The sequence below is a fragment of the Sceloporus occidentalis genome, unplaced genomic scaffold (assembly GCF_023333645.1).
Source record: "Sceloporus occidentalis isolate IW3139 unplaced genomic scaffold, rSceOcc1.0.p SCAF_1, whole genome shotgun sequence".
Taxonomy (NCBI): domain Eukaryota; kingdom Metazoa; phylum Chordata; class Lepidosauria; order Squamata; family Phrynosomatidae; genus Sceloporus; species Sceloporus occidentalis.
In genome coordinates, this window is record NW_028316981.1 from 199,440,018 (window position 1) to 199,512,106 (window position 72,089).

The following is a 72,089-nucleotide window of genomic DNA, read 5'->3' on the forward strand; positions in this document are numbered from 1 at the left end:
AAATCTCAAACCAACCCTGCTACTGATATAAAGGAGGCAAGCCCAGGAAAGTGACTCATGCAGAAAACAGCTCTGTTGTGTCTGTTGATATGTGCAGTAATGAAAAGATGACAAACCAATGAAAAAGCTGATAGGAAAGCCAGAACACTCAACCAGACGAGCCTTTCCTATGGGTGAATCCTAGACGCTCATATTAAGCATATTTAATCATCTGCTGCTTTTATTTCTCTCAGTTACAAACAATTACCTTACTACAAACAATAGCATTCCTCTTATATGCTATTTGGTTATTCATTCAGTGAAGGATTTCCCCCCTCCTCCATTTTAAGATGTGTCCTATCTTTCAGATTAACAAAGGCCACGTCTCTGAAGTTCTCAGTTGTTTTCTTTCAAGAACATCAATACCTATTTCTTAGTGCTACTGGAATGCATGCATGTGAAAGATAATAATTCAGCATCTTAGCTGGATTTGAGAATGATACCTCCCTCTGTTTTGAGTTCTGCTTCTGAAATGAACAATTTTCCGTTATGTTTTTCTCCAGCTGTTATGCCAGTGTTAACACATGCACACCTCCTCTCCCTCACCTTCATTTTATTACTGTAAATGGTACCTACAGCAACCAAAACACAGGTTTCAAGACATTTAGTGATTTAGTAGGCAGATGGTAGCTAAATCTCATCTCTTTTGCAGAAAAATTATTCTTAGAGAAGAAACTGCTCAGCTCGGTTGCTGAACATCTTTTGCTACAAGGTGAGTTCTTTTTTCTGGCTTACATTTATACACAACCTTCCCTCTTCCTTTACCACTTCACTCTGCTCAAAATTAAAGTCAAAATTTCAAGCTATTTGAAATTTCTGCTGCTGTTGCTGCTGCTGTGTCTATATTTGTAAGCTTTTGTTGCAATATCATGTAAACCTGACTTTTCCAATTGAGTGAGATCCAGATGTTTAGCACTAAAACTCCCATCATTTCCAGTCAGGACTGGCATTGGCCATTGGCACTGTAATTCAACATTCAATATATGTAGATGACACTGCGTGTATTGTGTGCCTTCAAATTATTTCTGATCTATGGCGACCTATCATGCTATTTTCCTGGCAAAATTTGTTTCAAGGAGATTTGCCATTGTCTTCCACTGAAACTGATTGTATTGACTTGCCCAAGGTCACCCAATGGATTTCATGCCCAAGCTGGGAATTGAATCCTGGTCTCCAGGGTCATAGTCCAACACTCAAACCACTATGCCATACACTAAGTTTGTGTTATTTAGTGTAATTGGTTCCCTTTTCTTTCTCCAGGGAGTTCAAGGTGGTATGTATAGTTCTCTCTCACTTTGTCCTTAAAACTGCTTAATGATTAGATCAGGCTAAGGCAGCAAGACTGGCTCAAGGCCAGAAAGGGAATGTCAGGGCTATAGGGCAACTTGAATGTGGATCTCCAAGTCCCAGGTCAGCACTCTAACCACTACGTCACATTCCTTCTGTTAGCAAGGCTGGTGCAATTTATAAAAATAAATAATTTCTGAAGTTGAAGTTGAGTGTAGCTTTTTATTGACAGTCTGGACTGGCAAACAAATAGAATGCTGTCTTCACCGTCCTTGCCAATGAAAGATCACCTCATGAGCTGCATAATTAAAGATTTGATTCAGTGATCCAGAAAGTGTGTCTTGAGTATGCAAGGAGGGAGATGATGTGCATCAGACTACAAGAATCAGATCACATTGCTTTCCCATTTGTCTATGTGCTGCCATAGAAGAGAATCAGTTTCAGTATGATAGCCTTAAAATACATCATCTTAGACAGGCCTTGGATTTTTTTGCCCATATGTCAAGCTAGATGTAATAGATGAACTCTACATTTAGAATCCAAATACTTATTTCACTTCTAAAAACAACTGTGGAGACATGACACTGTAACAGGAACTTACCTGAATCTTCTCCACACCACATTTATTCATTTATCCATCCATCCATCCATCCATCCATCCATCCATTTATTTATTATTTAGTGTCATCAATGTACATAGTGCTTTACAAGTAAAAGAACAACAAAACAGCTTTACAACAGGTTTACAATCTAATTAAGATATGACACAAAAGGAAAAGGGGATGACAGGTTTGAAGGGGGGTATGCCCAGTAGATACTGCCTCTTCTTTTCTCCCTCCAGGGCAATGGCAGTTGGTACAGGAGGAATGGGTATTTATCTGCTTTCATCAAATTAAATTATATTGCTGTTAATGGTAAAGAAAATGTATAGCCAAGGCTGTCAAAAGATGTTTCATCACCTAAAGTCCTTGGTGATGTAGATCAGGCTAAGGCAGCAAGACTGGCTCAAGGCCAGAGAGTGAATTTCAACATGGGGACTATCCCATTCTCCCTTTAGAAGTCAACAAGACTGGTAGTTGAGTCTGGTGAGGGAACAGTATCTGTCATCAAATCTGGAGGGCAGAAGACAATCACAGGAACATAATACATTGCTTTCCCCTCCAACAGAAGAGTCCAGCCAGAAGATTGCTCCTCAGTGTATATCATCCAGTATTTGCTTTCTTAAGTGACTGCCTCATTCTGTCTCATGGTAGGACTGGCCTTGGATATGAACCTTATTCAAGGTGGAATGTGGATCAGAGCTGTGGCACAGGAACAAAAAAAACAAACAACTCTTCCCTCTTTTACAATTTTGCAGTCTTGATATGAATCATCCTCTCATTTTCATAGTTTTGGAAGGGAGGGAGGGAGGACAGATAAACAAATCTTGGAAATACTAAATAGAACAAATTTTGGGTCATGGGTTTTGTGGTCGAGCTGCTCTGCTATCTTTTCCAAGTCTAGTGTTAATCATATTTTCCTATGACTTCCAACTGCCTGATGAGACTGTTCCCACCTCATTCTCCCATGATGTGAGCAGAATTTCTAATCACTCATTTGAAGTGTGAAATAAATCTAGGAAGTCAGACTACAGCCCTAAACAGACCAGCAGTTTGTGCTGGCCTGGGGCTGAAAGTAAGGCTAGATAGGGCTGGGCGTCCACATGCACCCAGCCCTACCTTCACTGCCCATGCACATGTTGCATGCATCCATGGGGCGCACCATGTGACGCATGGGCGTTGAAGCACCCAAATGGCACTTTGTGGATAGGGTATCATCGGGGCACACGAGTGCCATTATCACACCCCTTCCAGGAAGCTGCTTTCAGGAGCTTCTTTTTGCTCCCATGAGGGAGTGGATCGTTGCTGCGGCATGTGGTTGTTGTGGCAATGATCCAGGGCTGAAAGGGGCAGCTTTTGGCCACCCATCTGTCGACCCCAAAGTTAATATCCATTAATATCTCATCTTTTGCCAGAGTCTTATAGAAACCCACATTTGAAAACAGTGACAGACACAGTGTGGCAAGTTGTCGTTTGTCCCCACAGCCCAACAAGACTTTTGAAGCCCTGACCTGAATCACTAAAAACTCAGCCTGGTATTCTAGATAACTATTTGCCTATGAATTTAGCTGCCTTTTTAATTGTCAGAAAAGTGAAGTTGTTCTGGAACATTGTAGAAAATTGAAATGATGCCACCCCAATACCTTATGCTATCTAAAGCATGTTTTCAAGTAAGCTCACTATTGCCCACCAATAAACAATCATTCCCCAGGGCACTCTCCACTCTTTGAACTAGCCATGGGTGAAACCAATGTAGGCCACTGGTGATTAAGAATCATCACACAAAGAATTGAATTCCTGTAGCAAGCCAATGGGAAATATCAGTTCTGTCAATCAATTGTGACAACACTTATTACTCTTGTGTATGGTGGTTAGTATATTGTTTTCTCACATATTTGCAAGCTCAACACACTGCATGCATACTTGATCTTCTGACAAGGGGTATGGATAGTCTGATCAGAGCTTGGAGAAGTTACTTGTTTGAATTTGAAGTTACTTATTTGGACTACAACTCTGGAAATCAGGATTCAGTTCCCAGCTCGACAATGGAAACCCACTGGGTGACCTTGTGTGAGTTACACACTCTCAGCCCCAGAGGACCCAATGATAGGTTCACTTTAGGGTCATCATAAGTCAGAAGCAACTTGAAGGCACAATAACAACATTTCCCCCTAACCCAGAGCCTTATATTGTCAGCAGCTGAGAACCAAGCAAAGAATGGTCAGTTACTACCATATTGTGTTTGTTTCCTTTGCGAGAGATCTGGTTAGATTTCAGAAACACTGAAAAGGGTATCACCACAGAATGCTTTGCATGCGTATTCAAAAGCCTCACTGTGTTTACTGTACCTTACTCTTGTGTGTGTAAATGACTATGTCTAATGGTTTGATCTGATGAGGCAGTTCTCAGTAGTTTCCTCCACTAGAGATTAATTCAACTGTTGTAGGCAACAACTCAGATAGAGTGCCATGAAACACATAGCCAACAGAACTGGGGCAGGAGAAAGGTGATTCAGAACTATTGTTAGTATCAAAGGGACAAGTCAAGGGACTCTGGTTTCAGGACCATGGAGAGCAATCCTGAGACTCAAATTCATTATCCCCCATACTGACATTATCCTCATACTGGGGATGAGTAACCTCTTATACTGATTGGATGAAAAATCTGTGGTTAATAACAGCTGATGAAATGTGGCCAAGCTGAGGATTTCCATTCTGTTTCAATCTGAAAAGGAAACTACATTGAGTTAGAGTGAAAAGGAATCTTAAATACTTGGAAGATTCAGCACTGATTTCCTGAAAATACAAGCAATTAAGCTTCAGATGTTCTCATGAAGCAACTCCTGATTATGATTTTTCCTGTGCTTACTTTGTTTTATTTGTTATTCTAGTTAGGTTTGCCAGGTCAAAAACAGGATAGGACACCTCTTTCTCTAATGGCTGTGAAGGAGAAAAGTTCAGCAGGTGTTGCTTGCATGGCCAGAGTTCAAATCTTGGGTTCTGCAAGCTATGAGGTTTGCAAAAGTATGAAAAACCTTTAGAAAAGAAATTTCTTCTAGAAACCAAGGGCACGTCTACAGGGGTAAATAAAATTATCTCCCCTAGTTTTCACTGTCCAAATGTCATACAGGACAACTGGGGCCAAATCCAGGGCTTCCATCTAGAGGGAAAAAAGTGGGGATTTATCCCAGTTGTGAGCAGAAAATCTGAATATTTGTGTGTGCATGTGGACTGCATTCATGTGATGTTCATTTGAGTCCAAAGGAAGGAGTTCAAAAATATGTTCAGAGAAAAAAAACCATTGAAGTGGCCATAACTGTTTCTGTGCCAACTGCACTTTATCAGACTGGGGTGGGGTGTTTGAATGGGGAAAAAACACAGACTGTCATGTCCCATATTATTCAATGAGGAGTGATACATAGGCATCTGCATTAGCACATCCATGTGCACATGTCACCATTGAATAATATGGGCCAGGCCAAGCTGTGGACACTCCAATCCACAGATTGCTAGCCTGGAAATATGGCAGGCACACTGAAAGTAAATGCCCTCCACCCCACCCCCTGGTTCTATCCCCAAATACTGAATCACCACGGAATACATTTGGTTGGTGTATATTATTCATTTCTGTATGACTGCAGTTTGTGTGTTGTTGCATCAATATAATTTGACAGCTCCTCCTTGTTCCCCTAGAGAGTTCAATTGGTTCCGTTCAGTTCTGCTCAAACTATTGGAATGAAATTATCCTCCCAACATGTTTTTCCTCCAGCCTGTGGCCTTCCTTCAGATCCTTGGCATAAATCTCTGTAAAAAATGCTTATGCCATTTGACTTTACCATAGGGAGACGAATAATAAAGAAATGCATTTCCCTTGTCTTTGTTGTGCTGAACACAGGAACTGTTCCTGCAAAATTAAGCTGTCACTCTCAGGCACTTAGATAAAGATGGGCTACTGCTCTTCCTAAGATGTGAAAGGATCCTACCCAGGGCTTCACAGTGCTGAAGACAAGTGAATGACAGGCACAGAATCAATGCAATTGCTGAGTGATTTATTGAGGGTTTTTTGTGGGTTTCTTTTTGCCCAGACTCTCAATTTAATATCCATAGCAACATTACAATATATGCTGCCATTTAGAAACAGTTCATGGTATATGAAATAATTTTAGCTTCTCCAAAGGATAGGCATTACCCTTAATGCTTTAAAGCACTGAATGGATCAAAAATCTTCACAGTACTATATAGAGTTGTTCAACACACAATGTAGAACAGACTAGTAGACATATTTAAACAGACCCTTCCTTGATGTGTAGGTTTATGAAAATCCTGTTTATTTGCTTTAATTTTAATGCAAGGGAGGAGTCTCTCAAATATAGCATCTTAGTGCAGCAAGAGTGAAGCCCTACTATGCTTTTTTTCTGAGAAAGCCAGCAATTGTACATCCATTGTAGTCTGCACAGTGAATATTCTTCAAACGTGAAGGAATTTGATATTGCAAATTTATGGTCCTAGGTAAGTAACTGAATATATAATGATTCATACAGTGTGGAATTTTTATTTTGTTTTGTTTTTATTTGTACCACATTTCTTCACCACTTGTGGACTGATACATACTGCTGGTTTGAGGAACTGATGAAAATTTGGTTCTTTGTGAAAAGTGAAAATTGTTACGTAGCTCTTTATGTTCTATACCACACTCACTTGTCTGCACATACATACGTATCATAGGCTTCTATATCTGAAGATGGAGATCTGAACATTGTTGTTGTTTGCCTTCAAGTCATTTCTGATTTATGGTGACCCTAATGTGAACCTATCATAGGGTTTTCTTGGCAAGATTTGTTCAGAAGGGTTTGGCTTTGCCTTCCTCTGAGGCTGAGAGGGTGTGACTTGCCCAAGATCATTCAATGGATTACCATGGCTGAGTAAGAAAGTCATAGTCAAACACTCAAACCTCCACACCATGCTGGATCAGTTTGGATCTATACCATTTGCTAATTAACTTTAATTGTTGTTGTCCTACCTTTATATTTTTAATTTTAGTTATCTGAGAAAGGCAAAATGTTAAATCTTCAGTGTTTATCTTTAGATCCTTCCCCCATATACCCACCAGTCCTTCCTCTATACCAAATTGTTTCTCCAAAAGAAACTTCTAAACCTTTCCTATTAACCCAATTTGTCCCCTAGTGTGATTGTTGTGCAAATCTGAAGGCTTCTATCACACTAGTTGCTCTTTTCCCATAGCTGCACTCTCACATTGTATGACAAAAGGCCTTCTCCTTTTAGAGACCTGATTTGCACCAACAACAGTATCATTATATAGCCAATTCAATATGGCTTTTAGCTTTTAGATCCTAATTGATTTTCTCCAAATTTGCACTTCTATTATGGTTTCAACTTCTTTACTAGTTTTAAATTGTCTTTGTTGAGTGCTCTAAGTGTGTTAAAGTTTTTCTTATTGTTTTAAACTACTTTAAAATTAATTTTTCTGAGATCTTGTGATATGGCATAGGATATTTTAGATGATAGATAGATAGATAGATAGATAGATAGATAGATAGATAGATAGATAGATAGTCTTTGTTAACTGCCCTTAAGTCAGCTTCAACCTCTGGTGACCCTGTGAATGAGGCATGTCCAGGACATACTATCCTCAACAGCCCTGCTCTCTTAGGACCATATCCACTTTGTTTGAATCTATCCATCTGTGGTCTTCTTCTCTTCCTACAGCCTTCTATCTTTCTGGGCACTGTCATTTTTTCTAATGAGTCATGACTTCTCATGATGTGCCCCAAATACAACTGCCTTAATTTTGTCATCCTGACTTCTAGAGAGAGTTCAGATCTGGTTTGTTCCAGGATCTATTTGTTTGCCTTTTTAGCCATCCACAGTATCCACAGAACACTTCTCCAGCACTATATTCTGAACGATTTGATCTTCTTTCTATTGGATTCTTCACCATCCAGCTCTCACATCCCTATGTAGTGATGGAGAATATAATGGCTTGAACAACCGTCATTTTAGTGCTCAGTTGTTTATCTTTGCACTTCAGGATCTTGTCTAGTTCTTTCATAGCTGCCCTTCCCACTTCTTGTCCTTTGCTGAATTCTTGACTGCAGTTTCCATTAAAGTCAATGATTTACCCAAGGTATGGGATGTCTTTAACTATTTCAGTTTCCTCATCATCTATATTGATAGTCTAATGTTAACCAATTAAGTGATAGACATAATTTTTAATTGCTCTTTCTCAGTTTCAAAGGACAGCCTGAGCCAAAAACTGGTTAGAAAACTGATTGCTCTGTTCTAAAATTGCTTCAAATTGGCTACAGCAAACCCCACAAGATTTTTGAAGGATACCCAAAATTAAATCACAGATGCAAGCATAATCTATAATTTAGCCTCAGCCTCTATGTAACAGAAAAGTGAGGGGATACAGGTGAAAGCTAGGCCCACTAAAAATGTACCCATTCATCTCCTGCCCCTGTGCTTGAGTCTTGCTTTCATGTGACATTTCACGGTCAGATTCACTAACCTGGAACATTTTATTTATACAACTGTTTATCCCCATTGACCTAGATGAGGCAAAGGAGTTTTCATCCACGTACTTGATCTTAGCATCAAGTGATGCAGCCACCATATTGAATTACTGCACCAATTTATTAGAGTAAATACCCACTTAATAGTATTCAAGGGGAAAATATTCTTCAAAGGTTTCTTGCTCGAGAGAGACCGATTAAGAATATTTGCCAGACTTAAATGGGAATGTTGAACTGCACCCAAATGCTATGATTAAGATTGCTATCCAGTCTGCTAGCACTTTCATTTTTACAATGGCCCTGTGCCTAAGTGAGGCAGACAAGCAAGAAATATACCCAATAATGCTGTCATCTCATTTCTAGACCATTGGCCTCATAAAATTAGTTCAAGGCTGGATTGTTTTTCAAAAGGTACATTACTTCCTTCACCTCCAGCAAACATTCTGTAGGCATAGCATTAAAACTATGACATTTGTGAAAGACCTAACACATCCTAAATGGAAAAGCAAACATTATTTATCTTACTGAACCTCTTTAGGGAAAAAACACCTTCCACTATTTTTTAAAAGGTTTAAGATGGAGAGAAATCACACGTTTTCCAAGTAATCACAGCCACTTCTTTGAGTCCAGCCATTTAACTTGGGCAAGAAGCATCATCATATCAGAAACCCCTCTCTATAGTTAAAGAAAGTTAAAGAAGATTCACAGGAATAAATGGCTATACTGTCATGAGAAGATGGAGTAATAAGAGGTATGGATTTAAAGTAAGTCCTCCCCCTCAAAAAAGAAAAATCCACAACAATGAAATTTGGGTTAACATTGCTATTTCATCACTTCCTCCAACCCTGAATGCTTTTGTAGCCATCACACCTGAACTCAGGACATCTCTCAATAAATCTGCATATGACTTATACTTCCAGGAAATATCATTATATTTTCTCTTGATACATGTGGTGTTTCAGCCTTGCCACACACTGTATTTAAAGAAAATAATGCCTATGTTGTATATAAAGGCTTCAGTCGGGAGGTGGTAGCCTTCACTCCTATTCTTATCACTTGATATCCAATATGGTGTCGTAGTTTGGACTACGATTCTAGGGGACCAGATTTGAATTCCAACTCAGATGTGAAAACCCACTGCACGACCTTGGGTAAGACACTCTCTCAGCTTTAGAAGAAGGCAATGCCAAAGCTTTGCTGACTCAATCTTGCCAAGAAAGCCCTGGGTTGACATAAGTCAGAGTTGACCTGAAAAGCACACAACAAAAGCAACAAAAACATATAGCTTGTTTTTCCAAGATCCAGATAATGTTTTATTAATTACAGAATGTTTTGAGTTCCCACTTCCTTTCCTGAGATTTTATTCTTGCCAGCAAGGTTTTTAAAAAATAAAGTTTGGTCTGCCAGGCTTCTTCCTTTAATTCTCTTCACCCCTATCCTGCATGTTTTCACTTAGATCTGGAATGTCCTGTGTGTGCACCGTCACACGCAGAGGAAAGAGGAGTAAAGGGGGACACCATCTCTGTCTTTCTTCATTGTTTTGGAAGACATTGTTGTGTGGTGGAGGGGAGGAAAGAAGTGGTGAAGAGAGAAAAAGAGAGTGCAGGAAAGAGATCATCCTGTAGATTTCCTGTTCACTTTAAAGTGCCAGAAGACACACTTGTTGTGTGTAGATTAGGAGTCGAGCTGATCTTATTCAGTACAAAAATAATAAGGGGAGGAAGCAATGTTTTTTTTTAAAGAGTGTCAGTGAGGATATGGGAAGAAACAACCCAGAGCAACATGCTGTGACATTAAATGGAACTGGTTGAATTGATTGAATTGATGACACTACTCATCAGTCTAGATAAATCTTAACATTGGATGAGCCCAAATCCTTAACCTTACATTTATTTGTTTGTTTGTTTGTTTGTATCCCACTCTTTTCCCAGAACTGGAACCCACCACAATATTAAAAGAACATTACAATTAAAAAATATTATATACATTCTGCATTTAATCAGGGGTCCACAAATTTGCTTGCCAATCATTGCTGGCAGCCATCTCAGCTCCGTCTCAGCCCCAAAAGGGTAAAGTCAGATTCACAGTGCATCTGAGTATGTGAGATGAGAGGCTAACTCTTAACCTCCTCCCAAATTTTCCATGGGTGCTACAGCAGAGAGTGGGGAATCTGTGATCCTTTGTGTATTGTTGGAATCTCATTCACATCAGCCCCAACTATTAGTGCCAATGGCTAGGCATTATAGGGAACTGAAATCCAGTAACATCTGGAGAACATTGTTTCCCATTCTTTGTTCTAGAAAATTTGGAGGGGAAGGCTCTCTCACTTCCATCCAGGAGTCAAAGACCCACCACCACCAACTCAAATTACTCTCTAATGTATAAAGAATTATAGGAAGGGACAACAAATTCAGTGACAAAACATATGTTTTGCCTGAAGACCACAGTACTGATCACTGGCATCTCTCAATTGGTCTAAGAAAGCCTGCTGCCTCAAACCCTGGAGAGATGTGCTGGTCAGTGTAGATGATAAGGAGTTAAATAGATCAATGACCTGATTCAGTATTTGCTAGCGTCCTGTAGCCTAAATCGAATACGGAGTTTTTAGCCTTCTTTTATTTGCATGTGATAACATCCTTCATAGAAACTGAAGTCAAAGGGGTGTAAATCTTTGCTTACTTCATACTTCCATCTATGAGGGATTTTTCTTTTTTCTTTTAAAAAAGATTGTAAGATGTTTCACACATTTTCCTCCCCTTCCTCAATTTCAGAAGGTCTTTGTGAAAATTTCATTTGTTTAAAAACCATTGCATTTTGTACAAAATGTAATGTTTTATACAAAACACATGGGGGGGCTGATTTTCTTTTTTGGTACATTTTCAAAGAAATATTGTATTCTGCACAACATCCAATATCTTCTGTGCCAGCAAAAATTGTCCAGATGTGTCTGAAGTGAGATGCTGGGCAAGCCTGGTAGAGCCAGTCCACCACATCTCATGTAATGCTGAGAGAGAAGGCTATGGGGAAAGGATATAACCTAGAAGCTTGTCTTGAACAGTTAGGCCAGACAAAAAATGAGATTGTTAGGAATTGGTAGGATCTGAACACGGTTTGTGAGAGATGAAGATGTGGAAGATGTTCAGAGAAAAGTGTCATTTTGTTTGAAACTGGAGTGTTGCCATGTACTGGGCATGGAACCAGCATAATACTCGATGTTTATTTTATCTGTTAGAATAAAATTTCACTGTTTCACTTTTCCACTGCTTTAGATGTTTTGATTTAATAATTAACAAGGAAGGCTGGTCATGCTTTATCACACTGAACTCATCAAACAGCACAGCCATTTGCTTACATTTGCTCAGCTGCACCAATGTACTGGAATAAACTTCCAGAAGAGCTTCGTACGATCCACACATTGGACGCCTTCAAAAAGGCTTTAAAGACCTACCTCTTCCGATTAGCATTTCCTTCGGACTCTTCATAGAGACTCTCTCCCCTGATAGAAATGATTAACCACAATTGATAGATTCCTTGCCTGTTTATTGTTTGCATGTTTTATTGATGTTCAATTTTATAGTTTTTTATTGTTTTTTATTGATATATACATTGAGATGCTGCTTTTATGATGTAAAAGTTTTAAATGATTCTGTGAACCGCTTTGATTGCTTCAGAAGAGCGGTATATAAATAAAGCATATTATTATTATTATTATTATTATTATTATTATTATTATTATTATTATTGGTCACCTTGAAGCCTCAGTACCAACTCCAGGGAACCATCTTGGTAGAAGGGCGAGGTGAGTGGTAGGAGCCCAGGGTTGAAACTATGGGGCTGACCTGGAGAGGGGTTTTATATTAAGACACTCATTCTCACAGAAACAAGAAAAAAATTCTGACTATTACTTCTTTCCTAGTTAAGTATTCCTAAATAGATTGTTATTTCTAACTCAGAGAAGACACCCCACTTTGCACTAGATAACTAGGAGAGATTGCTTGCAAGGAACAAGGTGATTAAATGAATTTGTTTTTATCCATAGCCATTAAAACCACAAAACCTATGATACAATCCAACTGCACAGAAGAGATAAACGTGTGACTACATCAAGCACTTAAAACAGAATTGCTGATTAAAAGAAATCGCACTGGAACTAACCAACATTTGAATTAACAAGTGAATTTTCTACAGAGATACAGGATGTACCATTTTGGTGTGCACTGATTCAGAAGTTTGTTTTGTACATGACTTCTCAGCATAATGATTTTATTATGATATCCATAGAAAACAATGTTTCATACTATATGTTATTACTATATACACTCCTATTTGATATTCAGCAGAGTATAGTATATGTTATTACTATATACATTCATATTTTGTATTCTGTAATACAATTTCCATTCCGATGATGATGATGATGATGATGATGATGATGATGATGATGATGATGATGATGATAATTTACTTATACCCCGCTCTTCAGCCAAGGCAATCAGTGCGGCTTACAAATTGTTAATTAGACATTTCCCTGCCCTCAGGCTTACAATCTAAAGAGACAAGGCACAAAAGGAGAAGGGAATGGCACTGGGGAAGGGGAAAAGTCCAGCAGATCTGCTCTCCATCTGAGGCCTGGACCATGGCAGATGGACTGGAGGGAGGGCCCTTCTTCTTACTCTGATTAGGACTGATTAGGGAAGGCATTGAGCCTAGCTTCTCTTCCCCTCAGAGGCCAGGATGGAGTCAGATGCCTTCTGGAAGGGCTCAGTTCCTTTAGGGAGGCCTGATGGCATTGGCCCACCCTCTCTTCCCCTCAGAGGCCAGGATGGAGTCAGATGCCTTGTGGGAAGGCTCAGTTCCTTTAGGGAGACCTGATGGCATTGGCCCCACACTTATATTATGATGGTTTTCTGCATATGCTTCCCCAGATCTTCAGCAGATTGCCTCCTTAGGTTCCTTCAATTTCCAGGATGGGTGGCTATCCCAAGGCAGACTTCATTGTGGCCACAAGGCAACTGTTGCACACTACAAAGCAAGAAGGGTCTCCACCTATCTGCCATTTCAGTCTCAGGATGATTAACATTAACTGTCTTGGGTTACTTGACTGAGTTACATTACCTATTTTAATGGCTGGCTTGAACAAAACAAGGGTGTTAACATATGTTTTTTTTTTTTTAATGAAATATTCTAAGGTTTTGGAAACAGGTTTGAGGAATAGAGCAAAATGACTTAAATCAATGAATAAGTACATTGAGATATTAGTATAATGGCTGTATTGAATGCATTTACCAGAATCAAGGAATGCAAGTGTCTGTTCTCTCTTCTGTTGGAGTAGATCTGAAACATCTTGATTAAATCAATAAAATTAGGTCAGATTTACATTTTGGTAAATTGAAGCTGAGTTTTACTGTGCAGTCTTTAGGAAGCATTAAATGCCTTCACAGACATTAGATTTGACAGGTTTATGTTATAATCATCATAGCTTTATTTTATAACATGGAACGGCCACTCATAAAAATATTTTGTGTATCCTACTGAAGAAATGTAATCTTGATTTTTCTTCATTTTCTCATGAAGTCAGTTCAGTGAATCTTTCATACCCTGGGTCTCAGTTGCCCAATTTACAACAGGCAGCCTGTAGGTCAAAACATAGGCTTTAAAATATCTAGTTAATACTGTGCTTCCAGTAAGTGCCAGGAGTATTTCAGTTACATTGCACTTTGCAGAACACTTCCCAATACTAAGTAGAAGGCAGAATCACTGTAAAATCATTTCATTGACAACAAGGACAAGGCCACTTATTAGCAAGACATAATATTTATATAATGGGGGGGGGAGTATATCCATTAGCTTGATGTATCCAAAGAAACAGTGGGTCTGTCCATACCACCTAACTTAGAAAAAGCTGGTCATTAGCTTAGAAAAGAGATGAACTTTTCTGGGTTGCACATTACAGATTTGCAAAGAGATCCAGTGGTTTTGCTAAAGGCAGCAAAGCTAAGTTATACCTAGCTGCACAGTCAACGTTGCAAAATGTTTTATCTGGATCTCATAAGCTCAGCTGTTGGACAAAAACTCATATAGGCTCTACAATGTATCTAATGCTTTCCTACATCTGTGAATCCAAATAGAAGATTCCTATATGTGTGGGCAAGCTGACTTTCAGCCATAAGTAACACAGGACAGAGTCTTGTCCCAGGTCAAAATATTTGTGCTTCTAATTCAGTGATGTGCTCCAGTTTTGACCTTTCAACTGAAGTTGCCAACTATTGCACCTGGGGCTTTCTGCATGTTAAACCTGTGTCTTCCTCTGACTTATATTTTTACCTCATTATAGTTAAATGTATTTTTAATATTCAAGGAGTTTCTATGTTCCCTGGAACACTGTAAAGGAAGATGACAGCAACTCTGTCATTTTTATTCTATAGCTCTTAGTCCAGATGTATTCAATTACAATATATGTTAACATATTTTGATTTTCACAGTGTTGGGATTCCTTTTAACTTGCATGTGTATTCTGTTCCCCTGTAACTCCAATATTACATAACTTCAATTGCAATGTACTTCCTAGTAGCCTAAGATACAATGTGTTTTCTACTTTTCAAATAAAATATTCCCATTTAAAGCTAGAATGGTTTTTGTCTAGCACATAGTGGAATGCCTGTGTGCATAGCATAAGAGTGCAAATCTTATGGACTGACACCTCACAGAGTTTTTGAGCAGACACTGTTCCCTTGAAATCCATGTTTTGTGGGATTACCACAGAATCTAGAAGCTGGAAAACCAATCTTTCTTGCAAGCAAAGGAGGTGGGTTGTAGGATTATAGTCCATTGGACCTGGTGGCAGTGGTTAATGGAAGAGGCAGAGAGAGTCTGTTTGTTGAGGAAATCTATATCTAGCATTGATATACATACCAGGAAACTGGGAATGTCCCAAATGGTCTTAAAAATGTCCTGTCCAGCTGGGCATGTTTGAAGAAGCAGATCATAGATTTCTCCTTTGTTCCAGGCTGCACTTTGGCAGAGACTTTAAAGACAATACAGACCAGCACTTTGTGCCGGCCTGACCACATACTAGGGCTGAAGAAGGGCTGAACATTCACACGCTCCAAGCCCTTCTTCCTCCATTGTGGCACCATCTTTGTGCGTACCTGTTTACATGGGGCACACCATGGTGATGTCCTTTATGTGCAGCACCCAAACAGTGCTGCGTAGAAGGGGTGTCATAACACCACGCCATGGCACCCCTTATATGGCTTCTTTTCACTCTGTGTGCAGGCCATGGCATGTAGTTGCCGCAGCCTTCTTCCGGAGATCAAAGGGGAGGTGTTGAGCCACCCATCTGTTGAGCCCCTTTAGTCTCCAGTCTTTGCATTGAAACTCCCCCCCCCCCTCCTTTTATTCTCCTCTGCAGGGCCAGAGAGCAACACAATGAAATGAAAACCAGTCGATGAGAGCCCTATTAATACTGGAAGTTCTTTGTCTACTTTTGGCAGTGATTGTACAAGGGTGGGCGGGCTTTTTTAAAACGATTTTGGATGAGGAGTAGCAGCCAGGGATGGGGAGTTATGTTGTTGTTGGTGGTGGAGGACAATCCTGAAAACACTTAAGTCAAGTCAAATAACTTTATTACTGCCATAGACTAGCACAGGTAAAAAGGGGATACAGAATAAAAGAAGGTAAAAGCAAGGAAAAACTAGGTAAAAACACAGAGTAAAAACAGTATTTAAAATGTCCTTTTAAAATCCAGTGTGGCAGGGAAAGAATGGTACTAGCCTACCATGGAGGTCATTGCCTGACTGATCCGTTAACTGTGCAACAGTATATGTTATATCAGGGTTGGTGTCCACAAGCAACAAAGAAGTGTAAAATTGACTGGTGTGTCCTTGATGTTTATACATTAAGGGTGAAATAAGGCTGAGGCAGATGTCCCTGTAATATGAGCACTGGAGTAACACATGCTCTGTTGTCTCTAAATGGCCAGAGTCACGGGGGCATAGAAAACACTTAAGACTGAAAGAGGCAAGAATGGGGAGGAAATGCTTCAGGATCTGATCTGTCATTTGGCTTTTCATACTGTTTGCCTCCCTCCGGAATTAATAAATGAATAAATATACCATGATCCTAAACAGGTCTACTCAGAAGCAAAACTCAAAAACTTGTCAAGAAGGCCCTGTGATAGTTCTCCTGAGGGATTTGGATCTCTCTGTTCCCAAGTCCAGCACTTTAAACATTAATCTATAGTGATTCTGTCAGATCAGTTCTATCTTTTAAAATGGTACAAAGATTAAACATAGTGGAAGAAAAAATGCATTAATATGCTGAATTTGCATATTTAGAATGTAAATTAGAGGGGTTTGCGTAATTAGAATATTTTCATAATATGCAAGTTAGGTGTACAGATTTTAAGAAGTGGAATATGCCAACCATAATCTAACAGAAACCAACAAAGGGCAATGGGCCTGTTCTTGTGTGCACCCACCATTTGCAAACTGAGTGTAGAAGAAGCATGGCCACACTTGCACAAATATTACATGTAGAATACACACTCCTCCTCCCTCTCCTTCCTTCCCTTCCAAGCAGCCCTTAGGAGAAAGATTCAGTTTTACTTTCTGCAATGTTTGGGTTGTTGTTACATGCAAAGTAGGAAGCATGGCTTAAAACAAACTCTAGCCAAACTGATAACCTAGCAATGCATTCTAGACTGTGTGGCTTTTTTTTTTTAACAAACCAGAAATAATTTACAATCACAATTTCTTGTTCATATCTAATGTCACACCAAAAATCAAAGAAACAGTACAGGAGGATGGGAAGAGGTGTGCCATTTCATTCCAGAATTGCAGAAAATTGTAAATCAGTCCTATAACTGTATTCATTATTGTTGTCATGTTCCTTCAAGTCATTTCCAACTTATGGTGACCCTGAAGCCAACCTATAATGGGGTTTTCTTGACAAGAAATGTTCAGAGGGGTTGTCTTTGGCCCAGTCCAGACAGGCAAAAAAGGACACCCTTGTCACTTGCAAGGGGCGGCACTTCTAGACACCCCTCACTCCTCGCACGTGATGAGAGCATCAAAATGGCAGTGTTCTGAACAGACGGTGCCACCATTGTTATGCAAGTGCCACATGGCATGCGCACGGTGCCACATGGAATTGTGCGGCACTTGCATAACGAGTGTACCAGTGGCACACGCTGCCGCATTCCTTATGCTGCCACCGCAGCGTAGAAAGAACCCACTTTTTGCGGGTTCTTTTTCCGCTGGTGGGAAGTCTTGTTATTTGGCAGCTGAGGCTTCCCTCCAGCAGAAAAGCAGGCACTGGGAGGCCGCCCTTTTTAGGCTGTCTGTACCCCACCTTTGACTCCTTTTGAATCTGAGTGATTACCTTGCCCAAGGTCACCCAATAGGCTTTCATGGCTGGGTGGGTATTCAAATCTTGGTCTCTGGAGTCATCGTTCAACATTCAAACTACTACACCATGATGGCAAGCAGAGAAGAGAAGCATCAAAAATCAATGAGGAACCTGGCAAAGGTAGACTATATAAATACTCCTGCTTGAAACCTATTTAAATTGTAAAATATATAGATATACTGACTGTAGATGTCAGTTCCCCTCCCCTCCTGCGAAAGACTGTGACAGAGAGAAATTCATATTTCATCAAAGCATTTGGTGCAGAGTACCCCTCAAATCCAGCAAAACCTCTAAACACAGACGATGGGAAAACTATCTCTTTATTTTCAAAGGATTTTGGAAATGTATTCAAAGAACAAAGCTTCAATGAGCTTCTCCCTCTACAAACACTTGACATAAGTAGGCCATCAACTTTAATGAAATAATCACAGCAAACATTGGATCGAAGCCAGAATTTTAAAATCATGAGCTGGAAGTGTAAAGTTGTTCCCAAAAACATAAATACAGCCCTACCAGGTCTCTTTTCCATCATGTTTGGCCACAAAATTTACATAGAGAATATCCCATAATAAGCCATGCGGTATTATAGCCTGGGGTTTTAGTCTCCAGAGTGCTGGCTTCATAGCTCTGCCATCTGTCCAGATTAGATTACATTTTTATATACTAAAAAACAGTTGTATACCAAAACCACCACATGCAAATAAGCTACAACATTTTCGGTGGCATGTCTGCCTAAGTGAGAGAAAAAAAGATTCACTTAATCATAGTGCCATGCTTAGTGCCCTTGTATCAAGTTCGGAAGCTCCAACTAGTGCAAAATGCGGCAGCCAGGTTGGTCACGAGCTCTTCGAAATTTGACCATATAACACCTATTTTGAAAGATCTACACTGGCTCCCAATCAGCTTCCGGGCACAGTACAAGGTGTTGGTTATCACCTTTAAAGGCCTATATGGCTTGGGCCCGGGTTACTTACGGGAACGCATCTTTGGCCCAGTCCAGATGGGCTGAAAAGGATACCCTCGTCACGTGCAAGGGGCGGCACTTCTAGACGCCCCTCGCACGTGACGAGGGCGTCAAAATGGCAGCACTCTGTATAGACGGGCGCTGCCATTGTTACGCAAGTGCCGTGTGGGATTCGCACAGCACCGCATGCCACTTGCATAACTTGCATCTTAGAACAAGTGGGAAGAATCTGCTGGAGGTACCAGCATCCAAACATGTCTCTACTTCCCAAAAAGCATTCAGCATAACTGCCCCTAGACTATGGAACGGACTCCCAGAGGAGACTCGCCTCATTACATCCTTGGAAATTTTCAAGACGGCAGTAAAGACAGAGCTCTTTTGCCGCACATATCCTCCTGACCTCCTATGAAGATTATTGGTATGGGATGAGAGCATCTGATCCTGTGATTGATTGATGTTTAATGTTTTTAGCTGTGGTTTTAATTATGTGGTAACTAATGTTGTAATATTGTAATTGTTTTTAACTCTGTTGTGATCCTGCCTCGATCCATCGGGCGAGGCGGGAAGATATAAATAAAAACTATTATTATTATTATTATTATTATTCATACCAAGATGTACCTTTTGGGGAGTTAAGTCCTTTTTGCCACACAGAAAACCTGTTATCAATTATCATATCACCTCTTAACCTTCTCTTCTCTAGGCTAAACATACCCAGCTCTCTAAGTCTCTCCTCATAGGACATGGTTTCTATATCCTTAACCATTTTAGTCGCCCTCCTCTGGACACACTCCACTTTGTCAACATCCTTTTTGAATTGTGGTGCCCAGAACTGGACCCAGTATTCCAGGTGAGATCTGACCAAAGCAGATCAGGTGGCACTATTACTTCCCTTGATCCAGACATTACACCACTATTAATGAAGCCTAAAATTGCATTGGCCCTTTTAGCTGCCACATCACATAGAATCATAGAATCATAGAATCGTAGAGTTGGAAGAGACCACAAGGGCCATCCAGTCCAACCCCCTGCCATGCAGGAAATCCAAATCAAAGCATCCCTGACAGATGGCCATCCAGCCTCCTTTTAAAGACCTCCAAGGAAGGAGACTCTATCACCCTCCGAGGGAGTGCATTCCACTGTCGAACAGCCCTTACTGTCAGGAAGTTCCTCCTAATGTTCAGGTGGAATCTCTTTTCCTGTAGCTTGCATCCATTGTTCCGGGTCCTGTTCTCTGGAGCATTGTTGATTCATGTTCAACTTGTGGTCTTCTAGGATTTCTAGATTCCTTTTTCATGTACTGTTGTCAGGCCCGGTGTCCCCCATCCTATATCTGTGCCTTCCATTTATTTTCCTCCCTAAGTGTTGTATCTTACATTTTTCCATGCTGAAATTCATTTTGTTTGCTTTGGCCCAGCTTTCTAACCTATTAAAGTCTTTTGAATTTTGATCCTGTCCTCTGAGGTATTAGCTACTCTTCCTAATTTGGTTGCATCTGCAAGTTTGATAAGCATGTTCTCTGTTCTTTTATCCAACTCATTGATAAAGATGTTTAATAGTACTTTGATGTATTTTACTCTTGGATTCTCCTGTGATAGGGTGGACTAGAAATAAATTATTATTATTATTATTATTATTATTATTATTATTATTATTATTATTATTATTATTATTATTATTGGGCCCAGGAAAGAACCCTGTGGCACCCCACTGGTCACTTCTCTCCAGGATGAAGTGGAGCCATTACCGAGCACCCTTTGGGATTGGCTGGTCAACCAATCACAAGCCACACAACAGTTGCATTGCCTAGCCCACACTTTACTAGCTTGTTTGCCAGAATCTCATGGGGGACTTTGTCAGAGGCCTTGCTGAAATCAAGATAAGCTACATCCACAGCATTCCCTTCATCTACCAAACTGGTAATTTTATGAAAAAGGAGATAAAATTAGTCTAGCATAACTTGTTTTTGAGAAACTCATGTTGACTTTTTGTGATTATAGCATTCCCTTCTAAATCCTCTCAGTTTAATGATCTGCTCTAGAATCTTTCCAGATATTGATGTCAGGCTAAATAGGCAGGCTTTCTTTTTCCCTCCTTCTGAAGATAGGGACAACATTCGTCCTCCTCCATTCCACTGGGACTTCTCCTGTTCTCCAGGAATTCTCAGTTATTGCCAGTGGCTCTGAGATTACTTCTGCTATTTCTTTTAATGTCGTTCATCTGGCCCTGGAGATTTGAATTCATTTAGATTAACCAGGTGTTCCTGTACTATCTCTTTGCTTATTCTGTACTGCATTTCCTCTGCTCCATATTCCTCAAGCTGAGCACACTTTTCCTTTTGTGAGAAGATTGAGGCCACATATGTTAAATAAGCAAATAAATAATCCTACAACGCACAATATGTAAGTAATCTTTATAACAAGGGGTGAACTCTCTTCCAATTTTTGCAGATGGAAGGAGGAAAGACGTCACCTTGAGAATGTCTGGCTGAGTGCGAGATTTCATCTTCAGACCACTAAACCGAATTAAACTTCCACTTTTAAAGATTCCATACAGTGAATTTATTCAAGAAGGAGATGAAAAGGTTTAACATGTTGCACTCCACAGTGCCCCAAGCCAGTGAGCTAGTCATACAATGACCTAGTATTACTTCTTTCACATTTAACTTTGTGTCTATCCCCACCCCAACTTCTTCTGGAGACAATTGTCTGCCTTCTTTCAATCTGTGCCACAATAAATGTGTCCCATTTCTGGAAGAGTAGGGCTCTTTTGAAGATGAGGGTGTGTGAGAATAGGTAAAAGAGCCAAGGTAGTTGCTGCCGCTGGGCAGATAAAATAAATAAAATGGTCAAGCCCTGGAAAGTGGAACCCCTGAGGGCATCCCGGTGTGACATTCATTTCCTCTTCAAGAGGAGGTGGAGATCAGATTGGGGACCAGACAGGTTGCTGGAGTAGCCTCACAAATAAACCCAGCAGTTTGCCTATAACAGCCTCCCTGAGTGCGATAAACCTCTTCAATTAATATGAGAAAGAGAAATTGCAGAGCTCCCAGAGCATAGCACTCACTGAGGATGAGCTAGTTTCAGAAAACTGTGATAAGACAGGAAAAGAACCTGTTGGCAGGCAACAGCTTTTCTGAGGCTTTCATTGAAATGGGTGTTATTAGCACACGTTAGGGTCAACAGCTAGGTAACCAGCATCCTGCTCTTACCTGATGTGTTGACTAAAGAGAAATGTAGAGGAAACAGTTTTGATGTCTTGGTGGAGTACTCCTTAAGGCTGGGTTCATAAAATGTGTGTTTCCAGTGTGAAGCTTTGTAGTACCCACTGAATCAACTGCTGAATGGTAAGTCAGCACCTATGTAAATCCTGTTGATTCAATCACTTTGCTCTCTCTGAAGCTAGAAATTGGATTTAGGCTGTTAGTGTTGTTGTTTTAATTCTCCCCCCCCCCCCAAAAAAAAAAAAAAAAAAGCTGCCGAATTGCTGAATTTTTAAAGTACTAGTAGATCCCACATTTTCAGTTCTCTTCCAACAAATGTATATGCTGTTGTTGTTGTGGGCCTTCAAGTAATTTCCAACGTATGGTTTTCCTGGAAAATGTCATCAGGTTTTTTTTGCTACAGTCATCCTCTGAAGCTGAGAGATTGTGACTTGCCGAAGGCCACTCAGTAGGATTTGAACCCTGCTCGCCAGAGTTGTAGTCCAAAGCTCCAACCACTACACCATGCTGACTCTCATTAGTAACTGCCAATTTCCAAAACTGCTACAAGCGGAAACACTAGTAGTTCTACAGATGTCTAGTCAGAGGTATGTCCTGCTGCATGCAATGGACTTTATGGGTCTGAACAGACAGGCCAAAATAAAACTGCTTCAGGTCACTTTGGAGATATGCTATTTAAATGACACATACAGCTTAAGAGGCCAGAAGCTGTGCCAAAGTCATGCTCCAGTCCTTAGGACTGGAGCGTGGCTTTGGCATGGCTTCTGGCTTCTTAGGACACATGCATCCTTTAAACAGGACACTTTTCCAAAGTGGCCCAAAGCAGCTTTATTTTGACCTATCTGTTCAGGCCCTAATTCTCATATAACTCATACTAAGCCTTCTTTGGTAGGGAGCAACCACAATCCCAAGGTGAGACATTATACCCTCCTATCTAATTCATCACTGGTGAAGGCTCGACTAGTGGAAAGGAGAGACAGTAACCTACCTCCTCATTCCTCCTAAATGCAGAGTGTGCATCCAGGGGATTTGTAAAGGCCAGGTTAACAGAAAATTTAGTATCAGCACAAAGAGTTACCTGACTGGGAGAAAATGGAAATGAAAACTGTAAAGCAGAGCAGAGGATACTGGAAATTTAATTCCAGCAACCTCTGGAGGGCCACCTTATCCCCATCCTTGCTTTGCTGGCTAGGGATGTTTTGTTTTGTTTTGTTCTACAACATCATTTAAGTAATCACTAAATTACTCTGCCAAATTCCTTGCTTTTAAAGCAGAGAATGAGGAATGGATGGCTGCCCCATTAATCCTATCCTGCCCAGCAAAATCCATACTGAGGAATAATGGGAACTCCAATAATATTTCCTCATGAGAAAGGGGCCTTTTAGAAAGTGCTCTATTCTTTGTATTTGTTTTTTTTCTGTTTTAACAGGCATACTTCTAGTTGTTTTTAATAATCTTGATGGTTAAGTTATATTTTAACTTTGTTATGTTGTGTACTTTTAGCTTTATCTGTTTTAATGTTTGAAAATTCCCTTGATTCTCAGGTCTGGTGAAAAGGCAGAATATAAAGAATTAAATAAATTACACAGGCACATATACAGATATGCCCGCATGCACACACACATGTGCATACATCCCACTTGCAGTTAGCACCTGAACAGCAGACTGAGAGCAGGCACACATATCACTTGAGCTGCATTTGCACTGCAAAAATAATGCAGTTTCACAACAATATAACTGACATGGCTTAATGCTATGGAAGTTTGTGATTTAAATTTTGTGCAAAATTTAGCCTTCTCCATCAGGGCACTCTGGTACCACTACAAACTACAAATCCCAGGATTCCAGAGCATTGAGCCTGGGTGGTTAAAGCTGTGTCCAATTGCATTATTTCTGCAGTGCAGATGCAGCCTTGGTGCAAATATATATATATATATATATATATGTTGAGATGTATTGTGCTTTTATTTGGATTTGATTATTTCTAAAGGTCCGTTTATATTTATGAATTTTACACATTTGTGTCATCTTCCCACCTCTTTTTAGGTGATACATTCATGGTATTTTAGTGCTGAGTAAGCAACAACTCTACACTATTTTTTTTACTCTATTCTCTCACAAATGTCCATAGTGACATTTTCCACTTTGCTGACTAACAGATTCAATCGCTGATTGACTCTGTAGGCCCAGATCCAATCATTAGTCCTAACTGGAAAGAATCTATTGTATAAATAGAACTTCCATATGTATTGATGGAAGAATTCCCCTTTATTCAGTGAATATACTTTGATTGAGACTAACAATTGGATTTGGGCCATTGTATGGATTTCAAGTGTTATTTTCTATTTAGTTATCCCTGAATTTAATTTGTTGTCCACAGCGCACTTTTGTTTTTTAAAGTCTGCTGTAAAGTGCCCAGAGGCGTCTCAGGGCAAAAATGTGGAGGAAAATCCATATAAATAAAATGATTGAGAAGAGTAGCTTCAAGCAGCATATGACGCTAATAAATCACTGAGACTTTGTGATGTTTACAGAGTGTCCTGGAATTGAAACTATACTAAAGAAAGCCTCAGGGCTAAACTGAATATTCTATCCTTTTTTTGCTCCCATATACACCTCTCCAGAAATTAAGCTTAGCATCAGAGTCATTTTCGGAGTCATTTAGAAGATTTAATGAATGGACATCAAGACAGAGTCTTCTGAGTAGTAGTGTCACAAGTCTAAAATCTTCTGCTCAGAGTTCTGGATGTTACTTTTTAAAAGAAAAAAAATAGGTTACACATTACTCTGGACACAGAAACAATCATTACTTGTTTCTGCTACATGTTATTTTGATGACACAATTTTACACATCACACAACTGGTCATGACTTGCTACTGCAGACCAGTAAAGTAACTCATCATCTTAATCATGTAGTTACTAACACTGGTGTTACTAGTGTGTCAGTTTCACATGGAAATACTATCTGGTTCCTCCAAGTGGCCAATTCAGATACTGCAACTTCCAAGAAAAATGCAAAATACATTATAAAGTACAGACATAGCTGTATTAATCTGGAATATCAGTATGCAAAGAGATCTCATAGCACCTTTGAGACTAAGGGTGTGAAAGCAGTTGTAGTATAAGATTTCTTATATTTGGTCTACTTGAAAAGCTTATGCTACTATGTCTTTTGCACAATTAGTCTCAAAGGTTCTACATTTTCCCAGCTGCTACAGAAAAAAAAAGAAGAAATGTATTTTCATTGTTTGCCTTCTGTTCAGCAATCTTCTTCTGTCGATATTTGTAATGCTATTTTTCTTCCTTCCCTGTCCTCACAGCCAGACTCCTTCATCTACATTTGTTTTGAATCTGATGGCCTTTACTTGGTTTTTTTTGTTTTTTTTAGTATCCATGGCAATACGACAACACACAATAGCCCCTTCCAGGCATTGTATGGATACCTGGTGGGGAAAAAACCCATTCACATATGCCTGACCTCAATATGTTCATAAGAAGATCTGAAAAAAGCTCCCAAACATACTGTTGAATAATGTAAGATCCAATGGGGACAATTGGTGGAAATACGTAACCCAAATCTAGAAGTCAGAGATTGGGACAAACATGAGTTTCTATGCCACTACCATGAGTGGAAAAATAACTCTAGATCTGTGACTGGGGCAGATATGGGTTGCTATACTACTTCAATGGGTGGGAAAATAAATCTAGATCATGGTTATTTACACAGATCTAGCTGTTTCTAAATCTATAAACTATGTCCAGTTCTGTATGGTTTTAGGCATAGAATTCCACAGTTCAGCCTCTCCCTCCCTCCCTATATAATTGTGTGTACAGTGGGCCCTTGCTTTACATGGGGGATCTGTTCTGGACTCCCCCCCCCCCGCGTAAAGCAAAATACGTGTATGCTCAAGCCCCGTTATATCCAATGGTGCTTGTGCTTGCCCCGTGGCTGCGTGTGCCATTCCCAAGCCCCATTGGATATAATGGGGCTTGTGCTCACTGCACGGCCATGCACATGCACCGCGCATTCTCCCCTTTCCCAGGCGACTTCAGCATAAGCTGAAAGCCATCTATAACAAGCCTGTGTATGGCATGGGATCACTGTATATGTATATTTTCTCTCTCGCACACAATGCAAATAGCTCATGTGGTGAATTAATCACCTGGTAGATGGCCTGGTGATGTGTCTGTCCATGCTTAGTTGGGCTAGGTTGGTCCTCAGATGACAACAGGACTTTGCAAATCTGTCTGTCTGTCTATACGTCTATCATCCTCATCTATCCATCTATCCATCTACCAAAAGTTGTGATTGTGTAGCAAACAACATTACATACTTATGAGCAAACCTCCGTCTAGATCTTCCATTTATTAAATACCATTATTTTGCACAGACCAGAAACAATTCCCCATGGTAATTGATTTTTCATCACCATCTCTGATCTTCTGACTTTCTTATCCTTTCCTAGGTCTCCAGCTGAAATCGTATTGTTAAGAGGCATGATGCTCTCTGACCCTCTGCATCATTATCTTTCCTTGCCTGAGGGTATCTAGTGGCCCTTGTTTATTCTCAGCTAATGTGGAGTAGGCCAACACTGAGCAGTCTCAGGAGAATGAACCTTTGTAACTGTTATCTATTGACTTTCCTAGGATTAGAGTCCATCAGAAGAATTCCCTGGTAATTTTGCATTTCATTTGAAGGATTTTCACACCAAAGAAATGTTTTTCAGGATATACCACACATATATCTTTGGATGGAATAAACTGTGACTGGGGAGGTGTGTGTTCCCTTCTTAATAAAAATATGAAGAATATCTATTTTATCTTTTTCAGCTAGACCACCAATAGGATACAATTATCCACACCAATAAAAGAGAATGTGGGCATAGTTGGAGAAGAACCTATTCACTTTTAGCTATGATGAATTCCACAACTGGACAACTGAGTGCATAACATGTGTTGTGGCCTTTAGTTCACCTGTTGTGTAACACTCAGTTTATTTCCCACCCAACAAATAAAAAAAAAAACCATGAGAGTGAAGACTGTATGGGTGTTTGCAGAAAGACTGACTGTGTTACGGACCACTTGGCACATTGCCTTAGAAAGCACAGCCACTTGCATTATGATTTTTATACCAACATAATGACCCCAACTGTATTTCAATCTCAGTCTCCACTATTGTTCCTAGTTCATAACTGTGAAGCCTAGACTTCTGAAACTTTGCATGCATAATAAAGAGACCCTCATGATGTGGACCTCAGACTTATTTGATTTTGGTTTTAATGGATTAAGTTTAAATAATTATATCTGATGTCATCCATTTATTTAAGCTGTGGACAGCCAAAAAGACAAACAAATGGGCCCTTGAACAGATTAAGCCTGAAATCCAAGAGGACCAAATTGTAGCTGTTATACTTTGGCCATATCATGACTCATTAAGAAAGGTAATAACACTTGGAAAGGTGGAGGGAAGCGGAAAGAGAGGGAGACCACAAGCTAGATGGATGGGTTCAATTACAGAGGTCACAGGTATGAAATTATAGGACCTTAGCAGAGCAGTGGAGGACAGGGAGGCTTGGAAATGTGTCATTGACAGGGTCACCATGAGTTAGGACCAACTCAAGGGCAGTTAATAACAACAACAATAATATTACTAATAGTGATGATGGTGATGATAATGATACAAGGTAATATGATTCCGATATCCTGCACCAATTAGCAACCTAACTGACACATTTCTCACCAATTGAAATGTTTGGATGCTCTTAAACATCCATGCATAGAGTGCATTGCAGTAGTAGAGCCATGATGATCCTACGCTACGTTACAAGCTAGACTCAACAAATGTGTTGGATCCATGCTCTTGGGCTCACTGTGAATGGAGGTTTCATGGGTTTCCCTTTCCTACAAACCATTAGTTGACCTTGACATAATGATTTCTCTGTTGATTTCTCATTTGGTTCTAAGTGTTCAGCTATGGAAACTTTTGCAAGTTCTCATCTTCTTGGGATCAAGATTGAATTTCATTTGTAGTCATAAGTAAACTGGCTAAGTGTCAGGGCTGCAAAGGATTTTTGTCTGTTAATGACCTCACATTGAAATCTGGTTGTGTTCCAAGCCATATAAATTCTGACCAATTTTTTAAAGAGAAAGAAGGTACACATTTCTCAGCTGTTTCCTCAAACTGTGACCCATTGCACCACAGTGCTCTGCATGCAGAGAGAATTTATTGAACATTATGCAGGTTTGAATAGCCTTTTATTCTGACAAATTAATGGACATATCACTGTCCAGTAATGAGCTATTTTCCCTGAATATTTCAATGCATTATGCCTCTGTTGGGATTATTTCTCTAATCATTTTCTTGCTCTTACGTAAAGGAAAATTACACTATGCCCTGACAGAAGCATTAAAGCATATTGTACTATCATCATCATGCCTGCTGCTCAATATATATTATGGCAACATGATCATGTCTGTTATGTAAAATAGTTGAATGTAGTCAGGAAGTGCTTCGTCTCCAGGGCTTTTGTTTCATAAAACATATTTTTCCATTGACTTAACCTGTAGTGGCTTGAATATTGGACTAGGAATTTGGGAGAGTTCAGATCTCTACTCAATACCAAATCCTGTCTGTTCAGAGACATGTGTTTATCCTAGGATAAATAGCACTTTGGATGCTCCCTCCATTCGGCTTTGCAGGATGACCCACAGTGTTTATGAAATCTGAGGAAGGTATGAAGTTGGGGGTTGTGTTGCCATCCTCTACAAGGATCCATGGATGTGTGTCCAAAGTTGAGAATTATTGCATTAATGTTATTCTTCTCGCTGGCAGCATCTCCCTGCTCTGGAATTAATAGATAAACTTTTCCCCGCCTTACATGAGAAAAAAGGAAATAGAGATGGATGTGCATTTCCCCTCAGTATCTTTTCCAAATTCCAGTCCTCTTCTTCCAGATCTTCTTTTTCTTTACTTTGGCTCAGTCTCACAGATTTTATAGTTGGGGGCTGATGTCATATTACCTAGTTAGACAGATTTTATCTATATTTTAGGCATGCAACCTAGTGTGCGTTTTGAGCCATTAGTTGGCCGTTAATTTGGATCACTGGTGGATTCTATGCTTAAATGGGAGGAAAGCCTTCTGAATGTCAAGACAGAAAGAAAAATGTGCAATGCTGCTGTTTCCCATAGCTTGGTGCAGCCTTTCTGTATTCATCCAGTGAATAAAATCTCACCCATTCACTGAGGCTTGAATTTACCCTCTCCAAGTCCCCATGTAAAAGTTACCATTTGGAGGAAAATCCTGCTTTGTTTTCAGAGAGCCCAGGTGTGGGCTATCAGCAAACAGTGCATTTAAAAAAAAAAGACTAAAAAGGTACCAAAGTAGGGTACAAAGTAGAAAGGTAAAGCAGGCTTAAATGCTCTGGTCCCATAACAAGAATGACTAGCATTTAATGTGGCATGGGTGCTCCTATTTTTCCCTATGAATAATTTGACATTAGATTTCCAGAAAAATAAATCAAGTTCCTTATTATTTTTTCAAGAAGTTAAACTGGGTGTTGCCAGGAATAAAGGAGGACTTCAGAGAATGCAAGATGGAGAAACAAATAGACAGACAACTTAGTTAAGGCAGATAGAGGCTTGCTGTGGATCTTAGATTTCTGTTAAGTAGTTTCAGATTATAAAGCAATGACATCCCTTTGAAAGGATTAATTCCATGTTTTCACTCCTCATGGGTAACAGATACACCCACACCAGGAAAACAAATCAGCAGCTGTAAGACTGGTGGGGGTATAGAAGGGATTTATATTGAGGAGAAGTGGAAATACAATATGCAAGGGTGATGTTAACAAGGAAACACAGGCGTGCCACACTGGATTTGTACTTGATCTCTGTGCCTATGTTCTTACACAAAACATTCAAACTTTTCAAGGTAGGAGCTATTTACATTTGTAACAGGGGGGTGATACCTTAAGGAGGGTATAAGCTTTGGTGGACAGTGGCATCCCAAATCCTCCCCTGGATAAGATAGGAGAAAAAGTACTTGCTTCTGAACTTATTTTGTATGCATATGTCTAATACGTCCCTGTTGTTGCTGTTGTTGTTGTTGTTGTACTTTTAAGCCCTATGACCAGGATACAACTGCTCCCCTCCAAGAAGTCTATCTACTATGCCCTCTCATTGTCTCTAGTGTGTTTACTGAGTGTCATTGCTTGAATCATGTAAGATAGGATGGGTATCTGGATCCAGTACAACAATCATTTTTCTCTAAGTCTAATTCTTAGGGACTGCCGTCCTCCACAGCAAACCCAAACATCCCAGGTTTCTACTGCTGTCCCTCTCAAAATTGTGACAGGAGTTGACATCACATTTGAAGGGTTCTGAGGTGTTTGTGGGATAGATCTAAGCTCCGTGGATGAGACTTTTGAATGCCCTTATCTATACTCCAAATCCCGGGAATCCACTGGATGAAAACATAGCAGTAAAAGTGGATTAATAGTGCTATAATTCTCTAGTGTGAACGCCCCCCTAGTTAGTTCCAGTGGCATTGATGGATACGCACTCTGCCCCAGAGAGTTGTGTTCTGGAAGTCTGCCCTGAAGTTGTATGATTCCTGGATACAGCAGCTCAGTTACACCCGAGAACACTGTAAATTCTTCACATTACTAACATTAAATCTGCCAGAGACCAGTGCTGATGTCTACTTTTAAAAAAAGAAAAAAGAGAAACCTTTGAAGCTGCAGCTTTTTGAGTGGTAATAAAATAATTGTCTGAAGAAATCCCAGAAGTTTCTACTTGATGGATTGTCAGGGAAATGGATTATTCAAAGACCTGTATCTCCCCCTCTCTTGGAATTTTAAAGATCAGGCTGGTATTTAAACTTCTCCTGGGACATGTAAGTAATGCTAATAAAATCTTTTGACTGTTGTTCATTAAAGGTGGCTTCAAATGTTCAGAGAATGAGAGACATTTCGGTACCTTCAGAAATACATAGCATACAGGACATAAAAGAAAGTGAGGAGACTGCAAATTAGCTACGATCTTCCCAAACACCAATCATATAAAAATATACATACTGTATCTGAGTAGTCAAAATGCTTCTCACAGATAACGAACCATATTCCGAACACTCTGGTGCCAAAGTGTGAGAGAAATTTGAACAGTTTGCATTGTAATGAACTTACATTAACTTACTGAACTTGGAGAAATGACGAAGGAGAAAACGTAGTTGACAGATTCATCCATTGTCATTCTGATACCGCCTTTGATTTTGCCTGAATCAAGGAGGTGGCTGCACATGTTCCCTCTACACTTGTTAAGTAGTAGATGACTTGGGCACTTCATCTATCTTTCCTCTTTTTCCAAGTGGAGAGGATCTCAAAGAAATTAAAACATTTGTGTTGTTTATTACACTATATACATAGTTAAAAGGTTGCATGCACTTGTTCTTTTACTGTATAAATGCACAGCCTGGCAAGTGTATGGATTTCATCCTTAGCAATCAGGAAGTCATTTGATGGTAGAAGCTGATTGAACTGAAGGGATGGGAACAGAGCATCATTTTTTAGGCTGTGATGGGGAAAAAACCATGGGTTTTATATTTATAGCAGAGCTTGGAAGAAGTTTATTGTTGTTGTTGTGTACCTTTAAATAATTTCCAACTTAAGGCAAACTAACGCAAACCTACCATGGGGCAAGTTTGTTCAGGGAGGGTTTACCATTGCCATCCTCTGAGGCTGAGAGATTGTAACTTGCCCAGGGTAAAATGTTTACCAGTAATTAAAGCCTTTTCTTATAACAATGGCATATCTGTATCACATTATGGTAATAAGGGATAACTTCATTCCTTTTACAGTGTAACTATAACTTTTGATTATTTTTGTTATTATGAGGGTATGGCCTCACTAAAAGGAGGAAGAAGAATATCATATAGGTGGGTTACAGACCACCATTTAGGACGTGCTCCGCGCATCCTAGGGTTAGGAAGGGGCGTGCTAGGGTTAGGAAGGGTTGCCCCTTCCTAACCGGCCCCATTCCCAACACGCGCAGAGCGTGTCCTAAATGGCAGCGCCCATCCACATGGGCACTGCCATTTTTACGTCGTGGACGCTGTGAGTCCAGATGTGGCACGGTGGAAGTGACGCCATGAGTGCGCGCCTCGCGCCTCATGGCGCCACTTCCAGGGGCCAAAAAGGAGTGCCATTTCGGCGCTCCTTTTTCGCTGCGGCCGGAAGCCTCGCGGTCTGGCCGCTGGGGCTTCCCGCCGCAGCTAATGGCGGCAGCGGGAGAACGGCCGCTTGAGGGCGGTCTGTAACACGCCATAGTTTGTTAGACTCTGTATACCCCTCCACATTTGATATCAGATCTGCAATGAAATGCAAAATAATTTGCCCTTCCATGACCCTACTGTGGATGCCATTACTAGGACTTCTCCATCACATGTAAGCTAGCAGTAGGAGCCACCTGGGCTCTGTTTTTCCAGACATCCTTGAGGAGGAGTGAAGTGTCCACAATGGGTTGATGCCAAGGAGTCAACAGCTCTGGCATCTTTGCACGCTAATCCATCTGGCTTCGGAAATGTGCTTTCATCATTCATATTCACACCTCAGTGTTACCTCCTCAGAAAACTGAATTCAAAGCAATACAAACTCATTTCAAAATGAGCTTCCCCATTTGGCTTTTCCTTTACCCTGAATTTTGCCCCAGGGTTGAAATTCCCTATAGATACCAGTGTTTTTCCTTTGTTTCCCCATGCTGCCAGTTTGCTTGGTTAACCCCTCTCTCACATGCCAGCTTCCATTTGCCTCGTGATTGTGTGAGTTCCCTTTCATCTCCAGACCTGTAGCAAGTGGAGCAAATATTCATCCAGATGTAGTATTTCCCTTAGTTCAACTTGTAGTGTAACTCCTCTGAATTTCTTAGTCCTTGTGAGAGTATGCGGTTGTATGTTTTGGATGGATGTTAATTTCCTGTTTTAAATGAACTGGGTTTATTTAAATAAACTTGATTTCCCCATTTAAATAAAACCTGCCTCTGGAATTCCTCATGTCTCTGGACCTGGTGCACACAGGGACTTGGTCTCCTGGCTATGTAACCCAGCCATGACCACTGAGCTAATTTATAGTCCCCAATCACACATTGGTAATTGACTGTCCTTTTGGACAGGTATACATACAGGGTTGCAGGGCTCTGGTTAATGCTATACTTTGTGTTGCTGTATCATGCTCTGTTGTAGGTATTGAGACTGAGGCAATGACAACATTGTGAGGATGAGAGTATCATCCGCAGACCACCATGGCTTGCAGCAATCAGATAGTTTTAAAAGAATCAAAAACGAACCATTATACATTATTTTTTATGGGAGATTTCATTAACCCTTCCAACATGGGTGACCCTCTTAGTCTGTTGCAACTAAAACAACAGAGTGGCATGTAAAAGATTAATAATTTTTAAAAGCTTTTTGGACAGCAGCCCATTATGTATGTTTATGTGCCTTCAAGTTGCCCGTCGATCTATGGTGACTCCTTGAATTTCATAGTGTTTTTCCAAGCAAGGAATCTCCAGAGGTGGCTTTGTCAATCATTTCCTCTGAAATATAGCCTACAACACCTGAGTTTCATTAGCACTCTCCCATTCAAGTACTAACCAGAGCTGATCCTACTTAGCCTCCATGATCAGACAGTATCCTATGCCTTTAGGATATTTAGGCAGACCACAGACTACTATACTGTTAACATTTTTCAGGTTCTTGATGTTTTTAAAGCAGTGTTCTAAAATCTAATTATTATTTACATTATAAGCTGCCATGAATGTCTCCAGCCTTGATAGGTAGCTAAGAAATGCATTATGTTTAAAATCACAGTTTTTTAAAAATCAGATCCTCTTCCAGTAATTCATGATATCATGTTAACATATTTATGAAACATCAGTGCTGCACTTCAGTTTGGAACTACAAGACCCACAGGAAATCAATGCCAGCTTGATGCCAAACAATTCCACTGTAACCCATTTTCAACATTTGCAGGCACAGGTTTTTTTACTAAATATTATAATTTTCCTTCAACTGCTTGCCTGAATGAATGTTTTGAAATACTCTTGTTTCTAAAGCTGTTTGTTTGGGGGGGAAATAAGGTCTTTTCTATGTGTTGCTAATAATGTGTTGAAGGTGCTGTAATCATAACTATTTCACATTAATATGAAATCCACATAAATCATGAAGCCTTTCATTCCAAGGATAAATATCTCAGCACAAATAAAGCCCTATGGATTTTCAGGATTAAAAGCATGGTGTTCACATGCCTAGCAGAACTATGCTGTACAAATTGCAAAATGCACTCTAATTAGATTACACCGCTGAATTAATTGGCATGTATATACAGTTTTATTTAAATCAATTGTAAGATTGACCCAAGCTATCCCTGAGTACGAGAAAACAGCAATTGTGGTGCTGATATAGATGCTAAAATAATAGAATCTCCCTCAAAGGATGGATCTTCTCCAGTGTCCACTTTGATTTGATCATTTAAACTTGATTCAGACATTAATAATATTGTGAAACAGGGTTGGGTTCATTCTATCGCCATCCCTCTTTTATGTAGACTGAAAGAGCGAGTGTCATATCATGTTTTGTTCTGGTAGCAAAATATGTTGGGCTAGCCCTGTAGGGGACTCATTCTGTTTGTTGTTAATGTTATGTGCCTCGCCTCCAAGTCATTTCTAGCTTGTCTGGGATTTGAAGGATCGATCCAAGATGATGAACTTTATCCCCAAAATAGGTTCAGTACCCTGGATGGTGCTTTTAAATGCAGACTAAAACCCAGAGTGGATTCATCACTTTACTGATATGAAGCCACCATAAGGGTAAAATCTGTGCCACAGCTGATACTAAATCATTCCATTCCTTCATACAGTTTTAGAGAGCAGGGGGAAACAGTTGTCTGAATTAAACCATGTTCTCCAACTAGAGGGGGACTTTTTCCGAGTCATAGGATCTTCCTCCACCCAAGCTTTTAATGACATGAATCTCAAAAGTTTGACTCAGAAAGAATATAGCAGAAGGCAGCCACAGTTGATCCCTCCCTTGACATTTGGTACTGAAGCAGCATGGAAAGAAAAAGAAAAAGCTTTCCTTTGCACAGCACAATGGCAGTTCATGACAAGGAGAGGGCTAAGGTAAAGGATTATTTATTATTTCTGATGAGGCACATGCTTTTCACTGTGTCAGCACACAAATACATTTATTGTTCCTCCATGGAGTTGTAGTGGATGTACAAGGTAATACAGGTTAGGTTCTTGGCAAAGGTAAAGGCACTGGTGTGAATCTTCAGTGCCATTTGTTTTATTTATACCTGTGCAATCATCTTTGAACAGAGGTAATCGTAGGCAACGGAAAGCGGACATCTATCCTTCTAAGAGGCTGAGCTCACCATGAAAGCCAGGCCACCACTTAGCTTGAAGAATTTGTCCTTTTGACAATCAGGCAATTGAGAACAGTTTGGCAAACTGAAACCACCAGCAAATGCAAGAAGCAAAATGGTTCTATTACCTAGTCAATCTTTTCTTGTTACTTTTTAAATTTTGTTTTAACTAATATACTTTTATGTTCACTTTTAAAAAGATTTTGCTTTTGCCTCTTTGCTTTAATCCTATTAGCCACCTGGACTGCTTCTATTTTTTTGTAAGAAAGGTGGAATATAAATTTGGGATACAAAACTACATGAATTTGGGGGAAGGCATGCCTAGCCCATTTCCCACCCAGTAGATAAATATTTGCTCTGGGTGGTTGGGTAATGAGACACATCGGCACTGCAAATTTCAGACAGAGGCTGGCTATGTATGTAATGACTTAGCTATTCCCAACATTGTTACTAAGAAATGTCATTCTTATTAAAATAAGAGCAATTTTGCCTGTTGAGAAGAATTTCCTTATTAAAAAAAATAAAGGAAAGGAATAACCATTTAAACATTTACATAGTGCTTTAAATATTATTTTTAAGAAGGACAACAGATAACCCATCTTAAACTCACAATCCTGCCAGCATTTGATTCTGTGGGTGCATATGTTTCATATTAGTTGTGAAAATGGTGGGGATGTAAATCTTTACTTATTTCATTCAATTATTTCATGCTATCAGGAATAATTTTAAAAGTGTTTTTCCAACTGGGTGAAATATGAGCGGCTTTGTGCATTTTTGATGATTTGTTATGCTTTGGGACTTTTATGCCAAAAAAACCTGCAAAAGATTATCTTTGTTCATTGTGGTGCAGAAAACAATGTATTTTGTTCAAGACCATTTACTGTACAAACCCCCATGGCCTAGATCCTACTATTAGTCCTGACTAGAGTAGAGGCTATGAACCAGTGGGATTTATCTATATGTTGATTCATCCTAGCACTGTGGCCTGCATGTTGCTGAGGAGCTTCTATTGTGCTTATGGCACTGTTACAAGAGTTGCACTGCTTGCACATGCCATTTCATACATCAGTTATTTCTACCTTGAGCTGATAGTTTTGACTGAGTGAATAAACCCATCAAAATTGCATTACCAGTAATTTAGTTATGTGCAGCAGATCCATGCACGTTGTGTTAAACTTTGAAATGGAAATCCTTATTTCTGTAGCCAGTTAAGGTATAGCATTTCTTCCTTTAAAACACACACACACACACACACACACACACACACACACAGAGCTAAGCCCAATGCAGAGAGCACCTCCTCCCATCTACCCCAACTAATTTGAACAATATTTTTAAAGAAAATGTTAGAGTAGTGCTTTTCAAAATATTTGATAGACTGCTCTGGGATATCATGGCTTGAAAGTTAGTTGGGTATTATGCAATGAGCAGATTAATAGTGATGGAGACTATTCCCTGAGAACTTGTTGCCCAGCACAACTGATCTTCCCCATGGTGAAAGGTTGAGTGCAACAACTATATGAGAGTTTGGGATGGAATTTAAGGCCCTGAATGCATGGGATCTGCCCATGGATCCATCCACAGATCTACTTGGTTTGGCACAGCGATTGGTGGGTGTTCAGATGTCCACCCACCATAGTGTCACGGAGCTGCTGCCACCACCAACTCCATTCTACTTGCAGGCTTCTGCCATGGCCCATAAGTGTGGAGAGGAGATGCTTGGCTTCACCCACATGGCCAGACTCCCCCTTCCAACATCGCAGGCCATGACTGGGGCCTGCAAGTAGAACAGAGGCAGAAAGTTAAGGGGGCATTCACTCTGTTATGGCAGAGTTTCTGGGAAACTCTGCTGCAAACAGCCAGTTTTTTGTAAAAAAAAAGTACTAAGAGTTGGTTAGGCTGCAATTCAATTGGATCTGCTGGAATGGTCTCCAGTCTGCCCAACCCAGGCCTGATGCTGTTAGCCTGCATCATTAACAGTATGAGCCCAGGCCAGGGGGAACAGGAGCCTTTTGGCCTATGTGTATAAAGGACCTAAGATACACTTTCTTATAGCATAATTGGTGGGGCCCAAGACACCTAGCTTGTGAAGTGAGTGAGGTGACTGTAACCCTTGCCAAATAACGTTCTACAGTACATGCTACCATTTCTGCCAGAGCCACCCAGTGCAATGCTTCAAGTGGTGCTTTGTATATCTTAGACACTGAAAAATGGTCCAGGCTTGGATGAAGAACAGTCACCAGACCAAATCCCATGGTACTATCACTCCCATAAAACCTCACTGCAGTATATAAGAATTCCATACAAGGATTCCTTGGATGCTGAGCTAGTCTGGAAAACAGTTGCAAAGCAATGAATTAGAGAGTGGATTAGTTTATATGTAATGATGAGGGGGGAAAATTCAATTTTGTTTATTTGTTTGTTAATATTTATCAACGACTAACCTCTAAAGCTGTGATGGCGAACCTGTGGCACAAGTGCCTTCTCTGACATGTGAAGCCATCTCAGGGGGCATGCAATGAGGGAGGCCTGGGCCACAGCAAGGAGGGGTGGGGAGGCATGTGCAAGCAGCTGAGCTCCTTGCCACGGCCCAGTTCTCCTGTGAAAAACTGAGCCATGATAAGCAGAGGCAGTGTGTGGCCCTTCTGGGTAGAAGCCCCACCCCTTCCAGCCAGAAGTTCCTAGCCTCCAGCATCACGTAACACCAAACCCCAGTATGCCATTGCCTGCAGAGCTTCTGCCTATCCTTCTCCAAGGACTTTTGGAAGGAAGCCATGCCCCCTGGCCCAACAGCTGGCTTTTCTAGCCACCCCATGGCTGGGAGCGTTCTCCTCCTCCTCCTCCTGCCCTTCCTCAGGCTCTCTCTCATCACCAAAGACTTCTCCCAGGAAGGGCGGCAGAAGAGCTACAACAAGTTTCTGGTAAATCACAGGGTTGGGGTTGGGGTTGTGTGCCTTCAAGTCCTTTCCAACTTATGGCGATCCTAAGGTGAACATATAATGTGTTTGTCCTGACAAGTTGGGCTTTGCCATTGCCTTCCCCTGTGGCTGAGAGAGTGTGCCTTTGGTTCTCCCTGAGGTCCTACCCCTGAGGTCCTGCCCCCAGAAGGCAGAAGTCCCATCCCCTGAAAGTGCCACCCACCCCACCCCTGCCCAGCCTGGCACTTGGTGATACCTAGTGCAGGAATGGCATTGAGTTTGGGCACTCAGTCTCTAAAAGATTCACTATCACTGCTATGAATGTGTCAAAGCAGTATGCAACAATTGTAAAACATATAATAGCAAATTATGCATACATTCAATATGTAGTATCTCCGTTATCCATAAAACATATGGTAGGCTGAAGTGCATCAGAAAAGCTTGTAAAAATAGATATTAGCTCTCTCTCTCTCTCTCTCTCTCTGTGTGTGTGTGTGTGTGTGTGTGTGTGTGTGTGTGTGTGTGTTGTTTTTCAAAATGCACTTTGAAATAAGAAAGGTTAGAACATAGTATCAGAGAGATATTAGACTTGGTATGTATGTATGACAATCTCCCCTGACTCTCCTTTAAGTATTATTAGTGTGACACACAGAGAGACATGCACACAAAGAGATTGCATATGGCATATTTATGTTTTACCTGCCACTAATTTGTGATTGTTTGTGTTTCATGATCCTTCAGGTCAACTGTGAAGAATGCAGAATAACAAGTCAGTAAAGAGAGCAGGATTCATGTTCAAGAATAAAAATATGTAGTGTACCAAACACATGTATTATTGCTTACTGTTAAATACACTGTAGCAGTAGACATGTTTCCTTCCTTGACACGTACATGAAGCTACCATCTGTGCATATTTCCTTAGAGAGTATAATGGGAAACTGAGATTAGATTGTTTTTTCCAGCTCAGCTTCATGTAGAAAATGCTGGTATTGCATACTGAATATTAGATCTGCTAAGGGTCCCCCCTCCCTTCTATCTTCCTGTATCTTCTCTGTGCTTAAAGATTTCTCATCATTTAATGTCAGCTTTTCCATGCTCCAATTTCTCTGGTACCAAGATAACCAGCTTTAACCAAAGGGCAGTAGAGATATCACCCAGATATGCCTTTTTGTTTGTTCCCTGGTCTGATGCATATCAGGGTCATCCATCAAATCACTTATTAACATGTCCCTAACTGAGATAGTATTGTGGAGGTGATGATTTCCGGTATGGATATTCTCAGGAGGTAAGAGTCCCAGACCTAAGCTGGCATCAAATCAGATCCTCTTGCTCAAATAGAAACGTTTGGCATATCAAGAAAAATGTAGTTAAAAGCAGGAACTTGGCACAGTCACAGATGACCCTGATATGAATCAGACCAAGGAACAAACAAAAGGGCATATCTGGGTGATATCTCTCACTCACTGCCCTTTGGTTAAAGCTGGTTATCTTGGTCCCAGAGAAATTCCCACAGTTTCTGACTACATCATGAATTTTTTCCACTATTATGTGAAATATAATAAATAATATATATATATATATATATATATATATATATAGAGAGAGAGAGAGAGAGAGAGAGAGAGAGAGAGAGAGAGAGAGAGAGAGAGCCAGCAATACATGACAAACTGTTTTGAAAGGGGCCAAAAACAAAAATAAAGGCCATCTCATACCATGGCAAACATTCACTGATCAAGTCCAGAAGGAAGGCATCAAATGATTGTAACCCCATATTGATCTTATTATGCTACTGTTCACTATCTTCCTCTCAAAATGTTGCAAGCAGCATAAAGGGATCAGTTATCAATATAAAAATTTTACGGGATGGTTCTTGAAGTACAGTGTTACATATATATGAAAAGCCATGGAAGGATATAGTTAATGGATATGCACATCATACTTAGCAAATTGATTAATCTGCTCATCAGTGACTGCATGCTAAGCCAAATGCTCTGCACTTCAGCCAGTACAGCATGTGGTTTCTTAATTAGGCCTTACTTTAAGGTTAGAAGAATAGTGACTCTACAGCACAGAAATAATTCACTCTTAATGTGAATCCATTCAATCCATTCCTACCCATTGTAAGTTAGAGCACTATACATTCAGTCTGCTTGTACAGAAAACTACTTTTCACATCTCTGGTAGGAGAGAAGGTGGCATGAGTTAGTGGGGGGGTGGAGAGAGAAAGTAACACAGAACAAGCTTTTATCCTCTAACTGCAAAATTCTTGACCTTTTCCATACAAGGTTTAGATGCATCTAACTGTTGCCTTCTACTTCACTTCTCACTTCAGTTCATAGTCCTGTCCCTGCTACCAATGGCAGAGCGAATTTCATGTAGTATGCTTTCAACAGACAGCTTTACAACTAATCCTGTTAGGGATGCATTGAATATCTGCGATTTTGGATACTCAGAATGGAAAAAGACATATTCTCAGTTTTGGACAAATATCACAGACAAAACACTGCACTTCTAAATGGATATTCACTCATTTGGGGTTGGGGTCAGAGCATGTGTTGGAGTAATGACTTGTCAAACAAGATGTTTCACATTTAAGCCAGTTATACAGAACAAAATAGATACCCAGTCTGATATTTACAACTACAGTCTGCCATCCATTTGGACGAATCATAGTTTACTCCTGTTCATGCAGAAAACCATTCCATTCCCAAACTACACTGAGCTACTTTTTAAAAATAGTTTTATTTTTTCCAAAATTATTTTAAAATAAGCATTCATCTCAAGCTAAGGTCCTGAAAATATAATGTATCACTAACACCTTAAAATGTGGGGATAAAACCACAGTCATGAAATAAAACATTAGGGAAAACCACCAATACATTATGGGGATTAAAAGAGTAAAGATTTAAAGGACCTGGGAAAACAAAGGAGTCCCAATTAGCAACAAAGCAAAAACAAATTGTTATAGTAATGTGCCTTCAAGACAGCTCCTTAGCAAGGGGATTTCTTGGCAAGCTTTGTTCAGAGGAGGTTTGCTCCTTGCCTTCCTCATAGGCTGAGAAAGTGTGACTTATCCAAGGTCACCCAATGAGTTTCCAGAGCTGAGCGGGAATTCAGATCCTGGTTTCCAGAAGTCATAGTCCAACATTCAAACCACTACAACATACAAGCACTAGCAAAAAACAATGTTCATGACTCATTTTAATTGGGGAGACATTAATTTAAAATGTTTTTAAGTCATATCTCTACAGTAACAATGCATTTAACAAATTCTACACAAAGACTGAAAAGTTATTACAATTGGTTGTCACTTAAAAAAAAAAACAATTGGTAAATTCATCAATAGAAGCCCAGATATTGATTCCATTAGTTCAAATAGCTTTCTTATTGTATACGAAACAGAATTCAAAAGGGATTTCCATCTTCCCTTTCGGCAGCTGTTTCTCCCCTAAATAACTACTTCTGTAGATTGGAGCACATCTTCAAAAATGATAATCTAATCTAGCAGGATTTATAGTTAAATGGGAAGATGAACTTTTTTTCTTTTTTCTTTTGGTATGAATTACATGAACAAAGGACAACTGCAACAGTTAACTCAGGCTTTCAGAAAAGATCCATTCAAAATGATGTATGCATCTTTGGTAGCACCCTTTCTTCTTCATGTTCAAGTATGTCTTGAATAAAGGGAGATGAAGGCTGCATCTGGATTGCAGAAATAATCCAGTCTGACAACACTTTAAGTGCCATCGCTCAATGCTATGGAATTCTGAGAACTGTAGTAGCTCCAGAGATCTTTGACACAGGCAAAATGCCTTACAAAAGTACAGTTCCCAGAATTCCATAGCACTGAGCCATGGCAGTTAAAGCGATGTCAAACTGGATTATTTGTGCAGTGCAGATGCAGCTTTAGTGCTCCAAAATTAATTGCTTTTGTGTGTCTTTTGTATATTATTGTAGTCATGCATGTCAATTTTTCATTAGCATAATCTTTAGACTTTATTCCATTTTGGTTCTATTTTGGGAGAAAGGTGGGATATAAATCAAGCATATAAATAAATAATCTGGTGGAAACATGGACAGGGCCTTTTGGGTGGTGGCTCCTAGGATCTGTAACTCTCTTCCTAGAGAGTTTGACTGGCACTCACTAAGACGTTCTTTGTATTTTGTTCTTATTTAATAGATATGTGTTTTTTTAATTATCCTTTAACTTTTGTATGTTTTAATGATTTAGATTTTTATCTGTACCTGTTTTAGTTTCTTGAGCTTGGAAAAAAGGTAATGGGGATTACCATTAGCATCATCAACATCAAATTCAGGGACAAGGAGGAAGCCGAAGCAGGGGGGGGGGGGGGAATCACCTTTCTCTCAAACCTGGCCCATGTTTTAAAACCTAATTGTCTGTCTAATAGAAAATGCAAAGACACTTGTCGTCTCCTGGCATCATATTTCTGGCAGATGGAGCCATCAAATTTGTAATGGTTCAGAGTTCCTTCAGATAGAGTCAGGCTTTGTGTTTTGGTGGCAACGTATCACATTGGTTCTTTGCTTGGCATGCCGAAGAGCTGCATAAACTCAATTAATAATGTGTTCAACTGCACACCTCAGAGCTGATGCATAAGAAGGAAGACTGGATAAACACGCGGAAGAATAATCACACAAGCTGCCTTCTGAGGGCTTTCAAAAAGGAATGTGCCATTTCGTTCTACTGTTTCTGGCACAGGAGCATATGTTGTCTGAATTGCACAAACAACAACCTCCTACATCGACTTCAAAAAGAGGCAGGGATGGTCTAAGACTTCCTCGGCTGAAGCACAAGATGGTTTCCCACCTCCATTACATCTATAGAAGCTGTTTGGGCTCAGGGTGACCAGCTGTCCTAACCGCAGAGGAGGACAAGCCCCTGAAAAATGTAGGGCATTTGAGAAAAATGTAAGACATGACCAAAGAAAAGATCAAAACACTCATATAATTATCAATTCATTCTCCGTAGTCATGCTCAAAACGAGGGACATTTTGAAATTCCTCCTGGAGAGAAGGTTGAAATGTAGGATATGTCCTGGAAAAGAAGGCTGTCTGGTCACCTTGTCTTGGCTAGGATCTTGCTGCAGTACTGATAACAAGACAGCACCCACTATTGTGCCTCTACACCGGCTAATTAACAGGGATATATATATATATATGTGTGTGTGTGTGTGTGTGTGTGTGTTTTCTTTAATTTGTTTTAAAAATTGTACACTAGTCAAACATGTATCTTATTTGAACTGTTTTAAAGGAATTAATGAATGTGGCATGATCCATTATATTCAGACTGGATATACAGTTGGCCCTTCTTATACACAAATTTTTTATACATGTATTCAAGCATCCACGGTTTGAAAATGTTCAAAAAAAGTATAAATTTCAAATATCAAACCTTGATTTTCCATTTTTTTATAAGGGACACCATTTAGCTATGTCATTATATTTCATGGGACTTGAACATCCACGGATTTTGTTATCCACGAGGGATCTTGGAACCAAACCCCAGCAGATAACAAGGGTCCACTGTACAGTTGGCTCAAACAAAAAGCTCTGACTTCCAAGAGACTGAAGTAGGCAACTGGGCTACTTCCTCCACATTGCCCAGCATCAGCCTCTGGATTTAACCACCCTATTAAGCCTAATGATAGGACTGTTTCTGAGAAGAGGTACATACAATATTGATTTTTTTTTCAAAAGTGTTGAAATTTTTCTCCTCCCTTCCAAAATACTTCAGATGAAATCAAGATAATAAAAAAATATGTACCAGAGTTCAAGCTTCACTAAGGCAAACACTTCCAAGGATAGAATTCATATATGAGAGTCAATTGAGACACCCATCACAATGAAGTGGTTAATGCGCACACCTCAATTAAGATTTCTTTCTGTTCTAGCACTTCAGGTAATCCTCATTTTCAGCATCATTTCTGCAAAAAGCCATCTAAACTACCCCCTCTTGAAGACAGAGGAGATGATAATGTGTGAGTATTTCAGCATTGTGGATTCCTTGCTTAAAATGTCAAGTGGGCAGGGACAAAATGAGTTCCAAAATAGCTCTGACGTCTTTCCTCATCTCATAGGCACTGAGACTACTGTGGAGACTGTATTAGCTGGAAGGCATGCAGCAAAAACATGAGATGACTGCACTTATTTATGCAAAGAGAGATAGAGAGAGTTGAGAGAGAGAGACTCTTTTTAAGGGGAATGTGATTTTAATTCACACATTTGGCTGTGTAATTCACCTATTTGGGAAGGATGTAGCAGTGTTTGTGAAAACTGCACTGTGAAAACTGGGGAAGCCACTCTGCAGAGATTATTCTGTAATCAATGAAATTCGAAACTCATTTGAGAACCTCATGAATGCCATTGAGTCTATACCAGATTATATAGTCTGAAGATTATATAGTCTCTTTTGGTGAGATCTTTCTTCCATGATTCAACCACTGAAACATGGAAACTTCTGCCAGATTCAGAAGATCGGATTCATCCTGAGAAATTCATCTTTTTAAAAAGTGGGTTTGTAGCCCTTAAGGCTGTGAAGCATCCTTGCAACTTGTGGCAAAATCTCTGATACAGACAAGAGGGAATGATGTGCAGAATGGTCAATAAATGAGACTGTTGTTTTTGATGACTTGAGTCATGCTTTGCTTCTTCACATTAATCTTCAGAATGAGTTTTGAAAAATGAATACATGTGAGACTTGTGACAAGAATCCTGTTCAAGATTCCAGCCAATCTATCACATGCCTCCTTCTCTTTCTTCCCTATTTCTCTCCAACTGTCAGTAGGTGTTCCATGGCCACTGTGCATATTCATTCCTCATTGGGTTCTGATGGGTTTTTTTATGCTTTTCAGGCATATCTTTTATTCCATTTTTGTTGGGTGAAGTACTTCTGGTACCTCCCACTGTTTCATGAGTGGTATATTTTTACTATATAGAAATGAATTGGAAGTGTGAGCACTGCTATATTACTTTGGTTAATCTAGGCCTCATCCACACTGCAGAAATAATCTGGTTTGGTACCACTTTAATGGTCATGGCCTCATGCTATGGACTTCTGGGTATTGTAGTTTGTTGTAGCACCAGAGCAAAGTTGTTATGGATTCCTTGCACCAGGGCAAAGCTCTGGTGCCACAACAAACTACAATTCCTGGAATTCCATAGTATGGAGCCAAACCAGATTATTTCTTCATTGTGGATGTAAACTTTTCTTGAGCTAATCATCTTGAGATTTGAACTCAGGATTTTTGATTCATCTTGAGCTATGATTTTTTAAAATAATTTTAGTTGGGTTGATTGGATAATGCTTTTTAAACTCTTGTAGCATGGATGATTTTGCTCTTTTGTTTTAATGTAGGAGTTTATTCCATGGCATTTTAATTCATTTTAACTCTATCCAGTTTAAACCATAATTTGGGCAGCATCCTGATATTATCAGATGGTTTTGCCACCCAATTTGCTGCATGAATACAGCTTGGGTCCATCATCGCTTCCAGGAGCATTCCGTCAGCCATTGTCTCAAGCCAGAAAACTCCTGGATCTGAAAACAGCTGAGAGGAGCTGCTCTGGAAGTGGGGATGAACCCGGGATGTATTTGGGTGGCAAATTAGGTGGCACAGAACCATCTGATAAAATCAGGATGCCACCTGAATTAAGATTTAACCTGGATAGAGGTAAACCGAATTAAAACGCCACAGGATAAACCCCTTATGGTAACTTTTCTAAACTAACATTGAGATGACTCAGTGTCATAAACAAAGATACAACTCCTGACAACAAAACCAGCACTTTGCCTATAGCTGATTCTGAAGGAAAGACCACTACTATTCGCCCTCCCTAGATGTCTGAGTCATTTAAGTGTTACTTCAGCCATGTAGGAGCTCTTACCTGAAGAGTGACAAACACACCGCTAAAGAAATGTTTAACAGGTCTCTCTCAGGATTAGGAATCAACACAGTAAGCCAAGTTGACATTCTCCCTCCCCTGGTAGGATGTATAGGCTTCTTTATCAAGCCATTGACAGGCCTGGAAACAAGGAGGATAAATTGAAAAACAAAGCTATTGTAATCTGAACAGTGCTTCTCATTCTTTGGTAGTCATGCAGTCTCAGCAGTAATGAAATGTCAGACATTCTCATTTTACAAATCTCTTTACATGAAGGAAATGAAAATCATCTGTATTTTCTTTCTATATCTTGGGGGAGGGGGGGCAAAACTCACTACTAAGTTTTGTGAGAAAGTTTTTTTTAATTCTCACAGAATCACTTCCTGATATATCCAGATATCAGGCAGGATAAACAGAGTTCAGTCTTATGGGATCTATTTTTGTTCTTTTCAGAGGCACCAAGAGGATTCCCCACTAGTGGGACAGAAAATCTTTTCTGGGGTTTATTGCATACTTTAAAGGAGTTTTCAAAGGTGATGAGATTATTCAGGGGCCTTTTTCAGCACCTCAGACAGCACTTTTAAAGCTTGAAATTAGAGCTCAATACAGTAACCAGTGAGTGGATTCACTGCTCCAGTGATATGCAGGCCTGTGGCCACCCATAACACTGAGGTTTACCAAGCAGAGCCAAACCTCCTTCAAATGAATCAGTGTAAATCCAATTATCTACCTCTACCCATGAACAATATACTAGGATATGTCATCTGCAGATGAGTTGCTACAATGATGAATAACACTCAGCAGACAGTAGAAACAGACCTGGTCAAAAGCAACCAAATGGTACTCCTATTCTGTCCGACAAAGAACTAGCCAGTTAGCAGATTCAAGGCAGGCCCCCCCTCTGCAATTCTATTTACTTTTGTTGAGGTATTGGAATTCAGAAACCCCCAGACAGATACTGCAAATCACCCATACATCTACAGGTAGATTCTGATGGATTGATTGATTAGTTACATTTATAGCCCCATGAGCCGTTAAACTCATAGCATGGCAATCCTGGTTTAGGGATTCAGGGGATTGTAAAGCCAAAAGTACCCTTTCCAAGATCTTCTTTATTGACTCTCAGAGAGATGTTTCAGTTTTATTACACAGTGATCTCCTGCCTTCATCCTCAGATCATTCTGCTTCTTTTTTCATGGGAACTGCACCATGTCCTCCTTCCTCTTAGGCACCATGAGTCTTGAAGTGGAGGGCTTACTTTCAGTGCCACCATGGCAGTGTGCCAAAGCATAAAGCAACTTGCTTTTCTTTTCCACTGGGTTTCAAAACCTTTTTGATTGTTGGGCACAGGGAAATGCTACAGCTGTCAGTTTAGCATGAGACAGACATGATTCTCTAAGGGGCAAGTCCTTATGAGGTAAATACTTGTTATCTCTTAGACATCCTACCCAGCTTCACAGCTACCCTAGTCAGGCAGCTTTGCCAACTTGCTTTCCAATCAATCCCCACTCAGCCTACCGTACACAGTAAAACTGATGTCTATTTGATATTATGATAGCCATCTTTTAATACCAGAAGGATGCCATGTAGAAGATGGGTTGATTTTCTTTTCTGCTTTTCCAAGACTAGACCACAAACCAATGGATTCGGATTACAAGAAACAATTCCTTTTAAATATTAGGAAAAAACGCCTTGACTATAAGAGCTGTTTGACAGCAAAATGAACTGCCATGAAGACTGGCAGACTCACCTTCTTTGGAGGCCTTTAAATAGTTGGCTTGCCATCTCTCACAAGTGCTTTACATGTGTACAGTTTGCTTTACAATTGCAGGATATAGTTTTATATTTGCATTACACCCTCCTTTCCTTGTGCGTTTATATTGTCTGCCTTTGGTATGACTAACTATTTTTGTTTGTTTTACTTGTAAAGTGCCATGTACATTGATGGTGCTATCTATATCTATTATTATTATTATTACTATTATTATTTCTGCATTACAGGGGGTTGGAATATATGGCTCTTCTGATCCCTTTCAACACTATGAAATTTCATGGTCAATGCTCTGGCCAATGTAGGCTGTATGATCCTACATTTCCCACTCAGGCCAAATTTTGTTTCATAGATGCTAATGGTCTCGTTATTTTTCAGTGGTTCTCCTTTGGCTAGAGTCTTAATGGATCAGAGTTTGCCATTAGAAGGAGGAACAACTGGAGGAAATAAAAAACCAGCTCCATGAGTGAGTCAGGTGGATATTAACAATCAGTGAGTTGCCTCCATGCCTCCACCTCTGCAGCACTATATAAATTCATTACTATAATAATGAGCTCTCCAGCTAAATGGAAGTACCATAGTCTATCAGAGGGTAAAGAGATCCTCCATGAGGCATTTGCAAATAGATTTCAGGCAAGAAGACAACATCAGAGCCTTTCTCCCTGTGTCATAAGAAATGTTTTATAATCTAATTTCAAGAGTACAGTTCTGCTTAGAACGGTGACACGTTGGCACAATGCAAAATTCAACTGATTTTCTTTTAGCCCTTTTTACTCACAGATGTTGCCATGGCAACATCTTTGGCTGAGAAATTGGGAAAAGCCAGCTGTAGGCTGAGAGACAGCATGCAATCAATAATGGGAAAATAAATCAGAAAATTAAGCTGGTAGGCCTGTAATAAGTAAATGGTCCCTTCTGAGGTGCCCCTTCACCTGCACAGTGACACAATATCAAAATGCACTGCTGTGAGAGAGATATTGGGGAGGGGGAGATCTCCCAAAAGGTACACCAGGATCCAGATCTGTAAGAGGAACAATTAATTTGAAGGGAATCTAGATTAAAACCCTAAATGCACTGTATTTGCACTCCCCCTGTCCATTGTTTCCTGAAACATTGTGTCAGAGGCTCTGCTGGCTCAGTGCTAGAATGGCAAAACTACCCAGGGGCACTAACAACAACATCCTTCACTCAACACCAATTTCATTTTTACTTAGTTAGGTCAGAAAGATACTCTTGTAATTGTAATTCCCAGGTAATCCATTGCCATGCAGTCTGCGAACTAGAGTTCCTGTACCATACAAAATCTTCTAGAGTTCCAAACCAGAGCTCATTTCACTTCAAAACCTTCCTACTGTGCAGCTGTAGGAGAGAAGTGTTGTAGAGATCATTTTTAGGGCCAAAACAGATGGCCCCTTGAACACTAGGTTGGAGCTGTGGCAACCACATGCCATGCCCCCAACCTGGCTGCTTGCCAGGGCAAAAAGAAGCAGAAAGCTCCTCCTTCTCGACAAGGCAAAACACTGGCTTTTCCATCACCGTGGCAGCTTTGTGGCGCTCCTGTAGCATGCAGTATCTAAATGCCACGCTATTGGAGTGCTGCAAAGCTGCCCACCATGGCAGCTTCCTGCTGGCTTGGGGGCATACATGCCCCAATGCTGCCAGGAAGCCACTGCAAAGACACCATCTGTTTCACCCCTGAGTTAAAGAAGGCTAGTGTCCAGGCTCACTGATCCTCTCCATTACTCATACGGACTCAGAAATTGACTCGAGAGTGTGCTTCAAATTCAGTGATGGTTTATGGTTTCCATGTTAGGTGGCCGTGAATCCACTCTGGGCTGCTCCCAGAATATTCTGGGCCTGAAGCTGTGCCCAATCCCCCCCCCCCCATTACCTGGACATTCTGGAACATCATCAGGCAGTTTTCTGCACATGAGTCCCAGTGCCACTACCACTGGTGTAAGTCACTCCCTCTAAGGATGAAAACAAGGCACCCAGCATTGATCAAATGGCTGGCTGCCTTTTTGAGATCTCAGAGGGAGCAACTCACACTAACAGAGAGGGCACTGGATGGCACAGTGGGATACTGTGTTAACAGCTCCATGGAATTACTTTGGAGTGCTCCAGATTTTCTTGGAAGATCTGGAGCAAATGATGAGTTTTAGAAACTGGATTAAGGCAGGGATGGCCTGAATTTGAGGTGGAACTGGCCATCCTATGTGTAGACAGTCCACACTTAAATAGGGTCTTTGGCCCTGACTCATGGACAGGGCGATGTGAAGGGGGAGGAAAACTGATGTAAATGTCCCATCTAGATATGCTCTAGGTTCTAAAGGAGTTGCCCAAGGTTCTGAAACCTATCTCCCTAAAAAGGTTCCACACCTTGAATAACTCCTTTAGAGTTTTCATCACTCAGACCTGGCACAGATTCACTGCCTCATTGACATAGGAGCAACCAGCAGCCACTGTTCAAATTCTTCAGCAGTATACTAAAGGTTATGAAGATGAAAGACACTCCTTTCAAGGAATCCTTTGCTACTCAACAAGGAAGTTGCTGTGGTTATTCACATTGAACATGATGGCCCTCACTTTTATTTCTCACAACCTCTTTTCCATAGCAACAGCTATCAGAAATAGTAAATATATAGAATAAATGGATCTTAGGTCTTGTTGTTGCCTTTTCCTGTTCCAAGGCTTTTCAGCTTCTGGGACATGGCCAGGACTTACTTAAATACATGTTGGAGTAGGAGGGGAGAACCTTCATCCAAATTAATTAAGTTGGCTTTCAGTCAGGAGAGGACAGTAGCAGAGGAGGGCTCCTCCTTCTGAAATGTTTATCACTCAACCTTCAGCCATAACCTTGGCAATGGATTTGATTTAGATGACAAGCTGCATCTGAGTGAAGATTATAAGAGACCAAAGACACAATTCTCTACACACACTTACTTCAGAAATAAGTGCCATTAAACTAAGTGAGTCTTCCAAGTGTATACATGGTTGGGACTGAGCTGAATATAAGTCAACTACTCTTATAGGGAGTCCTTCAGTTACATCTTCATTACCTTTATGGGATTGCATTTCAGTCTGCCCCATAAAGTTGTTCTCCATAATGTAAGTCTTACATCGCCCTGCATTGTAAGACATCCTTTCTCTTACTCCGCATGTCAGATAGAAGTCTATAAGAAACATGGAAGAAGAATGTGATGATGGTAGCCCTTTTCTAATGAATGCTCTTTTGAGCCTGGTGGTAGCATATAACCACTGTGACAAGTATCTATTTATGACCATAACCTCCTTTAATTTATCTAAAATCTTTAGTGGCCATCTCTAGACAGTATCTTATGGGAATGAATGCCATAAAATGTGATGTGATTGGTGAAGTGATCTACTAGACCACATTGGTAACTTCATCAAGATAGCTATTTGTGATAGTATTAGTATTATTCCTACTGTAGCATTGTATCAATGCACACATATTACACTTTTGTACTGTAACGTAGAAGTGTGAAATGTTCCAAATGATTGACAGAAAGTAGAAGGTACAAAGTGTTCATTCTCCAGTTCTTAAATTAGTTTGGGAAATGAAGCAGAATGGAGAGGGATAAAATGCACTGAGAATGGGGTACCAGTTGGAGGGCAGAAAAGGAATAAAAATAGAGATCCTTTCATTCTAGATTTTAACAGCATGTCAGGGAATTCTTCTTATTTGTCAAGGACAATTAAATTTTCTGTCTTATTAAGAACCCCAGCCTTAATTGTTGTTTTTAAAGTAAATAGACAGCAAATCTTTAGCAGACTCTGAACTCTGCTCATCCTGCTCACAAAAGAATTTCCAGGAACTAGGTAATGGGGCTTTTTCATTCTTCATGATTTCTGTCTCTTCCCATTGATCCAACACCCTAGCTCTACAAATTCACTAACTAGTAACTACCTTGACTTTTCAAATGAACACAGAATTAAGGTTTTGATTTTTAAATAAAAGAGATCTGGATCCAAGCGATGAGACATTGTGAATTGAATCATCGAATTAACAGTAACGGTATACATGTGCAGGCACTTTTACGCTGCCCTTGCTAATTGCAAGGATTTCTATTTCATTATGCACTTTATCGCTGCCTACAAGAGGTGAGAAGCAGTCAGTCTGTATCTCATCAGCTCCTTTGACATACTCTGCTATTGTTCTCGCATTATCTGCTTTACTTTAAAGTGCATCCCATTTTTAGAAATGAGGCGATTTATATGAAAAGGTGGTGAGGGTTTTCCTCCTCCTCCTCCTTCCAGTATGAAGTGTAATGACTGCAGATGAGGTGTAGTGTTTCCCTGAGCAACTTTTATAGCACCAAAATGTATTTGGTCAAGGACAGTTCAGAAACCAGATTTGTGTCTACAAGTACACATATTTTCCCCCTTTTTTCTTTCATCTTGTTTCCCTTAGTTTTTATTTCACTTGTATTGTTTGAAATGTGATGTGTAGTACAGCTTATCTGATTCTGTTTTGAGGCAAACAAGATCAAATTTCACTTTATAAGACAAGCACAACATTGTCTTGTGATACCTATGTTTATAATTTGAAAAGAGGTGTCCACATTTCATTCTTTTCTGTTCTTAGTGGAGGCAGATACCTCCTGCAGTGAATAACCACTGGCATTTCCTTCAGAACTTGTCAAGGTGCAAAAGACATTTTGGAATTAGGTTGTAGCATTATGGATAACTCATTTAAAGTGTAAGATAAACCCCATAAGAGGTTCGCTGTACCTTTGGTTTGGAAGCCAACAGCCTCTAGTGCCTTAGAGGTCTTGTTGACACCTCTCCCCTTGTCTCATAGGCAAGATAGTGTGCAGTTGCCTTCTTATTTTCTGGAGTCACTTGTGCATTGCCTAGAGAGACAATCTGAGGGATTTGTTACAGACTAAATATATCAACCATGCCTAAGGGCCATTAAGGGATGACGGAAACAAAAAGATCAGGGTGCTCCAAGTGTTGATGGAAATAACTGGTCTAGGCAGCAGGACCACCAGTGGATGACACCAGGACCACAAACAAAGGAGATAATCTGGACCACAAACAAAGGAGATAATCTGGTATACACATTTCTCAAAGGCTAGGAGTCAACTTGGTACCCAAGCCTTGCAACTGCTCACACAGCACATCTATCAGAAATGGAAGGCATCTTCTATGTCTCATACACAGACACACAGACACAGACACACGCACGTGTATATACAGATAGAGAGAGAGAACTACATACCATTTATACAGTTCCATCAAAAACAGTGCAGGTCGAAATGAGGATTTGCGCTGTTGAAAATTCAAGTAACTCCAAACTGGTATTATAACAACTGATGAAAAAAGTAGCAATTAAAAAAAATTGTGAGCAGTCCAGGCTCCTCTAATACCTTGCTCACTATCTTCCCACTTCTCACTCCCCTGCCAAAAAAAGCATTTCCTGCTGACTGTAAAGCTACTCTTTAATATTCTCCAATGTTTTCATGACAGAGAAAATAATTCTTTAACACAGAGACCCTTTCCTGGAAATGTGAAGTTGTTGGTGTTATGATCAGGATGGTGATGCCAGAAAATGTGCAGTATCATTATCTTAAGACTATTTATCCCGTGTTTCAGTGTTTCCCCCCTGTTATATGTTTTCTTTGTTGTTGTTCTTGTTGTTTTAAGTTTTTCACTCAAAATAGTTTTGATGGACTCCACAATATGTGTGAAGCATCATTCTAATACTCCTTTGCAATCTGCCCAGCCAGTATTTTCTATTTCTCTGTGTAGGCTTCTTTATGTCATGGAAGAAGACTCTAAGCAAAATAAAGAAACAAAACCCATACATGCATGCACAAAAGAAAAATGAACAGATGCTCATAACAATACATCAAACAATACATAAAACTCTTGCTGCACAGTCTCATATTGCACACATCTGTACCCTTACAACAGAAAAACAAATCACACCAGTGTTCTGGGCCTTGGGATCACTATTTAGTAGACTCCTCTTAAGCTTTGATATAAGCTGTTCACCTACTCATCACTTAGGCCCTGGCCACATCAGTTTCAATTATATATCATTCTGTTTTGTAATGTGGTTTGCAATCTTGTTGTTTGACAGAACCAGCCCAATTATGCATTGGGTTGAAACTCTGTTTCTTAAAGTGAAATTTGACGTTGTGGTCAATTTAATCCAATCCATAAGCCTTAAATTTAATAGCTGTAATCTTGTTGATGGCATACAATCCAGTTTTGGATATTGCAGGAGGAAATACTCAGTATCTTGTTGCACAACATCTTTCCCCCCTCCATGTGTGGAGTTTTGTGTCATGGATATTTAGTGGCTGGAGGTTGGGAAGTGCTAGAGATTTGGGGGGGAGGGGGTCACATCTGCTCCTGACTGCAAAACTGGATGCCTCCTCCTCTCTGTTCCTCCTTCCACCAGTAAATGGCTCTAACAGTTATATTTAGGCACTTGGAAGCTGCCTTTGAGAAGTACAAAGGACACCACAATGCAAGTCCAAAGCATGGCACTGTGTCTGTACAATACAGGATGCCAGCCACAGCTTTCAGTGTCTTAACATGAAAGAAGTGTCAGAAGTGGGTGCCTTGGAGGTGGTGCTGAGTTGAAGTGCTTCATTATATTTTCTTGGAATTGTTGCTCTTTAGAACAACCAGCTTTGGAAGCTAACAGGGAAAAGAGGCATGGTTTGTATACAGCAGTAGAACTAATTTGAGACTTGCTGACTTCAATTCTAATGTATCTTTTCCTCTCTGGGATTAAGTTGGAGAGATGATAAATGGCTGCAAAGAAGCTCTTTATAAGACCACATAAGAAACCTGCCTTCAATCTCTAAAGAAACATTGGGAAATTAAGTAATAATGTGATATAGGAGAACTTCACCATGCCCATGCAGTACATTTAGACATCTAAAAAGACAGATAGCCCATGTGAAGAGGAGAGGAGGAACAAATCTGACAGCATTCACTTTCCTGCTATATTCTTCCATGATTTTGGCTGCATAGTTGTAGCACTCAATGACTGCAAGACATTGTGTGAGATCTCCCCCTCCTTCCCCACTCCTGAATACTCAGCCTGAGCCTAAAAAATAGCGACTTCCCCAAAGTCAAATCTTGAAGCTGTGAATAAAGAAACTAATGGCTTGTCATTCATAGGCAAGGCTCAACAGTATGTAAACAATACGTACATGTTCCATCACCTCAAATCCATCACAGTCTCCAACATAGCCCCTGGTGCTCTGGAAAGCAGTAGCTATGCCTTCTTAAAAGAAGGAGAACATCCCAACGCCAGCTTATTCATTGGCATAGCTAATGATAAGAAAATGCTGCCACTTCAATTACAGCAGGTAGTTGATAATTACTGGAATTGCTCATAGCAGCATAGGACTAAACTGCACATAGTATCAAATACCAAGCAGCTGAGCTTGGTTTTTTTCTTGTTAGTGATGGTGTGTGCCTTCAAGTACTTTCCAGCTTATGGAAGCCCTAAGGTGAATTTATCACAGGGTTTTCATGGCAAGATTTGTTCAGAGGGGATTTGTCTTTGCCTTCTTCCGAGGCTGAGAGAGTGTGACTTGCCCAAGGTCGTCCAGAGGCTATCCATGGCTAAGCGGGAATTTGTACCTTGGTCTCCATAGCCCAATGCTCAAACCACTACACCACACTGGCTCTCTTCAAAATAAATGCATGCTACAAATCTGATCTAGATTAAGATCAACACGCAAAGAGAAAGAAGCTTAAACTTTCCTCCCTGCCCACATTTCCCCCTCATAGATACTCCATTTATATACACACATCACACATGCAGGGGGGGGGGGTTCTATTGACACCAGCTGAGTGTAGGGTGTGGAAGCAATTTAAAAGAAAAGAAAGCAATAATCATGAGGGTGGTTTAAGACACCATCCCTACCTAGGCATCATGGTCCCAATCTATATTGGACCCATCCATAAGCCTCACCATTTTCTTGATCTAGCCCATAAATACGCTAACGGAGATCATGGATCTTTGCCTCCAGTTGATTCTGCTGTTATTGTCTGTTCTCCACCAAATAGTCCTGGGGACCCATTGTCCTGTGGCTACGCAGTCACAAGCAACACCTCTATGCAAGTTCTGTTGTAGATGCACACTTACTAAGTTCATTTTGAAAGGCTCCCCTTTCATATGGTGTAACACTGCCAGAAGCTGGGGTAGCCCAACCCTTAGGCCAGGTGGGGTAGATAGCTGTCTCTGGGATGGATGATGGGGCTGGATAGTGTGTGTGGGGGGGGGGCACAGTAGGAACCATTCTCCTGGGGTCCCACATACAGAGAGAGAGAGAGAAAGAGAGAGAGAGAGAGAGAAGAGAGTAGTTTCCCTCTGTCACAGGGCAAAGCTCAGCTTGCCCCACAGTCTGGCTTGCACCCATTCATTCATTCACTCATTCATCTACATCCTTTCTTTCTCCCAGTACAGGACCCAATATCTTGACTTCTACTGGAGGGACAATCTTTCTGCACATGGAATAAGGAGCATCCCATCAGAAAATAAAATGCCTTGGGCCACCTGTGACTTACACATGACAATCCGACCCCATTGATGAGTTTCCAGCACCATGTGCTGAACAGATGCACACCAGACCCTTTGCATTTTCTTCAGTCGCCTTTGCAGGAAGAATTAAAACAGTTGGAAATCATTCTAGTTAGCCAGGTTTACCTCTTGTAAAGGTAAAGTACCTCTCAAACTTCCTACTAAACAGCTCCTCAAGTGCCTTCATGGTCACTTCTTTCTCTTTCTGTCTTTCTCTCTGTCGCTCTCTTTCTCCCTCACACACACACACATACACACACACTCTTTCAGAGGATACTTGTCTACGGTGCCTTACTATAAATAAGCCGGGACATGTAGTGGTAACTATGGTAACCCATGAGCTTCAAAAACTGATGTATACAAGGTTTCCAGAAGGCTGCCCTGGAGTTTACAATGGTACGCTATGTCCTTTTTTAAAAATTACATCACTTCAAGATCTGTATTTCTCACTTGACACAATTATTCTTTCTTCAGAGTGCATGTGTGCACCATGTGCTTTCTTCTCTGCTTCCCTGCGTCATTCTTTATAGAATGTGGAAAGTGTGAGTGGCATGCAAAAGGGAATTTATGGTATTCTTTTCCCACCTGGGTTCACAAACACTTCAAAAGAAACTTCTCCAAAAGGGAAAAAAAAAGCATGCAAGAGCATATAATTTCTCTTCGAAACTTGCTGTGATGAACATGCTTTTTAAAAAGAAAAAAAAAGAGTATCTAGTAATTTCATTTATTGGATTACCAGAGGATGAGAGCCTTTTGCCATTTTTATTACTATGCATTACATTTAATAATACTAATATAGATGCCCTTTACAGAGTGAAAGATCAATGTGACTGAATTAGAAAAAAAAAATATGTGAAGGAAAATCCTAATTGTAGTCAATAGATGCCAGTACTCCTGAGGGACTTTTCCAGCATCATTTGCCTGCTACGAAAAATAATCTCTTTGCTACCCATTTATAAAAGCAAGGTGGGGGTTAGCATTATAGTGATCCCTGCAAGCTCCTTAGTTTTATTCATAAGGAAGATAGTCAGATTTCTTTTTCTCTTCTGCAGGAGTCATTAGCGGGCCCTGAAGGACCGTGTTGGATTAGTTATGAATTATTTCATTAAAACCTTGTAAGGATAGCCTTGCCTTCTTCAGGCTTATTGTCACAAGTGTCCCTATTTAGAAAAAGCTATGAAATTATTTAACCCACTTCCTTAACTGGAGGTAAACAGTTGCTACTTTCAATAAAGCCATTGTCTCGTACAGCCTGCATCTTTTCCATGTGTTGGTATCTGGTTCTCTTAAGATAGCTTGTGTATTCCCACCAACAGAATTCATGACACAAAGTCAGGCTGCATCCGCACTGCAGAAATAATCTTGTTTGACACCACTAAATTCCATGGCTTAATACCATGGACTTCTTGGAATTGTAGTTTGTTGTGACACCTGAGCAGGTGCCACAAAAACAATTCCCAGAATTCCATAGCATTGAGCCATGGCACATAGTGGTGTCAAACTAGATAATTCCTGCAGTGTGGATGCAGCCTCAGAAGCCTGTCTTAGTGGTGACTCATAAGAATAGCCCAGGATTCTCCCTCCTTCTTAATGCAGAGATGTGCTGAAATGGCTATGGTTCTCTCTAGCAGAGAAAGGTTAAAGTAAGGTGGCCACAAAGCCCAGATCAATAAAAGGAGCAAATCTGTTTGGTTGCATATATAGTTCCATCTAGCAGACTCACAAGAGCATGTCTTTCACACCTTAGGAATTCCATCTACTTCCAGGAGGCTAATGATGTGAAGAAAGCCATTTGTTTGCATATAAACAGCATGAGAATTTATATTTATAATGACATTATTTCCCCCTAGGCCTTTCAGGGGAATTCTCAGGCAGACAAAAAGAAATAAATAGATTCCTGCATTACTCCTTGAATTTATCAAAAGCATCTGCTCTTACCACTTTCAGCAAAACGGTTTTTTTTTTTTGGGGGGGGGACATTTATGGACCAGGAAAAAGAGCAGAGCCATTAGATAGCTTCAAAAGGAGCAAATCAATAAAAAGAGAGGCTAATCGTGTAAGCAGCCTTGCGAAGGAAGGCATTACATGTTAAGCTATAGGATGTCTACTTTTGTTTTCAAGATCTGCCACATTTTGAAGGGCGGTACATGAGCAGTAGCTGCACATCACACAGTAGACTTATATTTATACTGACAGTTACCACTTTTAAGGTGCTGCACTGTTCAAAGTTAACTGGTGCCTCCATGGCATGTTCAGATTCTTGTAGAAAACACAGCTCAGCTGGAAGCTCAGGGGTTAGCAGGTAAAAGGATCAGCCAACACAACTGTTCTAATGGTTAAGATAAGATGGCAGAATGACAATAGTTTTTATGATAAACAAAGAAACAATGATAATCAAAAGGGGTTGAGTACCACTACTCTGAAGCACGTATGCCAATTTGTATCGGTGATGTGGACAAAAGCCCCCCCCCCCCCAATGAACCAAGTTGCCTATACAAATAATCAGTTATAATGCATATGGGCATCTCAGCCTTACCAAATAATGACAGGATCTCTATGACTATATGTCCACTGCAAAGATTTATCATCTTGCAAGTGCTTGGTTGGATAATATTCAGCATACATAAATAGGCTTGAAGCATATCCTGAGGAGGGTTAAGTAGAGCCTTATACAAGAGAAGTCATGATAAGGCCCATAACACAAAATCCATTAATTAAATCCTTACACACTATCAACAAGAAAATCCATTCCAGAAAAGTGGACAAGTTAGTAGTGGTAGCTATGCAGCCAGTTTGTGCAGCATTTCTGCCTATCATGTTGGCATTTATGAAACCTGAATAGAACTACTATAGCCACTAGAATGGGATATTTGCAAAATATCCAGATTCTAACTTCTGCCTATGATAACTGGTTAGCAATCAGTAAAGGATAGCATTAAAAAGCAAATGGCTCATAAAATAAACTTGTCCTCTCTCCCCATGTGTTTTATTTGCTAAATATCTAAATTATCTCAGCTCACAAACCTGCCACAGAAACTGAATTATTCTTATTCTAAATCTGCTCAAGTTTTGTTTTGCAAAATCAGCATTAAACAAGAATTGACTTAGTAGAGCACAAATAAAATGTTTTACTTTGGCAGGGATGAGTCATTGCAAAGCAATGGGGGTGTAACTAATGAATAAATTTGTTTGTAAACTTTTGGAAGCAGCTAAATAAATGTAGAGAAAATTTCAGTCTAAGCAAATATATGAGTTCTAGACTTCCATAGAGTTTTGAAGAAGGGCAATAATGTTTTCTGCCACAGCGGCACCTTTGTATAGTTACCGCAGCAACCAATAATTCTTATACATCAAATTGAGGAAAACAGATTGAAAGTGTATGTTTTCTTTAATAAATTGTTGTTGTTATGTGCATCCAATTCATTTTTGACATATTGGTCTGTTACAGACCGACGCTTTGCGGTGGTCTGCCGGTGCTGCTGTTTGCTCTGCGAGGGAGCCACAGCAGCCAAACCGCACGGCTCCCGCGTGGAGCAAAAAAGAAGCTCCAAAATGGAGCTTCTTCTCGCGTCGCAGCTATGAAGGTGGCCTCACGACGTCATAAGCGCTGTGTGAAGGTGCGGACATACAGCATCCGCTACGTCAAGATGGCGGCGGCCGTGTGGAACGGCCGCCGCCATTTGTTACGGACAGAGTCCGTAACAGGAATAGGGGCATCTAGAAGAGACGCCCCCTTTTTAAACTGGGACATCCTGGGGACGTCCCAAATGGCGGTATGTAACCCGCCATAGTAATCCTAAAATGAAACTATCACAGAGTTTTCTTGGCAGTAGAAATAATAATAATAATAATAATACAGTAATAATAATAATAATAATGTTTTTCTTTTCTTTTTCTCCTCAAGGCAGGGTACAGCATGTTAAAATACAAAACACAAAAAAGCAAACACATAAAACCAGCAGTTAAAATACAATACTATAAAGCCATTAAAGTACACTCATACGAGTATATTCTTTTAAATATACAAATTAAAAAGTCGTGTTTTAAAATCGACTGAGCAGGCATGCCGAAAGAGATGTGCCTTTAATGTTGTTTTTAATGCTGTCCATGTTTAAAAATAAGTGGGAAATAAATGGGAGACCAATAAAATAAATCAAAGCCCTTAAAGAAAGCAAGGCAAAAACTAAGCTGCTGCCACGCTGCAGAATTAGTGCAGCTTGATACTGCCTTAACTGCCATGGTGCTGTGCTATGGAATCCTGGGATCTGTAGTTTTTTGTGATGCCAGAGCTCTTTGTCAGAGAAAGCTAAATAACTTGCAAAACTACAAGCCCCAGGATTCCATAGCATGAAGCCATGGTAGTTAAAGTGGTGTCAAGTTGCATTACTTTTGTCGTGTAGATGCAGCCCTAGAAAGATATCAGCGTAAAGGAAGGAAAGGCAGCAAACTAGAAAGATAAAAGGAATGAGCAAAAGTGAAGGGCAAACTCCAGGACTGACAATCAGAAGCTGATGTCTGTGAAGTGAAATCCAAAGAGGGTGCATGAAGAAGTGGATGGGCCTTAAACAGCAAAAAGGTAATTTCAGATTTTATGATGGCCTTAGGAAAGACACTCTGCAAATGCTTAGAAATACCAATATTACAGCACAAAATGTTCATGGCAAATTATTTTCCCTCTTCTTTCCTAATATTTCTCATCACTCCTGAATCAACCTGTTCTCAAAATGGCAGCTCTACCAATTTTCTCTTTTGTAGCTTTCCCCTCCTCTACCTCTTGAACCAAACTCACAATTATTCCTCTTCTTTTGATGATTTTTTTTTCAACAAAGAAATTGTATTGCTATCCTTAGTTACATTGGACTTCTAATAAACAGTTTTGCCTTTTATAAGTCCATCCTCTTGGCAATGATCTCCCAGTTAAATTCACAGTGTTTCCAGCTACAATGTCCATGTCCATAGGGTGGTGAATTCACTCCAGTGTTTTGATTCTGAATAACTCCTTTTAGGATTGAATGATATAAAACCCAGTGTGGACTCAAGATCTTGTGTTTCATTATAAAAGACTGAGGGCCTGAACAGACAGGCCAAAATAAAGCTGCTTCAGGTCACTTTGGAGGTATGCTGTTTAAATGACACACTCATCTTAAGAGGCCAGAAGCTGTGCCAAAGCTACGTTGGCTTTGGCACGGCTTCTGGCCTCTTAGGATGCATGCATCCTTTAAACAGCATACCTCCAAAGTGACCCGAAGCAGCTTTATTTTGGCTTGTCTGTTCCATGGCTCTATGGACTAGCACCTGCATCTCTCAGTCCAACACTAACTACTAGGCTACAATTTTATTTTAAAGGACTTTTTGGAACCTTGCTCTCTAAAGTAAGGATATCTATTATGAACAAGTGATGTATTAACAAAGGTTATGTGTTAGCAGACATTGTCAAACTGAGTCCTGGGCTGGAGCACCTCAGTAGCTCCTTACCCCAAGCTCAGTCCAAAGTGACTATTATATGTGGAGCTTGGGAGAAGTATCACTATTATATTCCTATTTTCATCTATGGCATGTATAAGAGTATGCAGTCAGTCAACGAGAGAGAAGCTATTATCCAGCTCTTATAGGGCATCCATATCTCCTCAGGAGAAGGTGTGATATAAACAGAGATATATTAGATTAATTCCTTGAAGGGCAGATAACTCAGTACTCAAAGAGATAACATCATAGCTTTCTGGAAGTTCTAAGAAATAAGTGTTAGCACTAGCCATTAAAAGAGATCAATGCACTAGTCCTTGTGCAGCTACACTTAGAGTGTATAACGTCAACAGGACTATCTATATCTACGGAGAAGTCCTGCAATAGACTTTACACCTAAGTAAGGGCCTATAGAGCTTTCTACAGGTTTTTCCCCCAACTGAATGGAGAACAATGATGCACAATTGGTACAAATGGATGGAAGATGTTTCAACAAATACTGATGAATGGTCACTACAGTACTAACTATATGGGCACCTCCAATTTCTTTGGGTGAGAAGAGAAATTGTCTTAAGAATCTGAATTTAGTGAAGGAGTCAAAATCCTGATTTTGCTGTTAACTAACTAGAATTAAGTTTGAGGCAATCCAAATATGCATTGTTGGTTTGGAGGATCCAACATTACAGTTTAGGTTATGACTTTCTGTCTGGATGTTTGCATGTTCTTCTTTACTCAGCTTGCTAAAAATGGCATAGAGGAGCTAGGCTTTCAGGGCTTTTTGATTAGCAGTGATTATGACATTAGACATTGCCACAGAAGCCCCATTCTCACCGCAATCATGATTGTAAAACAAAACAGAATTATAATTGTTTGCAAGCAGCCATTACCACACAGTTTCTAAACTGGGGCTGCTTCTGCCATTTCTCTCTCTTCCTGGCTCCCTCTTAACCCTTCCTCTCCGCTTTATTCAGAGGTCTTATAATGTAGATCTTATCAGGAAGGTCTACAAATCTACACAGCATGCCTTTGGGGTAACTTCCTCGAGACCATTTGGTGGATAGGCATGTGCTTCTTCTCCACCAGTGGAAAGTGATGGCTCACATGTCATTCGGGTACTGAATACACATTGGGTTTTTGTTCAGACATAAAAGAAGTTATCCAAAATGCTGAGCTTGTCTTAGGGGACAGGCTATGGCTAGCTCCTTTAGAGTGTGAATGAAAATCTGAAACACCACCCTATAGCCCTTGAGCCAGTGTGGTGTGGTGGTTTGAGTGTTGGACTGTGACTCTGGAGATCAAGGTTCAATTCCCCACTCAGCCATGGAAACCCGCTGGGTGACCTGAGGCAAGTCACAGTCTCTCAGCCTCAGAAAACCCCATAAGTTTACCTTAGGGTTGTCGTAAATTGGAAATGACTTGAAGGCGCACAAGAAGAACACAAGCCAACAGCCTCCACTGTTTCTTACCACAAGCTCAGTCCAAAGTGACTATTATACTTGGAGTCTGGGAGGAATTTCCTCCAACTCACATTAAATGCCCTGTCGTTCATCTCATGGTTCTTTCGCTTGACTTCCCTAGAATTGAAGTCTATTCAGAGCTAGAGGCTGGAGCCATTCCTGAAGACAACTTGGCCAATCACACACAAATCCGATTTGATGCATCCAGGTACTCAGCTGATTGTTAAGTAGCTGAAACAAATGAAAGAGTGAGATGAAAATGTCAGTTAAAAATTGAGAGCTCGTCCCCTCATTGCACAACACCACATTTTGCCTGCCACCTGCCTGCCCTGTTTCTTGAATGTGCCTGCTCTGAATGTGCCCTGTGCCTGCTGTTCTTCTTTTCTACCCTTCTCCTTTTTCTTTCTTTCTGCCTTTCTAAATCAAAGCCACTTTATTGTGGACATAATTGCCATAAGAGATAAGAAGCTTTCTGCTATGTATTAATCCTCACAAAGATTGGAAGTGGAGAATAATGAAGGGAGAGAGGGGTAAGGCAATTACAGATGAGTACACCAGAGGCAGAGACTAATGCACCATGAAACTGGTTCCTGGGGGGCATGTTTCAGCCTGCAATATGAATGCTTGGACCCAATGAAGGTGAATGGAAACTGCATACATTAAACCTAAGGGTGGAACTGGAATGAAGTGTGCTCTGTGGAAGCTTTATGTACATTTGTTACATATTGGCTCTGTACCTTTTCCCCTTCAGTTTGCCTCCTTTTACCCTTTCAGTGAGTCTTCTTAATACCAGGATGAAATTATCTACATCTGGAAATCAGCGAGGTCTACAAATCTTGATGTTCTCAAGCTTTTTCATAAAGGATCAGTCTGTCTAAGGATGGGGAAATCTATTTCAGCTCAAGGGACAACTTCAGTTTTGGATTTTGGGATCAGAAATAACAGATCATGTTAACTTAAACCTCTTATGGCCAGCAGTGAAGGCCTTACGAGAGATATTTCAAGTCCAAAACATACTGCAGAAATAATCCAGTTTAAGACAGCTTTAACTGCTCTGGCTCAATGCTAGGGAATTCTGGGAACTGTAGTTTTGTGAGACATTTAGCTTTTTGTCAGAGAGCGCTAATGTGAAAATAAATTACAGTACCAGGATTCCCTGGCACTGAACCAGAGCAGTTAAAGTGGTCTCAAACTGGATTGTTTCTGTAGTGTGTTTTGGATCTATGATTCCACTGTGTTGCATGAGAACATCATATGGAATTCTGAGACTGGCAGTGTGTTGTGTTGTTGTTTGCCTTCATGTCATTTCCAATTTATGATGACTCTAAGGCAGTGATGGCGAATCTTTTACAGATCGAGTGCCCAAACTGCAACCCAAAACCCACTTATCACAAAGTGCCACATTCCTCTGGCTTTCTAGTAACAAACTCTGGCAAACTCTGTGGTGGTGTGACACAGCGTGTGCCCACAGAGAGGGCTCTGAGTGCCATAGGTTCGCCACCACTGCCCTAAGGTGACCTTATCATGAGTTTTTCTAGGGCTGAGAGTGTGTGACTAGCTTAAGGTCACTCCGTGGGTGTTCATGGCTTAATGGGGAATCAAAATCTGGTCTTCAGAGTCGTAGTCCAACTACTACACCACACTGGCTCTCATTGTCAATTACGGTAAGGGCATTTAGGATTCTCAGCCAGAAACCATTGCCTCACCAAACTACAAGTTCCAGAATTCCTTAGAATGGAGCCATGGCCATTAAAGTGGAATCATAGTGCTATAACTGTAAAAGGACCCCAGGTCATATCTCCCAACCTCTATAAAAGTAATTCTGTATTAGTAGTTATTTGGCACTTCTTTAGCCAAACTGGTACATGAAACAAAGGACTAAATATACTGCTAATAAAAGGAAAGGTATTAACTAGCATAAATTGGTCATATAAGAGCTTTTGTTTTTGTTTTTTGAAAACTGCGCTAATTATATTAATATGTGGTAGCTTTTCTAGCAACTCTATTTTTTCATTAAAAAAAATACCCTTAAAATTATCTTAGGAAGGAAGAGGTGGTATGGATATACAGTTTTATGTGCATATGCCCAGAGATATTCACTTTCTTGCAACATGTTTCACCTGTAGACTCACTGCAAGTAATTAATTATGGCAGTAAATCTACTATACTAGGTTTCTTGTCTGCTTTTAATGCCCATTATATCAGTTATCGAGAGAACTGTGGAAGTTGCTTATGCTGCAATTTTTAGAATTTATAGCAATGAGAAAAGTGCAAAGAAATGTATATCTTTGGGGAAGGTTTTCTCCCAGGCACAGGAGTTTTTTCTATGGTTCCACTGTGCTTCAGACATCCTGGCCAAAGCCCAGATGTGAATTGAGGCAAGGTAAGAGATCAGTTTCTGTGAGGCCTGAATGAACTGCAAGCTAAGAGTTAAAAACAGAGGGCAAATTGTAAACTAAGGCTAGGGTCAATGGCGCACTCGTGATGAAAATGACACACAGCGATGTGCAGATGCTGCATGGCGCATACGTAAAGATGGTGCCCCCTGTGTGGATGGGAGGCCGCCATCAGAACACCACCCTCCTGTACTAGGGTTAGGGACTGTGCGGTTGGTGAGTGGTCCCTAACCCGAGAATCGCCACCACCATGCCCCTTTCGGCCAGTCTGTCTCAGGCCATTGTCATAGCCATTTGTTGCTCTCCAGTAATAACCTAGGGAAACCATGAAGGTTTGGATTTCTGAATCAAGCTTGGGATTCAGGCCAGAGTCAAATGAGTTAGCCTTCAGATTTGCCCAAACTTGATTAAGCTGTTTTCTGAAATAAAGGACCAGGACTAAAACTGAAACTTGTGATCAGTTTACACTCCTACAGATAATATAAGAGGCTATAATGGAGAGTAGGTAAGAAATAAAACATGACAATGTTTAAAAGTTTCAGAAAGAGCAGAGGACATGAGTCCACAATCAAGAACAAATCTGTAAAACAAGAGATTTTAAGAGAAGCTGGCAATTAACCTATAATTAAGTTGAATTTTCCAATTCCCCTCATTTTCTCTAATTACAATGCTAGCGTGATGTCTTTCTTTTTTTAATTAAATTGTTAGTTCATGCCAGAAAGGGAGTTTGAAAGTTTTTTTTTAAAATCAATTTTTATTCTTTCTTTCTTTCAACAATGTCACATCAGCAAACCTCCAATCCTAATCCTAGTACCTTCTGGTTCTCTTTGAAATGTAATTATGGCTCACAGTCCTTTGTACCAGAAACTGATACCACATCTGTACCAGTTTCTGTTATTTAGTCATGGGTCCAAAACACCCTGCAGAAACAATCCAGGTCGGAATCATTTTAACAGCCTTGGCTCAATGCTAAGAAATTCTGGGAACTTCCAGTTTGTGAGACAAAAGTGCCACAATAAACAACACAGTTCTCAGAATTTCCTAGCACTGAGCAAGGGCACTTAAAACAGTCACAAACTGAATAATTTCAGCAGTGTGTTTTGGACCTTTGGATTAGAAACTGGTACAAAGACTAAAAAGCAGAAACTGATACAGAAACAGGTACAATAGCACAGTTGCATGAGATGTGGTATTGGACCAGTCCAGTGACACAAACAACTACCACCACCACCCAAGAATTCTTACCTCTAGTACAGACTTCCTACCAATCTAATGGCCTCTTAATGTGCTGGACTATAATCAGATCTTGGGAAAGTTGCTTTTTTGGAGTACAGTTTTTGAGATCCCTCAGCCAGTGTGGGCATGCACTGCCCGGAGGAATAATGGTTCCACATTATGAAAGCAGCTTCCACTCATACAATGGAAATTTATCATACCTTCTAGCATTTCACAAGTGAAAATGTGCACATGTGACAAGCAACATCACAGCATGGTCAAAATGGGGGAACGTTATTAATGAGGATGAATGCATGAGACAGACTGGGATGCAACCGTTTGCTTTTAGCTTAGTCTACTGGGAGGGACAAGATACCATCTCACCCTCTTCTCTCACCTTCTCACTATTGCACTCCAAATTCAGTTTACAGCAATTGAAGTAGGCTGAGGACAAAAGAGGAAAGTGGAAGTGGGAGAGAGAAGCTGGGACATTTTTAAAGGAGCTGAAAATGTGGGGTGACAGAGAAATAATTGTGACTGGCCCTGCAAAATAACCACAGTTGGAGCTTGATCTTCTCCTCCTCCCATCCCCAAATTTCCCAGATATCCTCCAGACCAGATTGGGGGCACTATGGGAAGCTGGGAATATTCAGTCCACTGATGGATACCACTTCATTGATGGACAGACATCATTTTTTAAAAAACTAGTTCTTAGCCCTTATTTAAGCCCCACTGTACAATGAGGCTTACCCCCAAGTAAGTAGGTGTGCATGGCATGTCAGCCTTCATTAGAGTGGAGAAGCAATCATAATAAATGAAATCATGCACAGTCAGCCTAGTTCCTGATCTGTTCCTGCATGGCAGCCTTACTACAATTTGTAGGGTATGGTTGCCAAAATACACTGCAATTTCTGAAAGTACAGTACATTTAAGCTGATTAAAGTGCCTTATATTGATTTCTATAGCTGTCAGGTTTGTCTGCACACACGCACACACACACACACACACACACAAAGACACTCCTCCATTTTGCTAAAATATTGAGAAGTCAGCCAAATTCCTGGTTGCATTGCATGTGACAAGAATGTAAAGAAGAAAAGTTCTCTGTAGCACCGGCCAACAGGCCTATCTCATCCCCATGAGGTTTGTTACAGAAGGGTTCTCTATGACAGTTCTGTAGTGTCTCTACCACCACTCTGTGACTTCACCAACCCTCTCAGTATTTATATCAGTCTCTTATTGGAACATATGACTTTCCATTACACGACCAGACCAACATCCCCTTTACTAGTTACTTGAAATTAATACCCCTCCCTAGTAATGATGGTATCACTATGGTGCACTGCATGACAGAACCTCACTAGTGATGACATACAGCTCCCAACTGAGACTGCTCAGACCTAACATGAATGAACTACAACCTATTCTGGACAATAATTCTGCACTCTCAAGGACTCTTGGTGGCAGGCCTTTACTTGCCAACAGACAGCATCCAAGCCTCAAACATTTACCTACAAGAAGACACACAACACAGATGTGGACATGGGTACAAAGCCTTGCCACAAACCCAGATGCCAACTCTTTCTACACATCTATTCAGGAAATGACATTACAGGATATCCTCCAGTGTGATTTATGTCATCCTGTGTCAGGAATGCCCTTCAGTACTATTCATTGGGCAAACAGTCCCTGTGCCAGAGGATAAATGGACATAAATCAGACACTAGGAATGGGAATATACAAAAGCTGGTTACAGAACACTTCAGTCTTCTTGGGCATTCCATCTGGGACCTCAGAACAGCAGTCCTTGAACAAAAAGACTACAAAGGAAGACTGGGATGATATATCAACAAGCTGAAGTCCATCAGCAGTGGGTTGAACAGAGACAATGGTTTCCTGGCACTCTACACATAAAGCTAGCTAACCCCCAGCATCATGGGGGCTCATTTGGCCAGTTCATCACATCTTCTTTTTGGCTTACACAGTACATCCCAATACTCATTCTTATGGTTATCTACTAACCTTGGCTTTAGGCAACATCCTTGCCTTGTCCTCCAACAACCAATGTTAAAATTGAACTTGTCACCGCATCTCCACATCCACAAAGCTTTGCATTCATTCCTATGGACATTCTTGCACACACACTGCTACATAGGTCTGTCTCTGTGCTTTCCACTCCACCAAATGCACCTGAGGAAGTAGGCTCATGTCTAGGAAAGCTCATGCTACCAACTTCTGTCTTTCAATTAGACCCAAAGGTGCTGCACGATCCCTTTGCATATTGCATTGTGAATGCAAGGGTCCTTCTCAGAGTTTCCAGGGACTTGAACTTGGGCCCTTTTGAATGCAGACATATGCTCCACCACTGACCATCTGCCCTCCCTTTTTGAGGGAGCTGTATAGCTAACAAAATGTCAACAGAATAAAGGTAGATAGCATCAGATCAACCACTTTCTGGCGGCTTCCTGCTGCAAAAGGTATTTTGTTATGACTTTGTTGTTATTACTGTTGCTGCTGTTGTTGTTGTCTTTGCCTTCAAGTGATTTCTGATTAATGACAACCATGATGCAAACTTATTATGAAGTTTACTGGTAAGACTTGTTCTCCCTCGGAGACTGAGAGAGTGGGATCTGCCCAAGGTCACACAGTGGGTTTTCATGGCTGAGCAGGGATTTGAACCTTGTTCTCCCTGGAAGGGCCTAAATGCCCTAAAGGCACCAGATTCTGTCTGATTCTGGAATCTAAGTAGGGTCAGCCCTGCTTAGTACTTATGTGGGAAGCCACCAATGAAAACCAAGCACTGTAGGCTATATTTCTGAGGAAGGAAGTGACAAAAAAAACCTCTGAATATTCCTTGCCTAACAAAATTCCCTATGAAAACCATGGGGTCTCCATAAGTCAACAAGTGACTTGAAGGCACACAGAGAGAGAGAGACACAGAGAGAGTCCTAGTCCAGCACTCAGACCACTAGACATGCTGGCTGGCTGTAGAATTATTTGGTTGAATATAAAAACACGGGGAAAGGGAGTGTTGTTAAAACTGTACATATCTGATTCAATATGTGTTTTTCTTATTAAATTTATAGATGGCCATGTGTTTCCCAGCCTTGTTGTATGAGACCACGGGGAAAATACTTTGAGGTTCAACACTTTATAGCGAAACAGAATTCTTGATATCAGACATGCCAGGCATTTAATTACCACAGCAGCACAACTTATGGGTGAGGAGGAAACACTGGATATGAGGCTGCCATTTGCTGAAATGATCCCTTAGTCTACCCAACCTCCTCTGTCTAGTCTGACTAGCAATGGCTCTTTGTGGTCTCAGGTCACCTTTCCCTACATCATTATCAGAGCTGAGATGAGTTAACCATTTTGGAAAAGTTACATATTAGCTGGGGTTTTCTGGGAGTTAGAGTTTGAAAAGTAGCTTTCCCCAGGTCTCAGTAGTGTCTGGTCTCACATGTTCCATTTAACCGGAGATGCCATAGTCAGAACTGAGACGTCATGCCTATGGGATATATGTTATGTCATTGAGCTTTACTCCTCCCCACTATATTGATACTTTATAGTGATAGAAATTTTTGGAGTCCAGAGGACTGAGTACTGGAGCTGCAACAGGGCTGTGCAAAATTCTTCTACATTTAAAAAGAAAGAAAGAGCTACTTCTGGAGTGCTTAAAATCATGAAAGTGAGCAGAATGCCAGAATCCATTGCTATCCTCCATAATCTCAGCTGCAAATCAGTATGTCTGTGTGTGTGTGTTGCCAAGGCACTTATCTTTCCAAAACAGACAGTATTGCACTTTACAACCCTTGTATATTCTAGCAAAGAGGCAGGTGTGCCTGAATAATTGAAATTCTTTATTCCAATTCATAGATTTGATGCCCAAGGGGCATCAGATCCAATCTAAAAAGTTTTAGGATCAAGCTGTCAGACTACTTACTGTCTTCTGTCCCTTTTGATTTCAGCATCTCAGTCCCTCTTATTAATCGTAACAGGTGTAGGGCAAGACTGCAAATGATACCCTCAGTTGGCCCAAGTCAAAATACAGAGGCCCTATAGACAGCCAAGTTATTTGGGTATTTGAGGCAAAATAGCTCTCTACTTACTCCCTGGCAAAAAATAAAATAAAATAAAATATGATTTGATACCCTTGCATGATGCCCCAGATCTGTAGTGTGAGGAGGCTGCCTCAGGCTGTCAGGCAGAGAAGATAGCATGGGAGAAACTTAGTTGGATCCTAGCATTATTTGGAATTCTATTAATTTCATGTAGCAGTGTGTGTTTCCTTATGCATATGTTTGCGTGGCATTTAAGGTCCATTGATGCACCTGATTTTAAGGTTGTTTTAAATTATTTTGAGCTGCGGTACAGAATCTGTAGCCTTCCAAGCATTGATGGATTTCATCTCCCATCATCCCTGATATTTTTTCTGATGAGAGTTGGAGTCCAACAGTACAAGCATACCTCAGTTAATGAAGCAGATGTGCTCTGGCATCATTTCTTTAGCAGAAACTTTGGCACCAGAGGCAGAAATAACATGGAAGGAATTAGGATAGGTTCCCATGCCACAAAAGAAGAAGAGCAATTCAGCAACTGTTTTATTCAAAAGTGGCAATATGCATATATGAAAGCTCAAGTAAACCTTGCATTAAAAAAAACCATTCTGTAATTTCTAGAAAGCTTCCTCCAAAATGCATCCAGGAACGGTTTGTTTTGTTGTTTTTCCCCCCTCATTCACCAGACTCCAGTTTCTTAATGGTTTCCATTTTGGTGGCCAAACTTACAGATCTCTGCTTTTTAACATTCTGGGTGTAACTGGTGAGGCAGGCTTACCTGCTTTCTCCTTTTCTCTCCATTTTGCTGCTCACAAATGATCAGTAAGACATTCTGGAAACACTTGCTGTTTACTTTGACTGT